Raw genomic sequence first — 72,089 nt, 5'->3', positions numbered from 1 at the left:
TTGACAAATTTCTAACTTCATGACAAGAGCACTTTCCTAGCAAATGACTGACAAAGGTTTGAAGTCCACAGAGCCCAGAAGAGACACAGAACCCAGATCTACCACTGCCACATTGGGCACCCATCACCATTGCTCTCATTTTCTGCTTTGATGCTTCTTCACACTGATCTTAATGGTGTCAGTGTGTCCAGCCCACAAAGGTCAGATACCTCAGAGGCCACAAAGACACTTGGGTTTATTAATCCCAAAGGGAGACAAATGTGTACCAGGGCACTAGGCAATTATTTCGGATTTTATGGAGTTTTCTCATGAAGTGAGAGGTCAACATATAATTACAATACCCTTCCCTCCTATCCTTCTTTGGTAAGCAGTGATTTCTCAGGAATGCTGGTAAGTGACTGGGCTTAATATGCATTTACATTCCGAACATGCCACACAGGAAAACAGGGAATCAGTAAAAATTATATTCTAGAAGAAGTTATACAGCTTTCTTTCCCCAACTTCCAAAAAGGAAACAGCAGTTTATAAAGGAAGCACTCTCTTGTGTTCATATTAACTTTCTGAAGTTGTACTATGTAATATTTTTGGATTAGAGCTCAAAGAATACTCACTGTTATTTCCTAAGCAATGATGGAATTTGGGCAAATTTCTTTATCCAGATAATGCACGGGAGATTCAGGTTGGCTTCAAAAAAGAAATAAAAGTACAAATTTACACATACAAAGTGCAAAACCACATGAATATACGCCACAGGAAGTGCCCAAAGAATCCAACTTAACAGTTAAGTGGTAGTTCTGGAGGAAGGCAAAAAAAGGTTTCTTTCTTTCTACCTGCCCCCAGGAAGCCCTTGAAGCCAATTCTGCCCTCATGCGTGTGCAACCTCACCTTCCTCAGAGTGCAGCGAAACAGCCTCAGGTTCAAGTTAGATGAGCTCAGACAGAGGAATGGGAAAAGCTGTTGTTTCTAGTGGTCAGGAACCTCATGCCCTTTGAATGTATCTCAGCTGCTTAAATGACAGAGCTCCCATTTCTGCATGAGCACGCACACACTTTCAACACACTCTCCTACATGCTGTTTACAAAAATACTTTACAATGGAAACACAACTTTTAGCTGAATTTAGGCCAAGTAACTTTTCTTTTAGCAGGGCTCTTAAAAACAGTCCTCAGACCCCCTGGAAATCTCCAGGTCACAAAGTGATAACCACTCTGAGACAGAAAATGTGGTCTCTATCTCTAGAAACCTCAGGGGGATTGCAAATGACACCAAATTATTTCCTTCCTTCTCATAAGGCCCTTCTGTTTACCCATTAATTTTAAGAGTGAATAGCTGCTTCTGTGCTGGACTAACTTCCACAGAACGCTTAAACTGGCCACTACATTAATCCTTCAAGTGTGCCCTGACGAGAAGTACAAGCACAAGTAATATCCGTAAATTTACTATCAAATAAGGGATTTTCTTACTTAAAATGCTCTGTAAAAAACAGAGTAAACACAAACAAGATGAATTCTTGCTCCACTCAGCCATTTTTCTGATGTCTGTTCTTACGCTGCTCTTCCAGAGGTTTTCACTGGAGGACGCCCTATGTCAGGCTGCACTTCCAAAGAACTGGATTTGGTCCTAGCGCTGGTTCAGGTTGGGGACTGCAGGCTTCTAACCCCCAAACTTCTTGTCTCAATTGCATTTCCTTTTTTAAATCATCCCACTGTCCTCTCTCGGTTAACCAAAAGTTGAGCCCTATCAGTTCCAGCTGTAGAGTTTGCTCTACATTCATACACCATTTTTCATATTTTTTGCCTTACAGTAGGAGAGACAGAATATGTGCTACTTAATAGGGTTTGGGTTTTTTTTTCTTGCCATATGGACTTTAGTTAATAACACGGAATTTGGACCATAAAAATGTATTAAAAAGTTTTCTCTCCCCCCTCTGATTTACAGGAGTGGGACTGTCTGCCTATATGTAGAAGAAACACAGATAAACGAAGTTCAACCATACTTGATTCTTTTCCTCTTTTTATGCTACTTAACCAGAATATAGCTTATACTATTTTCCAGGAACTACTTGGGAGAAACTACATTTTATCAGAAACCTCTATTTTAGATTCGTGAAATTGCAACGAAACCAACATGAATGAAGGAATTCTGAATATCCCAAGCCCTTACTTTCCCTGCCATAAGTTAAAAAAAAACCCAAACCTCTTAAGGTTTCAAGAGAAAATTACACCAGAGGGGACTTCTTTAACCATGACCTTAATTTCTCATGGGAAAGAAAGGATGAGCAAACACTAACTTCACCAGATGATTTAAATAGGTAGTAGAATCATGAACTTTTAAGTAAAAATGTCACCTGCTGAAGCTAAAAAAATAGCCAAAACCTGATAGTAAATACTCCATGTAGTGTGCAGTGGGCAGAATAAGGGCTGAAGCCTTGTCACTGGACACATGACTGAACTCCAAGTTACAGCGCGTTTTAAGTGGGTTTTTAGTCCTCAGGATCCTGTTTCTGAGAGCCCTTCGCAGCAGGGACAGGAAAACTGGCAGCTCCGCGGGATTCGAGTTCATCATAACCCCGCGACCGCAGCAGCAGGGTAACGTCCTCATTAAGCAAAGCTTCTGGAAAGGCTCATCAGCGAGTTAAGAACTGCGCCTGTGTCCAACTCCAGCATATTTTCCAACAGTTTTCACCGCATATTGTCACTGCCACAAAGGCACCTCTTTCTGTGCTGAGTCAGCGCTTGCAGAACAGACCTGTGTTTGGTATATAAAGCCACCTGGCAAAGGTCCTGGTCAGAGGCGCTGCTTTTCGAGTGGGTGCAAAAGGAATTTATGCAGGAAGGAAAGAAAAAAAAAGAATACAGGTCAGAAAAATAAAGATGAGAAGGCAGGAAAGAAAGATGAAAGTGCCACCCGAATCACAAGATGGAAGGTCAGGAACAGATTTCTGTTCCTGGTCTGCACACCAAACCTCCCCCAAGGAAAATCACTTAATTCTTCTAATTTCATTTTCCTCTGGTGCACAACGAGCCTAATAGGAACTCTATAAACAACTTACTGTTCCTCAAAGTACTTTGAAGCTACAAAATGCTTATTAATAAAGATAAGACTGAGATATACTGAAGGAGGACAGAAAAGAGCAAAAGAAAAGAAACTTAGAAGAATAATTAGAATAATGTGGGAAAGATTTTCAGATGATTGGAGCTACGGTGCAGGAATAAAAGAAAAGCCAATTAAATAGATTGAGAAAAATGTAACAGCAAAATCCTTCCAGCCAAAACTGTCTACAACAAATGACCACAAAGAGGTTTGTAGGTAACCTATTTGTGACCTTTTGGTCCTTATTACTCATGACAAAGGGTTGCTTCATAATCCTAATTCATTTCAAGCACGGAAGATGAACAAGAAAGGATCACTATCAAGCTGAATCTTCCAGATAATAATCTCTGCTAGCAAAAATAATCACTGAGAGTAGCACAGAAGGAACCATAATCATTTCCCTTTAATGCTGGTGATGGGGAATATGTAGAAATCTAATACAGAAAGGTGCTAGAATGCTGTATTTTCATAACAATTGTTTTTTTAACCTAAAATAAAACCAGTCAAATAAAAAGTAATCTTATTTATTTCAGCCTACAATGTTATCCACGTAGAGAATTATTCAAGATAAGGGGAAAATTATTGGTTGTCTATCTAGCAAGTTAAATCAGATTAAAATACTGTATGAATTTTAAGCAGAACTGTTCCTACACACACTTATTTCAGGAGAATTTAATTCACTTAGAGAGAATTAAGCTAAAAGAACAAGGCTTACTGAATTCTCAGTAACGGTGTCCCCGAATTAAGCTACGCTGCCTTTTCTGAATACTTTTCAACTTTGCTTAAGCCGTAGAAGTCACCTTCTTTTGCTGTACACTGAACACCCAACACTCACCTGCTGTGGCTGCTTATACGGCTGTTAACTCAGTTCCTTCTAATCCCCATATGGGTACAGCAAGTAGTCAAGCCTCCAAATTTAAATATGTGTACCTACGTATGCATACATACATACAAACACACAGTTTCCTGTATTTTACCGAGAAAAATACAACACAATTTAAACCCCGCACTCCTAAATTCTTAGATCTAAATCATAAACCAAAAAAGAAAACTTAGCAAATATTTTACCTTACCACATCAGAGGAAGTTAAAATTTAAGACACGTTAAGAGGAACAGTACTGCCCATGTTACACAAAGAAACACCTGAAATCTGTGAAAAACAACACAAAAACATACTGGCTGTTATCCAAATCTATGTACCTGTTGGCAACAGACATCGTATCTCTCAGCCCAATGTAAAGATCTGCATCATGCTTGCACAAATCTCACTAGATGCTCCTCACACAACTGCCTGGCTTTTTAAAAAAAAAAAATAAAAAAAAAATTAAAGGAACAATTTGAGTTTTAGGGAATTTAGACACCTTGGGATGTCACCTTTCTATTGCTCACAACACAATTCTCATTCATCAGTGCAAGTTTTCTTTCCTGCGAGTAGGAACACCATTCACCAGACTGTAAAGCAACTCTCCATTTGATTCACTGGTTAAACAAGCTCGAGAAAGAGGAACTGGCAATGTCTTCTGTTTCTAGGTGATGCTGCGAGATCACTGCTCAGTGCTCCTAAGTACACAGATAAATCTTCCTTCTCTGACACAGAGGGAAAAGAGCGAACCACACAGCAAGGAACCTTCCAACTCCACACGTCTGCAAGACAAACTCAGCAAATCTTGTTTGCTCCCTCAGATTTATTAGATATTATTTTACAAGATTTGTGTGCTACCACTGCCTGTCCCGTGATGCTTTATACTTGGCTGGTCATCACCGCGTTGCCTGTAACACAGAACTCCAGTCTGTTAGCAGGCCAGGGAAGAAAAGCCATTCTAACCAGGTAAGACGGCAGAGGCATGACAGAGTCATATATCTGCCAGTCTGGCACAAGAACTAACTTTAAAATATTACTCCCATCAGTAATTTTACCCCCAAATCACATGAAATCTAAAACCAAAATAAGATGAAAGCCACAATAAATAAAATAACAAAAAAGTAATTTTGAGCTTGAATACAACTGTATGCTAAAAATATCAATAAATTACGTACGAATCAAAAGCAAGTGACTGACATGGGTCCTTGCAAATAACAATGAATTGCTGTCAGGATCCCCACCAGTGACAATGTGCCTGGTGCTCCCCCTCAGTGCTTACTGTTGCTGTCACCATCTCCTCATCTCCCTCCATTAGCTGGGGAACATATAGATAGATAGATAGTTAGATAGATAGATATACACTCTCCTCCTGGAAATGACAGGCAGCTGCTGCACATGCCCCACACCCAACGGGATTTGCCATGTCGTAAGCGGTGCCTGTGCCCCTGCCCGAGCCTGTTCTGCACAGCTTTCCAGAGCTGATCCCCAAAACGCTCCCAAGGTCAGTGTTCAGAACTGAACACTGACTTTTTTTTCCCCTGATGCACACTGTGGAAATGCATCACATACACGTTATTCCCTGACCAAAAGCCACTGTGGTGCTCTACCCAACCAACCAGCTGGCCAGTCAGTTTAAGATTAATTCAAATCCCCTCTCTTTTTTTTCTTCCTTCTAACATCTGAAGATGGCACCTTGTCCTACTTTTGCAATCTCTTTCTTCTAAGATTGATTTATGGTAGCAATTTTCTTCCATCTGCATATCCATGAAAATTTGGGACCCAGCAGCAGAGCATAAGCTTATTCTAAAAATAAGAAGACTTCACAAAAAAATGAAGTCATACAAGAACACCCATGGTGAGCTATGAGTGCATTATACAAAGCACAATAGGGACCCTATGGAACACAGCAGCCCTAAAGTATTCTAGGCACATTTTCATCCTTAGCAAGCAGACAAAAGATGCTTCTTAGTTTTTAAATCTTTAAAGAATGAAAAGAAATTCACCTTGGATTAGGGTAAATACCATGTATGAACAGGGATAGACAACAGTTTTCTCTATGGGAGTAATTTTTTCTCATGCACTTATTCTGATTTTTCTGTGGGTTCCTGTTAACTCAAATTAATGATTCATGACTGCTTTAAACGTCTGCACTATTAATTTACTGGATCAGTAATAAGGACCTTATAACTTCATTTTGGGAAAGTAGAAAAAAAGAAGACGCACCAGCATCCACACGGAGGCTTTATGAGTTTTATATTTTGTTTTGTTTTTTGGGGGCGTGTCCTATGGGTAAAGCATAAATAACTATCCAGACAAATTTTTAAACAACATACCAAATATCTACACACTGAAAATAAAGTGAACATAAAAGTGCTAATCTAAAAGCTATTAATACAACTTTTTAAATGGAACTGGACTGTAAATTCCATGCATAGGTTTCCCTATGGATACAGGAAAAAGTTATTTAGAATATAAGTGCCTTTCCTGCTGTGCAAAATGAACAGCCGTCACCCCACGACAAGGTAGTTTTAAATGCCATTGTAGAGACCTCACGATAAAGATTCTGTATCACTGATGCCACGACTACAGACGCCAAGGTTGGATGTGGAGTTCAGACACTGAAGCCGTCAAGTTTGCTGCTTTAACAAGTACTAAATTCACATGGATAAAATTCTATTTATGTTTAATATAAGAAAAATGTTCCGGGGCTTTCATGTTACTGGGAAGCGATTAAACCCTTCAGAAGGATGTGTATCTGTTAGCACAGGTTGCACAGGTCAATTATTAAAAAAACTCCATGAATACACCATTAAAAAGTTCCCTAATCTCAGAAAGTTAATCAGCGTAGTTTAAAGTTCATGATGAGACATGGCAGAGGTTAAGTCAGCATCTACCATGAAAGGAAGGCAGAGCCTGGAAGATGATTTGTTTGTTTGTTTGTTTTTAATGTATTGTGTATGGTTACTAGCTAATGAAGAATACAAAATTCAAGTTTTTGTGGAGAAGCTGCAGTACAAAGAGTTCGAGAACAGTGATGACCTTGGAAAAATTGCGTTGGCCAGTCTACTTTAACGCTAAGAAATGATGATTTTATTTTTTGCCATCTCCATGCAGAACTCTCACTGAACTTCCGAGAGAAGGCAAACTGCTGCAAATATCACAGTTGTGATCTCACTGCACCTCGTTCCCCTCTCATGCGTCTCGGTTAAATCCACAGGGACAGAGGAAGGAGTGAAGACAGACTGCCTTGCTAAGCTTGCATGCAGAATAGTTTCTTCACTATCAGTCCAGACCAGTCTCTGGCTAAGATATCCTCAACTTAAAAAAAAAAAAAAAAAGTTTAAAAATACTCCTTAAAAAAAGAAAAACAGAAAAAAAAGAGGCTGAGAATTGCTGCAACAACTCTGGTAGTTTGCTTCCTCTGCAGCTAAGCTAGAAAAGTTCTGTTAACTTTCTTTCCCACACACCTAGAACACAGCCTTTGATTTCTCATGCAAAAAGCTAGCTTATGATCATTGGAAAACTCTGATGAATTAGTAAGCCAAATATTTTTACAGATAAAAAAAATATTTTTCTTCTATGCAAGGAGGGGGAGACCCAGAGGAACACATTAGGCCCCTGCCAGCATCTTTGTGGCAACAGTAAGTCACACTATTACATTCCAATTACTAGACACTGACATTCACTTGGCTCAAAATTTTCTTTGTAATTTAGTGTCAGCTTAAGCTTCATAGTGAAGGCATAACTTCAGTCAAATGAAAAGGAGAAATGATTGGAATCGGCGCTCTGAATTCAGTTATCTGTACTCCACCAAGAGGACCCAATCCCTGCATCTCTGTTTCTACTTACTCTACATGCTCTGGGTAGACTCAGATGTTATTTCAGACAGTTATTACTAAAGAACCTTATTTCTTCAGCTGTGCTGTTGTTCCATCACTACAGTTAGCGCTTCCTAGTCAATTTGGTCAGAAGAAGGACCAGCTGCAAGAGAAGAAGTGGGCATTCACATTAGGCTTGGCAGCCTAGCCAGAGGTAATCAACTCAGGTGCGTTATCATCAGAGATGATCCCATTTGTAAATCTGTAGGATCATGGTCTTTGGATCCCTCAAGTTTCCTTCCTTCTTTCCTGTTTCTTTTTATTCATTCCAAATTACTCCTCCAATTTTTTCCTCTCGATCATCTAAGAAAGCCAACCCTTTTGATCTGCTCTGCAAACCTCCCGTATGTGCTCATCCTTTGCCAGTCCTCTAGCCTCCAGGGAACGACAAAACGGCGCGGCGAGGAAAATGCTTCAGTACTGCCCTGAGAAGAGAAAAAGTGCACAGACAGGACCTCAAAAGCCTTAATGCAGCAACAGGCTCCTCAGCAGCTCCATGTAGGAACCGCAAAGTAAACATGGAATCAAAGAGCATTTCCCTTCAATCTCCAAACAGTGACACCAGCTGCTTCTCTTTGCAAAAGCAGTGAATGAATTTCCATTTCTGATGGTCTTCGGGGCTGTTAGTCACACTCTGGCTCCCTGGAGAAGAAGGTGACACTACTTTGTTGCACAGAGAAATGGGAGGATTGACCTTAAGACTGTCTGCTTGGATGTGAACCTTCACTGCTCGGTTTGACTTCAGTTTATAAACTATATTTTTTGCCTCTTGTACTGACGTAGATACTGCAATGTTTGGTTTACAAACATGTCAAGGGAAAACTGGTTTTGTCCTTGCCCTACATTTCCCTTTCTCTTCTCAGTTCAGCATCTCTAATGTATTTCTTTTACCCATATTACAGAAACTACTTTTTCACATAAAACATTTTAGTCATTTACTGGAATTCATGGGCTCGTGAGTGGGTTTCATATCCCACTGTTTAAATGGTCAGCATTGAACCAATTTATTTACATTAAATAAACAATTTGCTATTAAAAAACCCCACATTTTAAATGCTACTGCTTTGATTAATGTCTGTAAGGTTATTTTTTTAAAAATAAAAATTCAGGCTGACAAAGAAAACTTCTGTTGCTACAATTTATAATTTATGAAATAGAGAAAAACTCACCTCTTCTGACATTCATTTTCATTCCACTGCCTTTTGTTCCATCAGACTATTCCCTCCGCACACCTGCTCTCTGTCTCCATTTGTCTGATTAATTATCCTCACTTCTTCTCTACAGGCTTTGACAAGTTCCTCTTCCTTCTCCAGCTTCATCCCCATTTTTTGCCTTGTGTGGCTTAAATAATCTCCACCCTAGATACATTGGCTCCTCTCAAAATGAAACAGAACAGAAACTACCAATAAACAGTCTTAAATAAAGTAGCAATAAATAGCAAAACATCTTGGCTCTACACCAATTTTTGGAGAATTTATAAATTAAGCAGTTTCCAGAGTAGGAGCTGGCTGAGGGGTTTAGGTTTCTGTGTGATACGTACTCCTATGGAGGAACAGCCATATTCAAAGAGGTCTTTATGGCAGCATTATACATGTTATTTCCCCTTAGACAATACAGTTAGCAATCATTATCAATTCAGAATCTGATACAAATGCTGCGCAGTATTTCTGTATGTGAAAGTATCCCGTAGGTGCATTCACCTTTTTTTTTTTTTTTTTTTTTTCCAACATCTGAGTTACCTAGTACTATACTCTTATAATCAATTCTTCTCAGGATTTCCACAGTTACGATTCCTCTCTTGTCCTGCTTTCAGTTTATTGAACCTTGCCAAAAAATCCTGCTGTTAAGGTAAAATATGCTTCGTCACTCACGTAACTTTTAATATGGACAATTTCGTAGATTTTTATTGGTAACCAATTCAAAAGCAGATATATCATCTTCACAAAGACGGGTCTGAGTGTTCCTGGAGAGGTTACAGTAGAGAGCACTGAGATGGTCTGGCACTGAAAGTGCATCTGTGACATCTAGTTTTGTGTTCAGTTTCCTTTTCTGCCCCAAATTCATGTAACCTTTCCAAGTCTTTCAGCATCTCTGAAATCTGGGTTGTCTCACTGTTCTACCTTTTCCCATTTCATAAGGGTTTGAGCGTGATTATGGGATAGGCTATTTAGAAAAAACACAGAGAGTATGTTTGGCAGCCTATAGAGGCAGAGATGTAACACTTATTACTTGCCTGTTTGAGGCACACCATTTGTCCTCATTGTCAGAGGCAGAAAAAAAGGTAGGAAAATACTTGAAAGTAATCTTGCACAGAAATATTTACGGGCAATCACGTAGTCTTATATTCTCACCAGCAATCCTTTGCTTTCACACATAGTGAAACCAGCCTGCACTTACTAGATGCCCATTTGATTCTTGTGCCCTGGAGGTTCTGGCTATCTTTACAACTGATCCATTCTGTACATTTAACAAAGAGAGTCAAATCACATATGTAGGTACGGCGAGACGTGGGTGTCCTGACAGAGAGATCTGGCCTCACATGTCCCACCTCCAGCTATTTTTTTTTATTTTTTTACTCTAAGCATGTTATTGCTGTCTCTGAGTCATTTCATTAATCCGGAGAGAAGGCTAGAAAACAAGTGAATAAACACCCTGCTTCACAACCTTCTGTCTGCACTGTTTACTTCTCTGCTAATGAATGAACAGCTAAGAAACAGAATTATCGTAATTGGGGACATTCAAAGGGACATTATCTCCTCTTTGTCAGGAGCTGCTGCCTGGGTCTGCCAGTGATTACACTACATGGTCAGATGATGATCTCTGAACGTTCACTCCCAATGACAGCGTAAATAAATACGACAGAAAGTCCAGGAAAACAGTGGAAAGGAACATACATGCAAGTCAAAAAGAAGAGCACAGGAGTCTTTTATGTGATCACATTTTTCCTGTTAAAAATAGGTGTGAGAAATACAAAACAGCTGTGACCCCAGACACAGGACCCTGTCTCCAGCAGCACAAGGTCAGATCCCTTACCCGCACTGTGCTGGAACTCAGCACATGCTCCGAGTTCTGCAGTTCCCTCTGCACATGGATAGGGCTCTTCATCTATCAAGAATACAGCAGGCAACCGTCTGAAATGTCCTGCTCCCCCCTTTAGAGCTGTCAGAGCGATCCTGTCTCCAGTGACATGAATAAAGATAGAAGATGAAGGACTAAACGAGAAACAAATTACTGTAGCCTCGGTTTTGCTCTCGAATGTAGGAATTGCAGGAACTCAAGGTTTAACTTCTGCCATGACGGCAGCCTGGGCTTTACTCTCCCTTCCCATCCTACAGCAGCAGAGACAGACACGGATGATGATGCTCAGTGCAGCCCACGCTTCATCCCAACTCCTTTCAGATGCACAGAATCAACTTTTTCTTGCCTCCCTCAAAAGCATATAGAGAGTTAAACCTTAGGACTATTATTTCAAACACCGTAAGCTATTTAGCAAGTCCCTTTCAACTTTCAAGGATCGGAATATTGCATAGTTTCTTCATAAAACAAGTACTTAATGCCCCCAGAAAACATTCTACATAACATTCAGATTACTATGAATTATTTTCAAAATAAGGCATGATGCTAAGTCTGCTTGTGCACTTTATATACTCTTTCCCCTTTGTTGTTACATATGCTCAGATTTTGGAATTTAGTCTAACATTTATATTTCTGCGCTTTGGTGCATAGTTGAACATACTCTTCTCTGATCTGCTTTCAAAGAGAATCTATTAATTTCTATATCAAGGAGGGCTGACGTTCAGCTCCTGAGCTAAACATACAGTCCAACAGAACAGGCAATTCAACATTTGGCAACTCCCTGATGATTTCTTTTCCTGCTCCCATTGTATAACGGGACAGCAGCTTGTTCATGTCCCCATCGTGAGTGGTGTATTTGCACTTTTGTCACATCTGAGGTTCTGTCCCCGCCAATTGTCACACAAACAGAGGTATCTGCCTAAAATATGGTCAAGCACTTGCACATAGTAGAAATTGCTATGAATCTCCCTGTGTCCTTCTAGATGAGAATATGTTGTCCGTGCTCTCTGGGCTGGACAGAAAGACTGGACACATTAGTGGTCTATGATATTGCCGTAACACATTGCCTTGTGTCACTTGGACTTACAAAGACAGACAGACAGCCTCCACATCTGCTTTGAGCCCTGACAACAAACTTGCTGACATCTATGTGGCTGGAAGCATTTCAGATCAAGAATTAGTATTTTACCAGGCTCCTTGATAGCTTGTGACACATAAATCAGCACAAAGCTAGTGTTCAGCAAATAAAATAGCCTTTCCCCAAACTGTCTGTAAGACTCTTTCAATGGAACATAGTTTTCTCCTTATAAATCCAATTGTATCAGGAAAAACAGAAAAAAAAAATTCGAATATGACTTAAAAGCGGTCAGCCAAGTGCTACACACGACTCCATCACAGTCTATTTTCCCCCTCATCTGCCACATGCTGCAGTGGACCATATGTGGGGAGGGCTGCCAGTAACCCTGCCATGTTCTCGCATCCAGGTGCTGGGAGTAGGAGAGGTTTAACCTCAGATCAGACATATTCCTCACCATTCACAGCACAGGACGGGTTCTCAGTCTGTGCTAATACCTTCTCTCCTCCCACACTGGGTCTGGGTCCACTCTCAGGGAGAAGATCGTAGGACGTGACCTGCCAGGCAGCTTCCCACAAAACTAAAGTCTCCTATAGCGCTGAGTTACAGATACTGAGCAATATATACCGACAGACAAATAACTCTGTGCCCTTTTAGCTGACCTGCCAGGCCTCATCTGCATGTATAGACTAAGACAGGCAATTCCAGCTTCTCTCCTCCTCTTCTTTGGAGTAAGCTATGTCCAGTGGCAGATGGGAAAGATGACAGACGTGAAACCACACAACATTCACTGGTGGTGAGAACCTTACTTTAAGGATGCTGCGGGAAGAAAAAAAAAGTGAACTTGACACTAAAAGCTCAGACTAAAGTTTTGAGGCTTCATGCCAGAGTATATCTCTCTATATATGTAAATATGTATTTGATTTGTACTTCTGAATTGAAAGCATTTGGGCCACACACCTGGAACACCTTTATGTGTACTTAACCCTAGGATATAAAACCTCAAACATGTAAGCACGCAAAGTCACTCTTGACACAGAAATCGTCATACAAACAGAAGACACACTTTGGCAGGAGGTTATTTCTGATTTATAGAAATGAGAATTAAATTTCACCTTTCACATATGCAGTAGTTAATTCTAATCACAAAAGCACAAGGGTTTCAGTTGCCTGGATAAGACTACTAAGATTCTTCCACGTTGTTAGTTCAATAGATGCAATCATACACAGCACGCAAATATCAACTTTCTTTTTAACAAATGTGAACTTTGTTTTTAAATTTTCAGTGGAAATAATTTTCTGAAGTTGGGAACAAAATCTGCTGCAAAGGGAAATACACAATCTCAGGAATCCTACAAAGAAAAGTTTCAGGCTTAAAAGAAATGCTTTAAAATTAATTTGCTTTGTACAGAACACCACCACCATTTAGATTTCATATAGAAATGAAGCAACTCTTTATATTAGACTGAAGTTATGGGAAGCAGGTTTGATGCATGGGTGTGTGAATGACTCTAGATATGCCATGAAAGCGAACAATATTAACAAACTAATCACTTATTATTTCTGAGTTCCTGTTAGGCAGGCATATAACTGCTGCAACTCGCGATGACGGAAGCTTCAAGTGATAGCACCAGATGCCTTATGACACAGAGTCGTGTACTTTTGGAGCTAATGGTTGCTTATTAGATAGTTGTTCCAGGATCCTCAAGGAACAGCTCAGAAACTGACTTCGTGCAGGAATGACAAATTAACAGAGAAAACATTTGAGAGCTCCACCGAGCGCCACAGCCAAGGTTTGAGCTCAATGCAGAGAATCTATTACGAAACCAGGAGGCAGACCTAGCTGAGTCACTTTAAATCAGGAAATTCAATTCCTTCCTACTCCTCAGATTTTAAATATCCTATAGCACAAAGCTTCGATAGGATTTTATTTATTTTTTTTATGTTTAGAGAAGAAACTGAAATACTGCAGTCCAGTCTCTCTAAAGGAAGTGCTCATGACTTCCAAAAAGTGTAAAATACATCAGTCCAACAAAATCAAGAAAAAAATCAAAGGGTTAAAAGGAAGATAACTAGTCCACCTCATTTTATTCTTTATAGTTAAGTGAAGTATTCCACACAAAGACTTAAAAGCCAGGAGGAGGAAATAAAAGTATTTCTGCTCTAAGTGGCTACTTCTCAGTGAGACAATGTACAACCTGCACCAAGAGATTTTGGAATTACAGTTCTATGGCCCAAGACATTGGCACGGTGCTTTACAGAGCTGACTGGAAAAAAGCTTAAATACCACGGGAAATGGGATTTTAAAGTAACATTTTCCTAAGAAATTTAAACATGTTTATTCTGAATAAAGCTGAGAAACAGCAAAGGTTAAAACATCCTGTGCAGGAGTTGAAAGGGCTGATGGCTCTGCTTACGCCCCCCGCCTTCACCACAGCACTGTGGGTATGAGAAATGATAATGGAGGAAGCGCATCAGCCTCTGGGAGAAGTCTCAGTGAGGCAAGTGTGGCAGAGCTGCTTGCCCGCCATCCCACAGGGACTGCTATGACTCTGAAGGGTGAGCAGCATCCTTTTGGGCTACCTCTAAAGGAGGCGCTCATAAATCTTGGAGAGTATACCCACAGTCCATTCTCAAACAGTAGAGAAAGTATGAAGTTCTAGTTGGGTTCATTTCTTTGTGGAGGCCTTCTATTACCCTCAGAGGAACTATTACCCATTGCTTGGAACTTTCCTCCTTAGCACTTTATATACAATGTAGTTTCTTGTTTCCTACCAGGTAGTGGGATTCCCTGAAAATCTTCCAATACTTTACACCACCACAAGAAGTTCAGAAACAAGAGAAGAGGTGGCACAACTGCAATTGAGCCAAAAAAGAAAAACCACTGCATCATGGAAGGTTAGCTTTGAGACAACCGATTAGATTTTTACTCAAGACAAGTGTCAAACATGCAGTGATGAAGTGCAAGAGAGAAATGCAAAATCTCTAAAAGCAAAAAAGAAAGTTAACTTCACCTTGATGAGGTTTCTGCAAGCACAAAGGGAACTCACTCAGGCAACTTTGGGAGAACAGAACTTAATCTGCAAAGCGTATTTGTTCCATTATTAGTCGGTCCAAAAAAGGGTCATTTACTTGGTATACTAACAGCATTTACCCAAAAGTCTCATTTATAAGCATCAAGCTGGGCCTCACTTTAGACTACCTCAGAAAAAAAATGGAGTCTGTATTGTATATCTATCTTTAGGGAAACATAATTATTTCTGAATTCAGGAACTGCTCTGGGTTGGAGCAGCAGCTAATATCCTAACCAGAAATTCCTTGATCATTACTCAAGTGGTAGCATTTTTATTTAAAAAAAAAAACTTAGTCCTCCTCCCCCACCAGTATTTCTCTTCTAACACATTCCATTCTAATTTTAGCCTTTTGAGAAGTTTCTTTTCCAGATCAACCCACTCTTTTTCACATTTAAATAATTTTCAGTTTTTTTAAAGTGCTCAGCTTTAGCAGGTGTTTCAGTAGCTAAGCAATAAGAAATCTCTTGAGAACATCTTCCATGTTTCCCAAATGGATTAGCCTGGAAGTTTTGGGAGAACAATATTAGGCAAAATAACCTCGCCATTTAATTTCAAAACCAGAATAAAATTCCTAAGACAAAAAGGACAAAAAGACACACCACTCTCCCCCCCGCAAAAGAAGCACTTATGCTCACTGTTAACAGATAAGGAAGGTGCAATAAAGAAGCAGTTGTTACACTAGCAATACCAGCAATTAACCTGAATGCAGTAAAATTCAACAGAAATAAATTTAGAAGCTTAACGTGGAAGAAAACAACGTAACTCTCCTTTTTTTAAAATTATTCCACTTCAGTGCAGCCCCACAACCAAGAATGCTAAATGGACCAAACAAGTCCATTTCAGCGGCTGAGAGCAGAGAAACCCCAGCAGGTTGTCAAAGCAGCAGAGACATCAGTAATCTGAGCCTGCAGCCCCACGCAGCTAAGACGTGTTTAGTTTCCAATCTGGAAGCTGAACTGTAAACTATCTTCATGTACCACCCCTCCTCAGACAAAAGATAACCTGGCCCCTCGCATCACCTCCAGCTATTTGAAAGCTGCATTTTTTCCCTTTTGTCTCCTGGAAGCTAAAACCACTGCAGTACATTTCAGCAATTCCTTCTTTTTGCAGTTTCAAGTAGTCCGAGGAAACCCACCGACAAGGATGCCTCTGTGCCTTTATGCAGTTAGAGCAGACCTATGAGATCTTGGCACCTGGTAGATTCACGAGGCAGGAAATTCTGAAATAAAGTTAACGTTAGGCATCATTTACAGATTTACCAAAACAGGTGTTCACCTACAGTCACAGGGTTATCTTCCACATTTCCCTAGAGCGCAGGAACATCCTCCTCCTCCAGCGGTAAAAAAGACTAATAAAAAGTTGACTCTATCCTGCTATGTCTGTACAGAGGTAGCACCTGCAGTAAAAAAATAAGTTGGAGTAGAACACAGCAGCAGACATTTATTATCTTGTTCTTCAACATGACATATCATCCCCCATTTCTACTCCCTTTGCCCCATTAAATTCTTCTAACCACACAGACCATAAAAAAAAAAAAAAATCCTATTTGAAAGCTCTATGTTATACTCAAAAAGCATTTTCTTCCCTGGTGCAAAGTTTTCAGGGAAACATTTCTTCAGCAAATGTTATTAACTGGGATTGCTCTAACCTCAGTTTTTCAGATGCGAGATGCGTTTAAGTATGTACCTGAAGTAGACTTGCTTGTTAGCTTGCAAGAATTTTTAACAATACTTTTTTTTCTTTGAGGTTTTGAGTACGTGTTCTCTGCCTTCTGAATTTGCTTCTCTGCCTTCATCCTGTTTAAGCTCTCTAAAAGAGAATTAACAACGTTCTTCTCAGCTACGCCAGCTCCAGTACCAAGAACAGCCAGGTGAAGAGGGGAAATACTGGAACCAAGGAAAAAGGGAATTCTGGTATTTCCATAAAAAACCTCTCCAAGACATGTAGTATTGGAAGAAAGGAGTTCCCCCCTGTGTAAATTCATCCCCTGCTTGCCTGCACTCCCTTTGTCCCTGGGGTTTGTTAGTGAGTGTGAAAGGGCACTGGTGAATGAGCTGGGGTGTGTTCAGGAGGACAAGGCTGAGCTGGCCCCCATGGCTGGCTTCATCCTCAGGCTGAGCGTGCAGATCTATCACAGCAGCTGGACACAGATTAACACCTCTTCCTTACCTTTAACACAGGTTTAAAACAGTACATGTACTTCTGATTACGCGCAAGTAATTAAAAGCTTTAGTGCTCTCCTCTTCACTAAATCTTCCTTTTCTCAATAGCGCCTTTGTCTAAACAAGGGCCAAATAAAGTCTGAATTGAAAAGAGGACGGGAAATTAGATCAAACTGCATACGGAGCATTCTCATTATCCCTCCCGTCAGCCACGTCAGAAGCAGTTACGTAATTGGGCCTCTGGACTCCAGGCAGTGAAGTGTTAAGAGCAAAAAGCAATCCCAGGACTGCACGCTGGGTTTTGACAAATAGAAAAACACAGAAGTAGGCCAAGAGCTCACCATCAACGTTGGTTTTTAATTGTACCATGTCAAAAAAAAAAAAAAAAAAAAAGTTCATCCTATGGCACGTCTGGTCACAGAGGTAAGAAAGTGCATAGTTAAAGAGTGGAAAAGCGAGGGAGGGAATTTTATCTGTGCTTGTGTACTCACTTGTGTGTGAACCTGAGAAAGTGCACTGGCGAGTGAGGGAGCAAGAACGTGTGGTATGAGAGGAGTACAGTGCAGAGAAATACAAGGGGAGGCAGCAGCCCATAAGCAATTGCTATGAAAAGGAATGGGGGCGGGGAATTGTGCACAGTCCTTTTTTAGCTTCTGCTGTAAAAAATAAATAGACCTTTTAATCCGTGTTCTCCTTGAAGCCTTCTCTATTGACCATTCATTTCTTCTTTCCCTTCCCAGCTCTTTACCTCCTCTATATGGCTGATGAATATGCAAATGCACAATCAGTTCTATAATAGCCTATCCTTTCTAAAAACAGGCTATAAATTTGGATCCCAAGCAGCAGGTTCTAAAGAGACTATTATACTATAGGGCTGGGGGAAGAGGCAAGACCGAAATACCACCACTAGCACACACCAAAGCTCTTTATAATGTGTGTGAATGCAGCTAGAAGGCGGGCCCTTCACATAACAGAGCTGGCAGCCAGAAAGGAGGTATCTTCTGCAAAACGTACACACGAATCTCATCACGGGCTCCCACAGGGCACAGCGCACGTGCCAGCAACGGGCAGTGCTCCCTGCAGCCTTTGGCAAGAACACGAACCTGACACAGACCCTGAGATCACGTAGGTTTTAGTTCTAGCTGATGCCAGGCTCCCGGAATTGTGGGAGCTTTCGGGAAAGCCCAGTGACCTTGATGCTGCTGGGGATACAGGGGATGCTGGGCTGCCCGCGGTCCCCCGCGGCTGCATCGCGGCACGGCGGGCAGGAGGTGGCGCATAGAGCAGTATGTATATGCCTACAGCGACACAGGGACGCTGCTGGGGGGCGGTTGCACCCCAGCGAGGGGTGACAACAAGCACAGCACCCGAACCTGCTCCCCGGCAGATTCTCACAGCTCGGGCTGACTCAGACGGGGCCAAAACACAGCCAGGGCTCTCATCCCCTGCTCCCGCCGTGTTGCAGAAGGCAGCTGCCTGAGAAGCAGGGCAGCAGCGTGAGGCTCCGTGCGTTGCACGTCAGCTGCTTCCCGCCTCCCAAGGAGCTGCCTCCTTTCTTCTGTAAAACAAGCACAAACACGTCTGTACAATACTTGCATACGCTTCCATGTCTGCCATTTTCAGGCCCTCCTCAGGTTCCCGCCGGGCTTTACAGTATTCCTGGATGTTGTCACTGCAGGGTAGAACGCAAGAATTGTTAGTCCAATTTAAGGAGACGGTATTGTCCTACTATTCAGGGCCTAAAAGCTGAAGGTGCTGTGCCCAAGTGCATCAGTTCATCACCCCAGCTTCCCAACTGCAGCCCCCCATGGAAAATACTCTGGAACAGATCCATGTCTTCAGGCTCCAGACTGAACTGACACACAAGAAGGCACCAGCTGGAAACTGAGAGCTCCAGCCCAAACTCTGGACAAGAGAGAAGCAAAACCGTGGGTTGCACCAGTTTCAATACCACTCTGCCCAAGGCAGCCAGGACATCACCACATCATACACAGGTTGCCCTGTTAACTGGGATAGTGAGAGCAGGTATCACCCTGATGGGGCACAGAGGTGGGAAGGTAGGTGGGATGTACATATAACACCCTCAAAAATATTTGGATAAAGGGACAGAAAGTTGGATTTGGCTCTAATCCCAACAGTTGCACCCGGAGCACATCACAACTCTTCATTCCCATTTATAGCTAGTGAATAGTATTTGTATAATTCATAGGAGCAATACGATAAAATAAATATATACAGGACATACTATAATCATAGAGATACCTAGATAATCATGAAATAATTTCAAAATACATCTTTGAAGAGACTGATATTTAAAAACAAACCCTTGTATTGCTCAAACTTGGGTAGCCTTTGAATGTGGACATCATTGTACGCTTTCCTTCTCCCTTTTCCCCATCCCCTTCAACACAGATGCACCTCGCAAAGCAATGCAAACTCTGCACCATCTCAACAAAACCAGGGATGCCAGGAGGAAGGAATGTCGTAACACGATTTATTAAAATCAGTTTATAAAACCCTAGGACCAGTTCACAAAGAAGAATGGAGGTCTCATCCAACACTGTGAAGATGGGAACAGGACTACTCAGACAAGGTCCAAAGCCTCAAGTTGATCTTTGTTGGAGGGAACAAGGTCTATGTGACAGTCAGGTTTGATGATTCAGATCCTCTCTGAAGCCTTGTTTTCCTTTTTGTCTTTTAACATTCTTCCGAGCCCACTGACACACCAGTACTCTGTGCGCCCACCACAAAGTAGTTTTTGCCTGCATCACTGGAAGCACATAATTTTCATCCTAGACTCTGATAACACTTTCACAAATATTTGCTTCACCTCAACTTAAAAAAAACCCAACCAAACCCAAAATACAGTGAGAGGAAATATTTTGATCACAAAGTAGTACAAATTAGTAAACCAAGGCTAGAATCCCACAGAACAAGAATCAGAATAGGGAAAAAAACAATGGGTGAATATACTTATAGGTAATCTCCCTTAGGTGGCAAAAATCTTTGCATCCAGAAACACTGACAAAACACTGCAAATAAAGTAGCATCCTCCCCATCCCGACCCCAGGAAACAAACCAACCCCAGCACCCCAAAATTTGCTATGATCAGCGCATCTTAGGCACCAGATCTGGAGATAATTACCAGAAGGGATGTTGGCAGACGCCAGGGTCCATTCAGAGAATACGCATTTGTCACTTCTTCCTGAATTTCAGAAGTCTCTCTTCTAGAGCAGGCTCTTGTACACAATTGCATGTCCAGCTGTACACCCTAGAAGTCATGGATCCAAGAGGAACAGCAATATTCTCTGTGGGATACTTTCAACTAATTAAACCCTTATTAAAACTCGTCACATAAAGTACTACTTAAATTAAAAACATTGCAAGAGAGGGATCTGACAGTGGCATAGACATGACATAATGGTTACAGTTTAGAAAACTTACATGTTATTAAATGATAATCTATAACAAACAAATCTTCACATGAAACTACATGAAGACTTTAATGGAAATGTATGGATGCTTTTTTTCTGTAACAGGAATAACTGTGTACTGTTTAGGTGATATTCTGTAACTACAGGAGGTAATTTGGAAATATTGATTATTACCAATTCTAACATGAAATGCTGTCCAGATGTATCCATAATAGAATGGCACCTGTGCTACTCACATAAAGAGCAGTGACATATTTCTCCTTTCTCAGTACTCACGTTTGAGCTACTAAAACACTACTAGCAGAACACTTGGCATTTTTCTACTCCCAAGTTTAAAACAGTGGCAGAAGTTACTCTTGCAGATGGCTGTTAAAGCCTGAGTGCATTAGTATGCTGAGACGGCCTCCTGTTCTCTCCTCTCGTCCGATACAGTTAAAGCCAAAACAAAAACCCGTAACATTTCTGGTATTACTGTACCTTCCCCAGCAATATGCAACAGAATCATGTCATATACATTAACCTTTAAAAGCAAAGCCTTGATTCAAGTTATAAAAATGTAATCTTTCACACTGCTCCCTCTTTGTGGGATGGCTTCTTCACAGTCTCACTGCCTTTGTGGTACGGACTGAGTTGATCACACTGATTTTAAATTGTTCCTTTTAATTTTTACCCTCCACCCACAGGTCCTTGGCTTCTCTTCTCATTGGTTATTGCACCCTGGGGCTGCAGAAGAGGTGCCTGCCTGCTTCTGCTTCTTACGGCGTTTGTTCAGGAGGCGGTTGTTGGACGTTTTCAAGTCTTTGATTTTCACCTGATCATAGTCCACCCTCATGGTAGCCAAAGCGCTGGTCATCTCCTCCTGAAACCAGGGAAGCATTTTATTGAAAAGGCTGAGGCAGAGAGCGCAGCCACCCCACAAAACTGCCAGGAGATGAATGTACAAAAAGGAACCCTTTGTTACAACACGGCCAGAAACAGCTGAGCCCTTTCTGCTGCACTGGACTATGACTAAAGGCTTCGTTCTACTCATGGACTCATTCAGGAGGAACTATTCAGGAACACTCATTCCCAGAGTGTTTCATACATGAGCACGTAGGACCACACTCCGCTGGCCGAAATTCTACCATGTCCCTATTCCCAGCATTTCTTACTGGCTGGACCTGGGTCTTCACCAGCTACTGAGCCTGGGCTTCCTACCCCAGAGTCAGGGCACTGCTTCCCCTGCTCTGGTACTGAACGAGGTCGGCAGGAACCAGAACAGAGAGTCCACACAGAGTTGTTTAAAAGTAAAAGTGCTTCAAACTCACACACTTCCTTGGTTGGAATTAATGTTTAAGTGCAGGCAAATTTTAGACTTTTGAATAAGGCTTTAAGCAAAAATCTACTCAAGTAAATGAATGTCTATGCATTTAGTTCAGGAAAGGAAAAACGACTAAGTATTATGGAAATGCTGTTGCCCCAGGGGACCTATAAAAAGCATGAGTATAAGAATTTCTCAGAAACATGGAAAGGACAAACGGTAAGTGAAACTATCTGTTTGATCTCTTTGACTGGAGAAGCAAATGTTGCCTAGGTCCTATGACATTTTACCGTTACATAGTTCAACAGCTGAGACATCAGTAATTTAAAGAAAATCAGTAATCAGTAAAATACACTACAGGAATGTTGCAATTATCAAAATGGCAAGCATTGTAAGTGCAAAAAATTCAGAATTAATTGTAAAAGCATGCCAACCTGATAAAGGCCAGCAGGAAAGAGTTAAAGCTTGCAAACAACTTTTAGTCTGCCCTATAGTTTCTCTGTGCAGGAAGCATTCAATTGTCATCAGTACAAACAGTAGGTGAGGCACCTGGTTAGATTAAGGGAAAGACAGATATATTTTTATCTCCCCTGGCCAAATGTCACAAGAAGACAAGGCTAAGCTTATTTAATGTTGTTTTACAATACACGAACAGAGTAGAAAACCAGAATGCAGCTCAACCCTCCCACCCCGTCCCTCTGCATTTTCATCATATTCTTCACTTCACTATAGTGAACTTCAAACTCCCTCAATGCTGTCCCTTCTGCTCTGTGGTTACATACAGTGGCTCAGCAGGCAGCATCATTAATAACTTCGATCATAAACATCTACTTTGTTGGTATTTGGCTACTGGACAAAGCTCAAATAGCATTCTTCCTTTTTAAATGGTTATCATATACACTGTTCTAACAAGGACCGCTTACGTTTCCCTTGGTTAACATGGTTGTATTCAAAATAGCCATAATCTCCAAGGAAATAAGCATAGGTAGAGAAGCCAGCCCATCTAATCCCTTATTAGACTTGACTTCAAGAAATCAGAACTGTGATTGACTCACTTTAACTTCATCCCAGTGGTCTTTATCCTCTTGCAGGACCCGTGCAGTATGGAGAGGAGTTGGTGGCACTGCCATTGATCTCTGAGAAAAGGGAAAAATACCGGAAGAAGTGTTCTGCAAAATCACGTTTGGGAAGTAACTGCTTGCCCTTCTGTGTGTATGGAGGGCATAAAAGTTTATCTAATGTCCTTCAGTGGCCCTCATTATTCATGCTTTCAATCACTCCACAAGCTAATTCATGTGTGAGGTAGAAAAGAATTATAGTTGCCACACAACAATATTTTTAAAGAACAAAAGGAGAGAGAAATTAGGGCTGAGTTTGTTTCACTCTGCTCCCTCCAGTCCAACCAATATCCCTGTGCTGGATAAATTTTTATGTACATTTTAGATTTTAACTGTCATTTCACTATTCGTTAGTCAATGTTTTAAGGTGGTTAATTTGACCTTTATCTTCTAGGATTTGTCATTGAAATCTTGTTGTACATACATATTAACTGAGATTACCAGTTTATCAGATCATCAGTGTGCCCCAAAGAGGAAATTATATTATTATTCAGAGGAAGGCACAGTTCAGAAGACAGAGTATCGCTTGAAATGCTCTTCCACATAAAATTGAGATCTATGCTCACCTGCCACAAAAGATCAGTAGACACTTTAAATTAGAATAAGGTACAATTTCTAAAGCACGAAGCACAGTTCCCTAGCTAAATTCAGCAAGAATCACAGTAGTTCTTGCCAGTCCATAACCCAAACTATAAATTCATATTCTACCTCCCTTATGCTTTCTATGCAAACTTGCTGTCCACTGCTGTGGTGTCTTAACCAGATGCAGCTGCACGTCAACAAGTCATTATGTGTATGTCATTGCAAAAGAAGCATTACATTGTAAGCAGGGCGTATACTCCACTGTGCTGACGGCACCACTGCAGTGGTTACAGAAGTGCAAGCAGAAATCATGACTCCTGCATCCTGTGGAAAAGGACCGTAGCTGGCCAGGGTATAGTTTTATGAAGCACAGCCGGAGGAGGGAAATGGAAAACCATCAGACTGGCTTTAATGGTGTCCCTGAGCAGGCATTGAAGTTGTCCTCCTATCTGCTGTGAGCTACTTCTTGTTAAATCTTATCTACAAACTAACTCGAGGATTATATGCTCCACCTAAACTGAAGATTTTTGCATAGTCCACACTAATACTTCTGCCATCCATGTAATAAAAAAAAGAAAAAAAAAAAAGAAAAAAAAAGAGAAAAAAAAAGAGGAAAAAAAAAAAAAAGAGAGGAAAGACAAGCACCCTCCTCCGCTGCTTGTGCAAGGCATCTCCTCACACATGTTCCCACTTGGGGATTTAGGAAAAGGAAGAACACAGACATTCACTACGCTGGTCTTTCCCTCTCCCTCCCTCTGCCTCATGGGAACAATAGGTTCAGCAGAAAAAAAAAATGCCAATCTGCAGCTCCAAGAGCATTCTTCCAGGAATTCTAGCACGGCTCTTTGGTGCAGCAGAGTCTATAGACCTTGTCTCTAATCTCCTCCTCATTAATTAGTTATATGCATATTTCAAGTAACATGTGTCGCTGTAGGTGGTAGCTTCCTTAGCTATTAGGCACTTCTTCTGTGAAATTCATCACCTGCTGACTTCTGAAACACCTCCTTCTTGGGTCTTCAAACACTTAAAGCTGGAGGTATTTATTCTGAACAGTGATTACATTTTTATTTGGTTAAAAAAGACTTAGAAACATTGTCTAGGTCCTGTTCTAGTTCTGTAGAGTCTTTGTAACCTTAATTTCTCAGCTTTCACAACTCTAAACGAAGACATCTATCTACTTCATCCGGATGTTATGCAGTTACATTTCTGTATGATTCTAAGGGCTTTCAGATCTTCAAACAGGCATTATTGAAACGGCGACTATTAGTCACGCCTCTGTTTCTTCCCCTTCCTCTGAAGATGAGCACAGACAGGTAAAGCACTATGGGAGAAAAAGGCATTCTACAGTATAAGTGATTCTGTTCCTGGCTGATGAGTTTTTGGGCAGTTAGAACAAGACTGGTGTCTTTTGTGCACAAATATATATGCACATAGAAGTATTATCTATTAAGTGACATCTACCGAGCAGAGATGATATCCTGAAACTCAGCCTGATAACTCCTGGGATTCTTGTCTCTTGTTTGAGATAACTAATATTGTATTATTAGAGTCTTTTTTTCTTTTTCCCCCAAAAAATATTTTTTAAGAAAAACTAAATTCAACCAAGTCATCGAATGAAACCTGAACTGGGACCATTAATAGCCCTGTGTAGCACCCTATCTGGCAATCTCTTACAGGGCACTAAGCCGAGACCCTTGCTCCTCCCCCAAGCATTTCCAAACTCTGCCAAGGATGAGAATTCCCACCAAGCATAGAAGTGTGTTCACATTAACACAGCTATGCACAATGCTGCCTGAGGCCACTAATAATAGCTCTCTCTAAATCCTGCACCGATGAAGTAAGTACATACAGTTTATTTTTATATTTTTAAAGAGAGTAACACATGCATATGCTGCAGAGTCAACAGTGACTGCCTGCTCACAGAAGATATAGATACATTTGGCTTTTGCTTCCAAGGACGCTATTGTGGGTGTCTCTCTTTGTTTGTCCTCTGGTAACACCAAGAACTGTGGTTCCCCAGGCAGATGACACTCTGCGGAGGGCACTGTAGGTTAATTAAGTTATTAAGTTATCCTTCTTTTGCTGTGCTATGTGGAGCTACACATAAGTTCTGCATATAAGAATTCATCTTGTGAAAAGAGATATAAAACTTACATTAATCCAAGGGTGATTCATAAACTGAGAAACTGTCATCCTCTCTGTTGGGTCAGTCTTCAGTAAATGGCGAATCAGTTGTTTGGCTGAAAAACAGGACCAACATGGCACGTTGTAGTTTACTACTGTGTTCCCAAATAACCTTGAGAACACAAAAGACCTGCTGAACGAAGAAAGATAATTTTGCAGAACTCAAAACACCTACCTATTGCTGGTCCCATGTTAAGAAGCCATGTACAGTGTGGTAGGTTAAAGAGGCAGAACATGAAAACATCCAAAACAAGTGGTAATAAGAAAAAATAAAGGATTATGGATTCCAGCTATGGAATCACCAAACTCCATCACCAAACCAACTGCTTTGAGAGCAAGAACTTCAGAAAAAGAGAAACAGGAAAAAAAGCTGCCAAGCCACCTGTCTGAAAGATGGCGACAAGCTTGGCATTATAGGCTGAATGAATGCATAAGCTGATATTTCGAGAAATGATAGAAGACAAAAACTAGCACGGGCTGCAGAAAAAAAAAAAAAAAAAAAGGACAGTAAACTTTCCTTTGACAACTGAGAGGCCACTAAAATGTCACAAAGTCAAAGAAATGGATTGGACAAACAGGCTTTGCAGCAGCTTTCTGTGAACCTGGTATCTGCTAAAGCAAGAGTACTAAGTAACTGAGATATGAGATGATGAGAGTCCAGACAAGAGTTTCATTAATGCCGGCAGACAGACTGGAAACACTGCATCCAAGGGACGTTATTTAGAAAGACTTAGACATAACTTCCTTGGGGGAACCTAGGAAAACTTCTTCATAAGAGTTCTCTTTCAGAAACATCAAATGCGAGATGACTAAATGCTTGTAAGAAGCTGTCAGAGGTACAAGTTGAGACTTGAGTTTCTTGAGAGATGCTGCAAAGGAGTTTTACAGTAGAGATTACCTGGAGTCTATAATGGGCAAGGAAACAAAGGAAACAAAAGAAGGGTGTCACAAACAGAGACCATTAAGATGATTACAGGACGCTGGAGGGGAATTTAGAGGAAGTCTCCATAGACGATGCAATGATGGAATGATTAGATAAAGAAAACCATGACAAGAACGGTACAAAGGAGGGCAAAAAGAAGCAGTCTGCTATGGGTGCCCGATCAGCCTAAAAGAATACACACAGACTACCTGATTTTAATAGGTTCAAAGGTAGAGGACACCTGTCTTCATTCAGGCAAGCACACAGAAACCCTACAAACTTTCCAAGTGCATGTTCTCTGACCAAGCACCCCATGCATTTTAATTGCTGTAATATGAACAAGACCCAAGGCAGAGAAAATATTAAGCCAGAAACCCGTAAGTAGAACATCCTCCTTATTAACGTTTAGTAGTCTATGCTGCACACACAGCCATGAGATCCAATGAGGGGTTAAAATGCCACAGATGGCAGTATTATCCAATGATAATTTGTTGTTGCTAAAGAGCAGAGAGTAACAGGATGCAAGCAGCAGCAATATAAAGTTAGGAAAAAAAAAAAAAAAGATGTGCCCAGAAGTTGCTGACCTTCCTCTCTAATATGATGGGCAGGTGAGACTTCCAGATTATAAGACTGTCAGAATCAGAGGGAATAAAAACCATGCACTCTCAGGACACTGGTTTGAGCCCACCCAGGTCACAGCTGAACAGCAGCAGCTTTTGGTCAATGACTTATACAAAATAAATCGTTGACCTTGGTTTAAGTGGTGGCTGGCAAGTTCCTACATCACAAAAAGCTAGCATGAAAACTTGCCATCCTTGCTGGCTCTGTCACCAAGGAGGGCAGAGACTGAATGAGTTCTTAGGACAGTTTGCCTTTCTTCCAACTCAGCTTGCATTGCAGCTGTCCTGGCAGTCTCCTTTCTCAGGATTAAAGACTTTTGTTTCCAGTGAGTTTAATCTCGGCATTCACTAGCCCTAGCTGGAATTTGAAAGAAAGTTTTGAGTAGTCATTTACTTTCTGGAGTACTTAGGCTGCTGGCTAATGTCTGAGTTCCCAGTCATTCTCTGTATCACCTTACAAAAAAAAAAAAATTTAAATTCTAAAAGAAAGGGAAACAAATCCTAAGACAGGTTTTTAGAAATAGTCTCCTGTAAGCACTCCACCACTGCACAACACCACACACATACTCATCAGGAGCAGTGAGCATTGTTACCTTCCTCTGAGACTTCAGCCCACTCCGGATTGGGAAACCCATATTGCCCCATCCGAATTCTTCTCTTCATCCCTGGAGAAATGGCTTGACCAGTGTTTGAGTAGAACGGAGGGAACCCACATAGGCTGTAAGAGTGGACAAAAGAACTCTTATAACTATGAAAGTCCTTTCATCTCAAAGTCCCACACAAGCTTATAGTCTTCTGAAGGTTACATGATCCTAGTGACTAATTACTTGTAAGCACAGATTTAACAAGATGAGTCCTTTTTCTGTTCCTCAAGCCTCTTCCCAACTACTTACAGAATATATGTGATGACACCCAATGACCACATGTCACATGATTTGTCGTACTTCTCAGGACCAAGGACTTCTGGGGCTGAAGAAGATAAAAACCAGAAATTAACAGAGTACCGGATATTTCCTTTCACCTCCATCACCTTTTAAGTTCCAGCACACTTCAACAACAAGTATCGGACGCACTAAAAAAAAATGCAACTCACTGCAGGAACTAGATAGTGTTTTCTATTGACAAGTTCCTAAACACATCTAATGTAGCTTTAAAAAGGAGGAACAGAGCTGGCAAAATGCCCTACTTCTCACCTTAGCGTCTCTCTGCTCAAGAGTGTACTAAGATTACAGAAAAGCAGAAGGAGCTATAGCTAAATGTGTGCAGGGAAACACTGCACTGGAAGAGGCAGGAGCATATGTTCCAGAAATCAGAACAGAAAGGACCTCCTTGAGCCGTGATTCTGAAGGATACTTAAGTGGAGTGTGTTTAGCTGCAGCAACTACAGAGCACTGTATTTTCCCTTGGCCTCCAGAGCGTTGTATTCTTTCACTAAGTAAAAAAATTATATATAGAGAGATACATTCAGAGGGGATTTCCCCCCCCACCCCGGGGCAGGTGAACTGGCAGGGAGCTTGATTTTGTAAGGAAAATGGTCCTCTAAACATACAAGCAATCATACTGGTTTACACAAAAGTGCTGAGAAGGGAAATGTCAGCTTGTTTATATACAAATACAAAGCATAAAAACATATATGTGTAAATTCCTTAAATTTTATCACTAATCCCAGCTTACAAAAATATAGAAGAAAGCACCAGAAAAAAATAGTTATTGTTATTATCTGCTAACAATAAATAACAATATCTTCCAATACAAAAAAAAAAAATCAATCAAACAAAAAAACCTACAAAAACTTACATCCTAGAAGAGAACTAATGCTTCCAAAAAATGAAGCCCTTCTTCCAAAGAAATTCCAGGCGCGACTGCCTCAGACATACCATATGGTGAATGACTATTAACTCAAAGACCAAAAGGGAAGTACTCTAAAATGAGTGCATAAAGGACAGTCTACTGTGGTGTTCATTGCACAGTGCTCTGTCTTTGGACAAAATGCAGGCAAAAATTCAGCTGTGATTAAGTCACATTGGTCTTTTATTACTAATTCCTCCATTTGCCAGCTTTAAGAAGCTTTACAGCTGAGGCAATACTCCCCCTCTTCTCTCTCATTGCATTAGTTAAGCTAAGGGAAGTTTTGCAAGGAAACACCCAAATAATCATGAAGCTGAGTTCACATTATGGCTTTTATTGCATCATTCAAAGGGAACATCAGGATTACTTCAAGTGTATTCAGAAGCAATATATTCTCTCTCCTTGATCCTCATTTGCATCCCCTGTTAAAGCTGTTTCCCCTGCAACCAAGGAAGAAAGCAGGAGCACTGAACTGTACTGGAATCAGACTAGGATTGGGCTGGATCCCAGTTTAAATTTTGCAGGTTACCTCTTTGCATTTACATCCACAATAGAAGATTTCCCATCCATTCCTACAATCCGCAGGCCCGCTGTAAGGGGAGGGATGACAGACTGAAACACAAAAGAAATGCATCTTGGATAACTTACCCACATAATAAGGAGTGTAGCAGGGGGTCTGCAGCGCGTTTTGTACAGTGGTTTCTTTGGCAAAGCCAAAGTCTGTGAGTTTGAGTACAGTGTCCTTCTCTTTAGACGTGTAAAGCAAGTTTTCAGGCTGAAAGGCCACCAAAAGAAAGGATAAACTGGACAATGAAGACATGTCTCTAACGAACTGAAAAATCAAACCACTCCCACTTGCCCAGATCACCACCAGCATCTGGGTCTTCTTACTTCTCTCACATCCCCACCACACCATGCAGAAAGTTCCTTCCCAACATGTAGCATTTTTACTTAGACTAAGGATCAACATCCTTCTCAACAGGGTATTTAGGAGAGCAAATCACAAGACTCTCATCAGGTCCAATGGGTGTCAACTGGCTTCTTCAACCTCTCCCTAGTTCACTGCACTGACTAGGATTGCTCCGCACTCTGTACCGCACTTGAGTAGCTGAGGTGGAAGACCAGAGAAGTCATCAGCCAAACTCTCTATGAGCAACTGACATACCTCCATCAGAATTAACTGATACATAGTCCCCTTCCTGCTCCCCCCCTCCTCTGTTCCCCGAAACTCAAGTTAATTCCACTCTTGCTCCACACTCCAGAAAGGCTCTCCAAAACCAGAAGTGGCACAGAGGGAAGTACAAACTCTTGTGCAGAACAGGGACAACAGGACATCTCCAGAATCTGCAATTGTTGGAACTTGTTTTCCAGTTTCTCAGTCATAAGGAAGCTATGCCCTCTCATGCTAGTGTTTAGGGACATACAGAAGAAGGAAGGGCTTGAAAAAACCCAGGATTTAGGATCTATTAAGCAATTTGAACCATTTCTATGTTAGTTCACTGAGTGTGTGTAGGTGGTGTTTGGGGCTAAGTGCTTCAGTTTCTGTGCTGGTGATAGACAATGGTACATTGCTCCACAAAAGAGAACAGAATTTACATCTCTGAACTGTTAAGCCATTCTCCAGTTCCTACCTAAAGAACCCTCAAACATACCCCTCAGTGACACTAAGCAATGGCAGTTCTCCCTTCAGCTCAACACACAGAAGCATCTGTAGAACATTCACAAACTCAGAACTGGGGAATCAATCAGATGTCTGTCTATCGTTATGTGACCTGCTCTGCAGCACATTCCATCACACCGTAGTATCCCTGTGTCAGAAACACCTCGGTGCAGCTTTCTTGTCTCTGCTAACGCTGCACGCTTCACAGAATGAAAACAAAATACAATACTACAAACCCCATCAAGTCTCTACAACAAGATTTGGGTACAAACTTTAGCTCATAAACCACACTGTTCCACACAGTAGTAACTGAGATCTTCCCATTTCCCCAAATATTTACATATACAATTAAAGTGGGCTGGATGTATGGAATTGGTATTATTCCTCCCATATACACAGTTTCTCCTATTTTTCAAGGGAGTTTTGGTGTTTGTTTGGGTTTTTTGTTTGTTTGTTCTGGGTTGGTTTTTTTAGGCATGTATGATTCTGAAAACAACTAATAATTGGCAAAGACTGTATGTAGAGGTATAGCATCTAGTATAAGTTCACTTCGGGCAGCGTTATTTTCTCATTAATTAACTGGATTGCAAGTTGGTAGTACCTCTTTAATTAACCATCTGACTATCACCAGATTCTTCTGCATTCCAGACACAATTGGAAGGCATTAACACACACGAATATTCTGACCTTTGACTAGTTGCAAACAGATCCCTTCTCACACTGGCAGAGGAACAGAAACACTTTGAGGCTCTGATTGTACTCCTAGTTCTATTTAAACCACCTCTGCCCATTTATTTTTCTGCCTCATGCTCTTTTCTCCCTGCCCACACACCTTCAGGCCTCACCTTGACATCTCTATGGGCAATGTTCATTGAATGCAGATACTGGATGGCTGTTCCGATGTCTCTCATTATTTCAGAGGCCTCTATAAATACAATTTTAGAGAAAGGTCACATTAACATTCCCACTGTAACTCAGGGACATGCTTGGGAATGCTTATGACTTACAAACAGCTTGCTGGAATATAGGGCTAGCGTCAAGGCTAGAAAACCTAAAATTAGCCCTAACAGCTGTGTTTTGGTTTTGCAGGCAACCATACCCCCCAATTCCCCGGCTGCTCAGCCCCCCTCCTGAGCAGGCACTGCAACCGAACAGCTGAGATTCCGGCTTTTTATGAGCTTGTAAATGTGTGCTTTAATTTGCTCACCAGAAAAGCAGTAAGAGCAGAGCAGGTACACAAGCAACATGCAAGACTGTGGAGAAAGGAGCCCCAAGCAGGGCATATCTCTGAATGTCCAGGACATGTCCTTGGTTGTCTGAAAGTTTAATTTTCAGCTTCTAGCTCAGGGGTAATAGGAGGATCTGAAAGATTTTCTAAAGATAGAGCAACATAACAATATAGCAATTTTAGGAGAGGTCACATCTTCATTCCATAACTGTCTTCAGAAGTCTTTGCTCAGGAGAAACAAAATCAAGGGTTCTATTCTGCAAAGCCCAAACTGCCATCTTTGAAATAATATGTTTCTAAAATTTAACATAACCTCAGTGGGAAATTCTAGTGGTCGGTGAGCTGCCTCGCAACAGCAGTACTCCTGAAGTCTGGAAGAGTTCAGCTACAGAGGGAGAGGCTTCAGAGCAGGGAGGAGTGACATCCCCATTGTACCAAGTGAGCATTACATTGCACCTCCATTGACAGGGAAACAGAATCAGCAACTTCAACCTGATCCTCTGTTTTCTGCAAAGGTAGAAACCTCGCTGCAGTATTGAGAGAGAAGGTAGAAAGTCTTGTACTGTAACCTGGGATTCTTGTTCACGTCTTGAGATTTTGTAATTTCAATCTCAGGCAAGGACAATCCAAAGGCAGAAACACTCATCTTCTTCAGGGAAAACTGTACACAACCTCCTCCTGCCCGGCTCAGGCTAAAAACCTGGCTCCTAATGGGAAGTTGTGGCTGATACATAAACAGCCAAGTGAACCTGGGGAATCCAAGGGAAAGAGACTCATTTATCTTAGGAAAGAATGAACGTGGGTTTTACGTTTAACAGTCCCACGTGATTTTTGAGTAAGTATTTAGAATGTTATACAATGGTATTTAAAGTAGAAAAATCATGTCCTTAGCACAGTGGAGTCATTATGATCATGGAACCAGTTTCCCTCCTGGAATCTTGCATTTTAGAGAGGAACAAATAAAGTTCCTGAAAATGCTTGTTTTCCCTATAGGAGTTTCATACCACTTTGTCATGCTTTCAGCTGGGATGGGGTTGATTTTCTTGCTAGCAGCTGGTATAGTGCTGTATTTTGGATTTGGGATGAGAGTAGCATTGGTAGCACACTATTGTTTTTGGCTGTCACTAAGCAATCGAGGCCTTTTCTGCTCCTCACACTGCCCCACCAGTGAATAGGCTGGGAGCGCACAAAAAGTCGGGAGGAAACACAGCAGCTGACCCCAACTGACCAAAGGGATTTTCCATACCATATGATGTCATGCTCAGCATATAAAGCTGGGGGAAGAAGGAGGAAGCGGGGAACATTTGGAGTCATGGTGTCTTCCCAAGTAACTGCTATGTTTGATGGAGCCCTGCTTTCCTGGGGGTGGCTGGACACCTGCTTGCCGATGGGAAGCAGTGAATGAGTTCCTTGTTTTGCTTTGCTTGCATGAGCAGCTTTTGCTCTACCTATTAAACTGTCTTTATCTCAACCCACCAGTTTTTTCTTGCTTTTACTCTTCTGATTCTCTCCCCCATCCCAACTGAGAGGAGTGAGTGAACGGCTGCGTGGTACTAATTGCTGGCTGGGGTTAAACCATGACACGCTTCAAGGATTCATCCCAGGTGAGGAAGCACAGGATCAAAGAAAGCATGGCCTCTATACCAGATCGGCAAAACCATCACAGTAATTTACAAGCTCAGGTGTAAATTTTTCTTCTTCTAATCATTTTGTCACAATGTTGGTTACAAACACTAAGGTTTTTACTCCTGAGCAACTCTTGTCTGTTGTGAATGGACAAGGAGAACTGGAGTCAAGCACACCTTTGGTACTCTGCAAATACCCAATAGCAAAGACAATAAAAATGCCCAGACCACTCCATTGCAAGCTCTGTCACTGACTCACAGCAGGTCTTTAAGCTTGCACATAGTCCCTATGATAGATGAGCAGGCTTGTTTACAGTGTGGCTAATAACACTTCCTGTCAAGCTGTACTTTAAAACCCTTGAATAAGAGATGTTTCATCAAATGCGATTTGCTCATTATATTCATCACCTAACAGTATAGCTGTGCACAGTGATGCTGCTTGAGGGACAGCCAGAAGAGAAATCACAGTAGGAGCTGCGTTAATCATGTTCAAGGTGGTCTGGCTGGAGACCAGGGACTGGAGTAACAGAGGCTGCAGTGGTTCAGAAATGAAGCAGATGAGCAGATTTGTATGAAGAATTTTCCTCTACACCTTCCACATTGTGCCTGAACTTGGCCGATTCTGGCAATTCCTGATTTTCAGGAACTTTTAAAAATAACCATTTAATACAGAGTTGGATAGACAATTAAAACAACATAAAAAAAACCCAAAACAATAAAAAGCCAAGAATTTTTTAAAACTACAAAAAAATCAAATCAACAAAAAATTCATGTAAGGGAACTAAGCAAGGGGACAGAGAAAGGGAGAAGCAATCTTTCACAAACTTTAAAAACAAAACTTGTGATTTTTCACCTCTCTCAGTGAAAGCTTGATCTCCTCTCTCCTGGATCCTGCTGAACAGCTCTCCTCCCTCCATGCTGAAATAAAGAACACAAAAACCCCACCTTGCATGAGGAGAAAAGATCAAATTAACACCTGACTGTGCAACCATATAATCACACAGGAACAGATTAGAAGGTGTTACAGGCCTCCTAAGCCGATGCTTCCTAAACATCACGCTCACTTGAATCAATGCACAAAGCCATTCTGACATGGAATAAACAGAAAATAAAACAAGACCAAGGAGTTTTGATGCTTTCAGTCTAACGTGCCCTGTGACAAGCAACACGACACACATAGTTGGCAAGTCAGATACGCTGGCTGGGGGAGGCTGACAGTAACCTTGTTTTATATAAGGGTTGGAGATGAAGAAAAAAAGAAAGAAGGAAGCAAAGATACTGAAAAGAATTACTAATTTGTTCCCAGTGAAGACAATAACTGTGGTACTACAGATCAAGGAGAGAACAAGAAAAGTGAGAGTCAAAACAGTAGCAAAAAGTATCATGTCAGATTATAAGATTTACATCTGAAGTTAGAAACCAATCACAGTCAAAGTGCATCATATTTTTGATATTGTAGAGACATATCTTTCAAGATTGTATTAATTAGTCAATGCTTTAATGAGGGCAACTGTCATGGAGTACAAGGAAAATTTATTTTCTGGTTAAGGTTCCTCATTCTTCCATCACACAAGATGGCTGGAGCAGCTACACATTTCCCTATCAGATCCACAAAGACAACAAAAGGTTTGCTGTGCAAACCAAAATCACGCTGCTGAGAAGGGTCACCTAACCCTCCTCTAAGCCAACACATCTCCCACTTCCCCCTCAGAGAGCAATGCTTGGTGGGGGGCTGCTGCTGGTCCATACCATTCCATGACAATGAGGAGGCATCTCTTTCCATGATGTATATTCTCATAAACATCCAGGACATGGACAATGTGGGGACACCCTGATGCTCGCCAATGATATTCTACTTCCTGTCGGGCTTTTGGGTTGTCATACAGGAGCTGTAAAGAAACAGGAGAGAGCAATGTCAGTGAGCTAGCAAAATTCCACTTTAAATTGGCACCTACATGCATCTGAGCTTGAAGATGGTGGCAAAGGCTACTCTTAGCACTTTCTCCAGTCAAAGGACGTCAATCCATCACAAGACTTTCACCATCTCTGGGCTGTCCAGCTTCCTAGATTGAGGAACATAGAAACAATTGGTCCTTGGAACTGGAAGGACCTCGAGTGGCAGTGAGGAGAGATTTGGAATCTGAGATGGAGAGAGAACTACCTCACCCACCACTAGATAGGAAAGAGCAATTTTTTTTCCTACTTGTCTACTTGTTTGCAGTACTTACAAACAGAGGAGAATCCCTCTGCTAAGGACCCTCCCACCTGCCCCCCAGCCACTGGAAGAAGAGACTTTCAGGCGAATCCTTAAGCTTCACTGAGATTTAAAACAATATGGACTTTCACACTGAATCTGAATGTGCTGCTTAAATATTGTGCAAATTTTCAGGGTCAGAAAGGGACCTTTGACTATCTAGATGCTTGAACTTTCTCTGTCACATGCAAGGCCAGCTTATTTTAAAGGCGCTAATCTCTAGAAGGGAGGTAAGAGCTCATCTTTCCTGATCGTGCAACCTCGTACACAAGAAATGTGTCCCTTCCCATTTGAAGAACTGCTCTGTATTGGACTCTGCAACCGAGTTTTTGCGCAACAGGGGCTCATTGCTAAATCACAACTTTTCTTCTCTGCCTTGTCTCTCTGGACACCATTAACACTTTGTGACAGAGACTCTCTCTTTACAGCACATTTATACAGTTCCTACACAATATGGCTGCGTCCTGAGCTCAATACTTTATGCCCTATAGTAATAATCATTGTAACGATGGAGCAGCAACAAAACCGATGCTATATAAAGCATTGTCAAATGCACTGAAACAGAACAAAAAATAAGCAAAGGGCAATCACCTCTGAACTATTTGCCTTGGAAAAGGACTACGACAACTGTGGGGAACTATTTTCAAACAGGCAAACAAGAAGTATCACTGCTGCACTATCAGGCCTCGGCCTGGAGCTCTTCTCACTCGTGTTTGCTATCAGGTCCCAGCCAAAACACAACTAATGATAATTGCTGACAACAAGTATTAACATGTAACCTGTCATTAGGGACCCATGAATCAGCCCAAGAAAATGAGATTGCTTTTTCATCCAACTGCCAAGCTAAGGCACAAATGGTGTCACAGGCACCTCTCAGTACAGGGAAACACATGATTTGAAGGTCACAGGAAAGAAGTAGCAAATCCTGGTTTCTTTATTGACTCCAATACAGACAATTTGCATCACTGGAAAAAAAAACAAACCACCTTACACTTCTTTGCTGCTTGAACATCCCTTTCAGCAAAGCAGACGCAGTAACGTGGCAGGAAAGGCCTGTAACACTTTATGAAATACTGGGAAAGCACTCGGGAACTACTGGACAGAAGGTTAAGAGGCTTCTTTTATTTTCCAGGCTAGGAACAGGAAAAGGGTGACAAGTACTCCTCTGCCAAGTGGACATTTTTGTATTTTTGTGAAGCACAGAGAGGTTGCAGGAGGGGACAAGCAGCCTCAGGAGGGCTGCTGGCTCCTCAGCTGAACGGGGCAGCGAGCCTCACCACTGTGACCACCCTGCAGCCCCCTCAGCTCTGCCCCAAAGGCTCCAGCATGATGCCAGATTTTCAGTGGTGCAAGGAGCTGGAGAAGCTTTCTTGCCGAGTTCAATGCCCTCCCAGACAACCTACTTCTTCCACAGCTGTCGTTCTGCAGCCAGAGCACCCCCTTTTGAGATCACTAACTATCCGCCTCTTCCTTCCTGCTCCAGCCTGGCTGTGGCCTGATTTCCAACACAAATAACTTCCTCAAGAAAGAGATGCCTCCAGTTTGGACAAAAAGCCCATTAGCGAGTCCAAAAGCAGTTGCTTTACTTCTTTCAGCCATCAGCCCATTCAGCAGCTTTTCGTTCACAGCCTCTGTGTTCTAGCTCAGTAGGACTGTCCATCAGCATTTTCCCCTCTGCCCTTCTGAGTTTGGGCTGTTGCCTAGAGGTCTCTTTAAAAGTCCATTAAATTACATGTGCCACATCAAAGCCCAAACACCCTCAGGACTAACCAGGCCGTTTAGAAAAGCATTACAGAGTTTACTGCTTGGATATTACTGGATTAATGCCACTTCTGAGCAGGACACTTCAAAAACCTTCTCACCTATCCTGTGCTACTAATTAGACATTAACCAGTCTCTTCACTGATGTTAATTGCACTATAATGTGTGTATCTTGTGCTTGCACAGTGTGCAGAGATGTTGTTTTTCACGTTTGTACCAAGTGCTCATCAAAACTATTTCACAGAATTGAATTCTCACTCTTTAAAGAGCTTTTACAAGGCATTTTGATACACATAAGGATGCTGCAGTTTCTTTTCTCCACCCCTACAAGCAAGTTTCATATACTCCTTTGTGCCAAGCTTGAATGTACTCATGTCAAGATGACACCTGGAGAAGCAGAGAAAAGGAAATGCAAAAATAAAGAGCAGATACACATAGCAAGCAACATCTGATATATCATCCAACTGTTAACCTTTGGATTTCTCCTTCTGAGCCTTAAAAATAAATTCAATCTTTTCCTTATGTCTAAAACTGGAAGCCATAACTGTACTTTCTAAGACATCTTAGAGACGCAGACACCTGTAAAATGAAAGCCAGGCAGGGTTGAAAGCACCATTTTCTACAGAATTTAGGTGATGGTTTAGAAACACAGACTGAAGTTCTAGCCCTATCATTAAACTTAACAAACTTTCAAAAAACATAAATGGACATTTTGCCATCTTCCTGACCCTGAGGAATGAAGACAGACTGTGCTTCCACTGCTGCAATAGCTTTGATAAGACTATGACCAGGTTCCCCTGACATTCTACAAAAGTGCATAGGCAGTTGTGAACAAACCAGGAGTTTCAGGTAAGTTTTCCAGAACTGCTGGTTCACACTGGTTTGAGGAAAGAGCAGCTTTGTCAAACAGGATCAGCTCAAGGAGCCCCCAGTCATCCCCTCAAGAGTTCCCACACGGTTCAGCTGAGTCACGGCTTGTCACGATGGGCTGTGGGCAGGATCATGAACCGACCTAAATTCAAAACAAGACGAACCCAAGAAACATGCCCCACCTCCCAGTTTTTCATGAAGCCAGGGATCCAACACACACTGCACAGCAACCTCCGCATGACAGTGAGGGCATGCCCGTGTCTGTGGTCAAGAAACACAGTTTGAAACAGGAGCTGCACAGTAGAAAACTAATTTTGCTGGAGCTCAGCACTAGCGAACCACTGCCTAGAAGAACCAGACGAAGCAAATATTCACAGGGACATCACCAAAAACAGAGTGCTCGAGAGCACTAACCTCTAGTGATTCACACAACTCTCCTTGGTATCTGGAAAAGCTAGAGAGGGAAGGGAGCTGTGCCATGGGGTGTGCTCTGCCTGCCTTGGAGGAACAGCAGGACAGATGTCAGCAGACGCTCCAGGATGCCCGGCTAATTCAGGGACTGGGGGTGGAGGGAGGCCTGAACTCTAAATTCTGGGGTAATGGCCTAACTCAGGTTAGCAAATGCCTGCAAAACAAAACAAATTCTGAAGTGCAGGATGGAAGGCCAGCTCTGTGAAATTTCTGCCTGGGCAGAATTTCTTGATAGAAAAAAAAAAAAAAAGACTAAAAAGTGACACAGTATCTTCTAATTGGTTTGCTATCGATTCAGTGTAGTGTAAGCAAGGAAGGACAGCAAGAACCCTCATACCTTAATGGTCTGATCTATACAGGAAATAGCCTTCTAAGGACTCCAGGGAGCGGCAAGTGATTTTCTGGACTCTGAAAGTGTAACAACAAGGAGAGAAGAGATCCATGGGCACAGGTACGAATCAGGCTGAGGACCGGAAACAATGACTTCTCTGTGTGACCTTCTCTTTAACGTGCACTAGCAAATTACACAGATTACTATTACACCTCCTATAGGTTCCCTACATAGGGAATTAAGACCCCCACATATGCTTTTTTATTTATTTTAAACTTCAGCAGTTCCTCCTTGCTCCAAACAGTTGTGGTGCTCGGATTAGACCTGTTACAGGCTCGGTTCTCATTTACTGCATGTGGCTCATCAAAGCAGCATCTGACACTTCAAGCATCTTTTACTTGCACCAATTCCAGAATCTGAACTCTCCTTCAATAGACAATCAGTTTTATAATCTCTATGCTATCTTCCTCACAGGAACGCTTCCCATTATTAAAACAGAAATGGGACCGGCAGAAACCTTGAGTCCTAAGGGTCCTCAACATGTTATACTGATAAATAGGCACTGAAATATAGCTTTATTTATTTTTCTAGCTGGGAAAAAAAATGTCTCTGCCCAGGCATAAGTGGATAATGTCTAACTTCTTTTGCTTTCTTTCCTCTTTGCATGTAGCTGTTACAAAAATGCTGAATCCTACAAATAAGCCTTGGAATCTAAAATCACGCTGATGCACAGAAACTAACACCATTTACTGCAGAGCAGCTCTTCCAGTCATTCCTTATTCAAGAGGGGTTGATGGCAAAAGGAGTCTTAGATAATGTTTCTTTCATCTCCTCCCTCCTCTATGCAACAAAAAGAAGAGAGGGGAAAAAAAAGGAAAAAAAAGTTATCACTATGGTTTTGGATATTTTGTCTTTTATTACATCCTGATTATTTGCACTACATCTATTAATTCAGTGTTAACAATCTTTATCCGTTTCCATATCTCTTCAAAAGGGATAAGGCCATGGTTTGTGTTAGAATGCTAAAGGAATTGAAATTATCAAGGTTTTCTTCTTCACGCGTCAGCACTGCCACTCAGTCAAGCTGCAGCAAGAAACGTGTCTTTTTGCAGTGGCAGCCCAGCAAGCAGGGAAATCCACACATGCAAATCTCAAAGAAAGCACTGAATTTTTTCTTAAAATAAAAAATAGAATAGATTTCTGCTGGAATTATTTAGTACTGAAACACCAGTCTATAGACAAGGGATAAAACCAGGGTAGGCACAGGTGGGTCATCACTAAATCTTTCCCTTTTCTGCTTTTTTTTCAAATCCATCTTAGGCTATTAGAAATTAAATCTGCTTGGAGTCTTCATTGAAACAAACTGTCATCCCAATTCCTGCAGAGCTGTCCAAGCTGCTACCACAGTTGGCATTAACTGGCATCTCCATCAGTGCTCAGGTAGACAGCCAGTCCCAGAGGCTGGCTTCCGCAAGGTAATAATAGAGCACAGCCAAGAAGCCCCATTTCATAGCACTCTGTTTGCACGGAGAGACCATTCTCTATCCACCTCTTTTCTCCAGCCTTCCAGTCGCTACTCAGCTTATCTTCTGAAATGGCAAAAGCTACAACAGATCTTTGGTATCGTGCCAGCGTAAGCGAGAAAGAAGAGGACTCGGAAAGGACCGCTTGCGTGTGGTGTCAGAGTCACACTCCGAACCCAATTTCCTGCTGACACACAAGGCTTCACATTTCTTAAGACACATTTTAAGGGGAAAACAGAAGAAAGAGTAGAATGGACAAAGATAAAAAAAATAGGTTAACAGAGAGATGTTCGTAAGTGTTTGCGCACTGGACATAGAGCAAATCTGCTGAAGAATTTAGCTCTCCCAGCACTCATACTTCTTCATCCCCAGAGAGCACACACCACATAAATATTATTTTGCTCCAAGCCTCCCTCCCTCCTGCAGTGCATCAACTAGGTCTCTCAAAAATAACATTGGGGTGGTTCTGAATTTTATTTATTGTAGCAGTATTCAAATCACCACCAGGCATTCAGTATGACTCTACAACCTGAGGTAAATAAATGAGACATACCACTATTAATTCTCTAATTACACATGCATCTAGCCATTCAATCTGCAAAGGTCAACTGTCTTTGTTCATAAATGTTAGTGGAGATACGGCAAAAACAGCTGAAATAGCAAAGCAGTAGGCCAGTATACATTTCAAATGTATCCCCTTGCACACACGAGGTTAGCATAGAAGGCAAGCAGAGAAACGAGCAAAAAATGCCCATTAGCCTGTCCTGATAAATAATTTGATAATATTACATGAATCTATTTGAACTGCAGTGCCCAAAGTATGTGACTGTACATTCAATACTATGGGGTATATAGAGATTTAAATAAAAAGTATGCTATGTGTTTTGTTACAACCATAAGATTACTTTGCATTTTAATACTGCACTTGCTCTGCTGTCTGGATGGAAAAAATAATTCTTACTGGCACCTTAAGATCCCAGTTATACTCGGTCGTGACAGGCTACAAACCAGCTACGTTCAAAATATTGCAACTGTATTTTAAAAGAAAAATAAACCACCAACAGCTACTAACACGCTGTTTCCAGACAGAAACATCCTCAAGTGCTTGTTTATACAAGAAGGCTTAGAGATCAGCTCCTCTCTCTACCTTCCCCTTATGACAACTGCTACCACCAAAAGCTGCTGTTTAGCCAGCACTGACAACTGCATTCAATACCTACAGTCAATACCCAGCATCCGGGGAGACCTGCTGCAAAGCCCTTTCTGAAACCCACACACACACTACAAAACATCTTTTCTTTCCTTGATTCTTTAATATGCATATTACAACCATCTTGAGATGAAAGAAAATGGGGAAGTGCTCTAGAGGTCTTTCCTACCTTCATTTTAAATCCTCTTTTTTCTCCAAGGATAGGCAGAAATGCAGGACAAACAGGCAAGACACAGGATTTTTGTTCACTCTCTTTCCAGGTCTGAACTTTGGTCTGCAGGACCTTGACAGAGCTTTGCTCCATGCTAAGATGCTCCTCACCACCAAAGACATCGTCTCCTTCCTTGGAGCAGGATTTTGACTATAGTGCCCACATGCACACAGCGCAGGACACCTGGCAGCTGTGGCCTCTAAAATACATGAAAGTTCAGCCTGATGTGCCAACATTGCTCTGCCTGCAGCGTGCTCAGGTGAACCAGCACGAGGCCAAATTTTCCAAACCCTCACATGGCATAAATACCTACAATAGCATGGGATTGTCATTAAAATAATCTGGTTTTACTGTTCACAGAATGTATCACAGAATCACACAATGGGGTTGGAATGGACCTCTGGAGATCATCTAGTCCAACCCCCCAAATTCCTAAATTTCTGAGGAGAAAGAAATCTAAAATCCCAGCTGAAAATTATGACACTTTTACTTTATGGTTTCGCTATAGTGCCTGATATGAGGTTTGCCTTTGAAAAGGAAAAGAAAAACAGAGGAAAAAAACCTCTCAACAAAAATTTCCCTCGTGCCAGCTATGAGTTCATAAATTCTGATAAGAAGGATTCAGGTGACTCGGCTTCAGTAATTCATAAATCTCAATCCTTGCCTGGTCAAAAGTAATAGAGCTTGCTTGTGAAACTTTGCTGTTTAAGAAAATGTCAGCAGTATAAAACGCCATGGTACCTCCTCAGATCATGAGCCTGTCAAACTTTCCCTCTGCTTTGACTTTAGCTACTCATAGAACACTAAAACAAATTCAAGACCATAATCTCAGTCTTCTAGGTGTCTCACACCTTTGTATATTTGAATCAAAGCATATAAAAGATCACTTAAAACTTCAAAACATACGCTACGACCAACAGTTTTGCTCCCTTGCTATTGTGAAATTTCTACAATAAGGACACATCTTGCCTCTACCGGAGCCAGAGCTGTTTTGGGGGCCAGTCTGAGACTGAGACACAGATTCTCATAAGAGCTATGGCCAACAAAAAAACTCACCCATTTGTTTTTTTCAGGTCCCAGTTGTATTTTCTTACCTTTGCCCTTCTCCTGCACTGTGACTGTGATGAAGCAATACCTCCAAAAAACATACCTGCGCTTTTTATGGTCATGAAATGGGATGGAAAGTACGTCTCCCAGGATCTGAGCCTCTCGCACACTTCCCAATATTGCCAGCCACAGTTGCTGAGTTCCATTTTAATCACCCCTAACAACCCCCCTCCCAATAATATTATACTTTTGTTATAATGTAGTCTTACACTTCTGTTTTTCTTTAAAAAAAAAAAAACAAACCACCAAACCCAAAACACAAAAAGCCCCTAACTACTCTAGCAGTAATAGCCATTGCACTCTACAGACATTTTCCACAGGAAGAAGGGGAAAGAGCAAACATCATAGATGTTATTCAGAGTGCTAAATGCCCATTTTGGTGCTTAACCGCCATGAAACCCATCTGTACAGCTGTGTGGAACAGCTGGACAACGATATCAAGTTTAGCGAGGCAATGCATAGTTTTGTTGGAGCAGGATGTGGCAGAAGGCACAGACCAGAAAAAAAGAAGTATTGAGAAGATCTAGGTCTGATGTTCCCTTTCCTACTCTTCATACTAGTAAGCGGTATCAAAATTATCACAGAAGTGATAATGCTGAACAAGGCAGAAGCAAAAATTAGCAACATGTTTAATCTCATTAACCACAGATAACAGTAGCTCCAAGAGGAGCCTGTGCTGCCTCCCAGCCTTTCTCTGGATTTCTTGCATGTGTGACTACAGTCATGAAGATTAAATCACTCAAGAACTCCCAAGAAGGCTGTGACATCCTTCCCCAGTACACAGAGGCTCTCCAGGGTGCATGCTGGATTCGTGCTGGAGTTGTGCTGGCACATTCCATACATCTGTCTTTTTACTCTGCTCTGCACCCCAGTCCCACTTTTTGACAGTTAATACCTTCATGAGCTTCCCCCCACAACTGCAGCCGTGTTGTCCTCTACGGCCCCATCATTTGGCAATTCAGAATGAAGAAACCATCCTCTCTTTACCACTGCCCGCACACCTAAACTCTCTTTTAGCTCACTTCCCTCCCCTTCCGCGTGAATTTAAGGTTATCATCCATGCATGCAAAGCTTGGCAACACGCCACCCCAGGCCAGCTCCTTCTGATGTATTGCTGTTCTTCCTCTCCTTTCACATTTCATTTCTCTACACCGTCATTTGTGCTTTCTGTCACATAACCTACCAGGCCAAGCAGTGTCTCTCTTTTATGCTGCACCATCTATCTCAAGTATTCCTAAATCATCCAAACACAAGAACCCAGAAATAAACAAAGAACTCTCCAATCTTCCTTCTCCTGCTCCACAGGGCTCATCTACTTCTTTAAAGCATTACCTTAAGGGGACACTTGCTAAATCCCAGACATCAGTGGCACTGACAGCAACAGTACCTCACGTCCCTCACAGAAGAGACGCTGGGATTTCACCCAGCTCTTGGGAATGTAACTGGAGTGACTCTGCCCAGAGTAATGTCAAACATTCACTCTTGAAAGCTGTCACCTGTGGGAACTTGACTTGTCTTCAAAAATAAAACAAAGCCTTAAAATCTTCAGCAATGACAGAAATCTGTAAGATTTCTGTAACGGTTCAAGTCACTGCAATGTATGTTTTCACACTCACATTTGTGCAAGCTCTGCTGTTGGCATTTTCAAACAAAGATCTGTATCTATTTTGAAGTCACAGCTCAGTAGATAGCCCAGTGGTTGATGGGTTAAAGGTCCATCAGGTACGAAGATCCCTGAAAATCCTTATCAGGTACAGAAAAGACATAACAGCGAATGGTGTGACTGTGAATGGAAACAAAACCACGCAGCATTCAGCAGAGGCTAAAAATGTAAAGGAAGCCATTAAGAGAAAGAGGAAAGTAAATTGCTCTCCCAAGACTTCTTGTGCTTATTTTGTCTGAATATATATTCTAAAGCCAAGTAAACTACTACATAAGAAAGGAAAGAAATAAACTGGGGAAAGGGGGAATTCAACAGACGAGTGAACATAAGCAAGTGACAGTGCAGTAAAACTCTTATTTATGTTGCAATTCTCATTGATTCATTTTGCTGGGTGTGCTGGCTTAGCCACCCAGGGTTACAGCTCTGCTCCGCCACAACGGCATCAGAATCTAGCAATCAAAAACATTACTTTCCTCCCGAGCCCCACAGCACACTCCTGAAGCAGCTTAATGCCTTACAGCACTCACTATTTGATTAAGTGCTCTTTAATATCCAGGACACTGGAAAACACACTTCCTAGAACACAACTGGGAGCTGCCAGTTCATACACAGCCTAACAGTCCTTCCCAGCTCCTTCCAGAAACCTTCAAGAACCACCACGCAAGCTGCCTTTAAGGAAGATATACCATACCCATACCACATAAATGCTTCATCCTTTTATTTAATCTAAATCCCTCCCGAGTCACAGCTCCTCTTCTTCATCCAAACCTGTTCAGGTATTTGTCCAGTCCACCTAGACTGCCCCCCCTGCCTGGTCGAGCACCAAACCCCTAGAGGCTCTCCTTCAACAGCCAAGAACTTCTGCTAGCCCCAGGCGAGTCCCTGCTCCCAGCCACTCTGGGCAAGCAGACTGTATTTCCCCTAAGCTCCAGAGGGCAGGGAACATCTTTCTATTTTGCTGCCCACTTTATTTCAGGTTTTAGCCACCTAGCATCTCCCCCTGGAGATATTCCCTATACCAGGATATGCTGTGGAGTGAGAGGTGGAAGCAGAGGGCTTCCTCCCCAACTTCCATGTTCCATTTCTTTGACAGATGTTAGAGAACCGTTAGGGAACACATTCCCTGCAACCAGATGACAGAAAGCAGTCAGACACCACAAAGGTAGAGCAGAGCAGCTTAAATGGAAGGGTGTTTTTTTGCCAAAATCAAGAGCATTTCCTTCACATTCCTGAAGAGATTTCCTCTCTGCTCCTGCGTTGTGTTGGCTGCCTCGTGACCACACATGCAAGAGGAGGAGGAGGAGGATCCCAAGAATATTTGGAAGTCTAATGTTTTGATGTCTTGGCTAAAGTGGCACCACACTGAGGACTGCACAGGGGTCAGAAAAATTAAATGTAGCAAAAGCACTGCTGAACAAAAATCATTCCAGGAATTTCAATCCTTTTCATCTTTCCAAGCCGAAACATACATTCGTTTCCCTCTCTTAAGGCACTGTCCTTTCCCCCCCTCTCCCTGCAGCAGTATCTGCTTGTGGTACACTGCAACGCTGGCTCATTTCCACAAGTCAGTGTGCCTGAGAGAGAGAAATCTGGGCTTGAGGAAGGGGGAGGAGGGAGTGAGAAAGCTGGGGCAAGGGAGAAAAGGGACTCGGATCTTCCAGGCCTAAAGTCACCTGCCCGATTCCAACTAACCTTAGCACCCTGGAAACAGCTGCCTCACGAAAGTGTTAATGACTTCTGAGGTGATGATTTCACAGAAGCCGTGTGTCATCCGGTATCATTCTCCTAGACGTGACACATCAGGGCATCAGGAAAACATACCCGCACTAAAGCCATGTTAACAGAGAAATAGATTGTCTGAGCTGCAGCTGCTGGTCTCTCTCAAACAGAGCTGATTCAACGCCTCACAGCGGGCCGCGGCAAGAGGAGAAGGCACTCAGCCGTGATGCTCTTCCCATCCGTCGGGAAGAAGGATCCCCAAGTGGAGACAGGGAGGGTAAAGGAAATTGGCAGATTTTGAACACCATGCAGCACTCCGCAAGACCTGGATGATACCTGCTTAATATGCAGGATTTTATCCAAGACCTGTCAGGTGGTGGTAATTTCAACTTGCATGGGTTAATCCCTCTCCTATCACCAAAAATACTCGTGCATTTATTTATATGTGGCCACATAGCACTTTTCCAAGCAGTGGCTACTTTGAAAACCTTTAGAAACCATCTCTGGGTTGGTCATCACCATTTGATAATTATGTCTCATGGGATGAAGGAGGGGGTTATTTGTCCAAATTCACAGGCACACCTGCGACCCTCCTGCCCCCCATTAGTTACTAGTGGAAGTTATAAGGGCTGCTCACAACCAACAAGAGACCAGCTCTGAAGAGCACCTCAGCATCCCCATCACCACAACCTTATTGACTCTCATTGCTCTGTTTTGGGTGAGAGGGGAGAATTCCTGAAGGTCCAGTGAAAGACCCTCAAGACAGAGATACATCGCTTTCATGATACAACTATGCAGTACAGGCTCAAGCAGCTCAAATGCAATCACTTTCAAAACACTTAATACTAAATGATGACACCAACAATTGCTTGATCTGGAGACATTTTTTAAACCTTAATGCACTAAACCTTAAAGCTCCTGAAGTCTTGGTTTCTTCTTAGCAGTTGACTATTCTGAACTAAAAGCTGTGATATTTGAACATGGGGAGGGGTGCTCTACCAGAATTCATAATTATCCATCACTAGCTCTATCTCCAACTGCAGGATTAGAATTATTTTAGTCAAAACTAAAAGGTTCCATGTGAAAATATACAACAGATTCATAGAAAAGTATTCTTAGATCCTGGAGAGAACCACCATTCAAAACCACCAAGAGAACCTGTATTTATGTATCAGATAACCAACAGCTGATTTGCCTATTAAGTCTGAGGGCAGAAATCCACTTCCAGATCCTCGCTCTGCCTCAATTACATCAGGGTCTTCACTACCTGAGTTCTTACAACTCTTACAGAGAGCTCTTTGCTTGTCTACAGTGTGCTATGTCTCCCATTTTCCACTACTGACACACAAGTTAGCAAAGTACGGACATATCCCTTAATTTCTCAGATCCCAGCTGAGTGGAACCAGTCTATTTTGGGTTGGATATGGCTATTCTCACTTCTTGTGAGGAGTTTTCAAAGTTCCTGGGTATTTCTAAATGTGGGGAATGTAAATTTTTGTCTTCGATAAAGTTTTCCTACAGTCAAAATTATCATTTCCTGTTCGGTTTTAAGTGAGGTTTTTCTAAAAACAATTACCACGAAAGGAAAAGCAAGAAAACCTCCTCGGGGGTACACACACTAATTACATGCAGCATGAGGGGGATTCAGAGAGAGCCCGACAAAACCAGACCCCCGTAAGACAAGTTTCACAAATGCTGGCAGAACTGGAGAGCTGCGCACCAGGACTCTGAGGGGTCTCAGACTCACAGGGTCTCTAAGGGATGCCGTGCGAGAGCTGTGCTTAGTTTTCTACAGCATAGGCTGACATAGCAAGCACTACTGGAAAAACATTATTCCTCATTTTCCCAAAGGACTGTTACACAAATACCTCTGCCCGTTTCATTCATTTATCCCTGTGAGCCCTCGGTGAAAAGGCAACAAGAACGTGGGAGCTGGAATATGAAAGTGAAGCCTTTTCGTAACTCTGCAACACGCTCACCAAGGCAATTTCTAATAAAGGGTGTTTCAGCCTCTGTATCGGAAGGAAAAATTCTCTTGCCTTTTGAGAAAGATGGAATAATGCTTGGCTGCAGAAACATTACTGAAGTCTGCATGTTCACTCAAATGACTAAGTGCATCTTTTTTTGTGACCACAATTCTGGCTACAACACAATAACACCAAAAAAAAACCCCAAAAAGCAACCAATCTTATTGATAGGTTCAGTATAGCTAAGGGGGGCCCATGCTCACCCACAAGTTACAAGTCTGATGAAAGGTTATACAGCACACAGCTGCAGATTCGAGTAACGCAATTATTTGGGGAAGCTGAACTAAAGAAAAACCAATCCAAGAATGTGCAGCAAATGAAGTGAGGAACAGAGCTCATCATCCTCCTTTAGAGGCGCATCTGGGAGCTTGAAATTGTGACATTCAGCCACAACCCATAGTCCCACCTCTTGGTCTGCCTGAAAAAGCCCCGACTGCAACTTTTAAGGCTGCACAGCCTCCATGTCCGTGGAACATCTGCAACCCGCCTCTGAGCTCTGTTCCCCTGGATAACCCTGCAGGCCTTGGCCGTGAATCCCCGCTGTTTTGCAATACATGCAATAGCTTTGTTGTCTCGGAGATACAGCCACCCAGTTGTCTTATATACCTTGCAAAAGGGACAAAACCCAACAAATACCTGGCAAAAGCCAAAGAGAGAAAGATACTTAAATCCTAGGATCCAGCAGTGCTCTCTGGCACTTCAAAGGTGAAATTTAAAGGTTCCATTCTGCAAAGTACTATCAAATCTAAAGGTTACAGATTTATAGATTATAAATACTCTACAGTGCTGTAGATTCTTGCAGTTCCCCTCAGTCTAAATTTCATCTAGGCCATGTTTGATAACATCCTTTCCTCTGACTATGAAAACCTTTCAAAAAACATTTGCTGTTGCCGGTCCCAAAATTCAGGACATACAGTCAATAATCACATTCCTCTTCCTATCTTTGCCAGTGTCCATGCTGCTAGCCTGTAAATACTCTTGCCATAGATTTCCTTATTATCAATAATCAACCGTGTTCAGTGTGTCTATTCTTTAGTGTACCTTTAGCTCAGACTGTCTCCAAGTTTTTATTATTTGGGTAAAGCTAGCACAGAAGCTCACTGTGGCAGTCCTACCAATTTAACACATGAAAGAACGCAGGTATCACACGCACAACAATCCTGTGTCTTTCCTCCCTCTGTCCCAGCCCGTGTCGAGCCTCCCGTCTGTCCCACAATACCCTAAGGTGGGCTCTTCTCACTGTTCAGAACACGCAGGGCTGTGGGTTTAAAAACTCCAAGCGATGTTTGGAATTTTCAGATACATTAATATTCTTCTACACAGCTAAGCTGTCAAAGGCATGCCACTAGAAATTAAAAGGGAAAATGCAACCTGTATAGCTTATTATCCCACCAGGACCAGTTGCAGTGTTTGTTGTAACCACCACACATGCACCTGGAAGTGCCTATAAAAGAAACTGCACAGCAGTTCAAAAACCTCAAGATCTGATCCAGCCTAGGCAAAGGAGGTAACTTTTGTAAAACAAATTGAAGAAAAAGAAATGAAAGCTTAATCCTCTTATTTGCATAACCCTGACCAAAAAAAAAAAATATTTAAAAAAATCAGCATTAAAGCAGGCAAGGCCCAAGCTGCAGTTTTCACTGGAAAGGCTTCAGTGAAAGCGGAAGAATAGTGACACTTTATTGGAAGTGATTGATAGTAGAAGTAAAAATAACCCTACCAGCAGCTGAATCTCTGAGAATTGTTTATTGAGAGCTGTTGTGTGATACAGTCTTCACATGCTGCATGGAGTGCAAGTTTTCTGCAGTTCCTGGCCCTGGTAAGCGCCTGTAAGATTACACCATGGATTTTTCTGTCAAAATTATTTAAATACACTTGTTGCCTATACGAACTGCTATGGCATGGTAAGAGGCTATGCCCTTGCCCTTAAGAGACTGGACTCAGGAATCTCAGATCCTTTTCTAGGTCACAGACTTCTTTTGGGACAAAAACTGTCTCTGGATGTCACTTTTCTCATGTACTGCAATGGAGTGCTTTCGGCACAAATTGTTTGAGAACCTCCAACACAGACATGACAGAGACTGTAATAAATACTGATAATATAAATTTTGTGCACACAGCATAACTTAGTAATTTCATCATTCTGTTGTTTCTCTAAATTGTTTTCTCTGAACCATTTAATATCCCCTCAATAAATACATAATAAATAAAATGTTGCAGATAAAAAGGAACCATGCCTATCTTGTTCTTGCTGTCAACAGGCTTCTGTGATAATTAACAAAAATACGGATGTCATAATATGATTAAAATTGCCCTTTCAGACCTTCTAACATTAGTGACTTCCAAGATTAAGGCACGTGATTAACCTGAATACTGCTTCCTTTGTATGTATCTATTAAACACAGTATTATTTTACACTATTCCTCCCTCTTCAACTTCATCCTTATGACAGAATACAACCTGAACCGCATCGGGATGCAAGTCAGGATGCAGAGTGACAGGAACTGCTATCTGCAGCCTCTCCCACCTCCTCTTCATTTTACATAGAAACTGGAAAGTGTAATGTAAGAAAGAAGGGTCTTGTGGTTACCACAGCTGAACGCTACTCTCAAAAATCTGGATTCTACTCTTGTCCCTTTCTGATGTCTTATGCAATGTCTCAGGCAGTCAACCAAGCCAAATAGGTAGTCACTAGTGGCCTACACCTCATTTCTTACAAGCCTGAACTGCAGTCTCATTTGCAAAAGTCCTGGGCGCTCCCAGGTGTAACAGATCTTGGATCTAAAAAGCTTGGCTTGAGTTAAAGGGCGGGGGAGGGGGAAGACGGACGACGACCCAAAAAACAAGCCACCCTCATCCTAGCTATTTGAAATGGAGCTCCCAAAATTCAGTGGATACTTTTAGAAGTCTATCCTATTTCTCTGCTCCTTATATGTGAATTAGGGACAATATGAACTTACCTTAAAGCAATGTTGTGAAATTAACCATGATCCAGGCATTATGGTGAAAACACCAGAAAGTACAACCAGGAGGAAATGAAAAAACTTGTTTTCAGAGTAGGTCTAGAACAACCTGAAGTAAAGAAGCCTTGTCCATATGCTGAACAGTGACAATGAAACCAGCTATTGAAATCAAGCATTTAACAATCTAATTTGTCTGTGCAGTTAAAAAGGCTGAAAGGTGGTAGAAAATAAGAGTGTAAGATACTCAAAGCACATACAGAGCGGGGATTCTGAATGAAGACATTCACTGAATGAAAACAGTTTCCCAACCCAAAACTGCTGCTTTAGAAAGGAGTTTTGTGTGTCAGATTGTCTAGCGTTTGTGGTGTGGGTTTGGGGGTTTTTTTTTTTTTTTTTTTAGCAACAGCAAAACAACTCTGACAATAACAAATCCCCTTACACATCTTCATACTGGCAGCCCTCATGACTTACCTGTGGGGTTTAAGCTCATGTCTATTGCACAGACCTCTGCCATTAGCTAAAAAAAGTAGCTAATGACAATAACATAGAATATTAACAACCGTGGATAAACAAGAGGGTGTAAAACATTTTATATCAATGAGTTTTACAGCTACTTTAATGACTGGAGAGAAACCAGGAAACTAGGAGATTCTGGGATGCAGTCCTGCCTGGAGGGGTGAGCTCTATGCTAGGCAGCTTTCTATTTATCTTCTGAAAAAAACCAACCCAACTCTCCTGCTGGTCCCACCTCCACCTCTGACCCTTGCCTTATTCCTATCATCCTCTCCTACCAAGCCTCATCACCCAATGAGCTCTTTTCCCACCCCTTGTAACTAGTACCACAGCCCTTACTCGGTCAGCTCTTCCTTGGATCCTGCGGATTGTTTCTCTACCTCCAAATCCCACACTCCAGCTACTTTTCTCCCCCCTCCTGAATCTCCACCCCTCAGCTCCCCATCTCTCTGTCCTGGGACCAAATCCAGAGATTGCACCTCTCAGCACCTGTGTCCAGAGCTGGGACAGATTTCAGTAGCACAGGGATTCAATCCCTGGAAAATACCTGCTCTGCTGTAGCCTGCGGCACTCCCACTGCAAATGGACCTTTGGGAAAGTCATCTGTTAAACTGAACACATCTCTACTGACTATTAAAGATTTAGAATTTGGCTGAACTTGGGATGATTTTAAGGGTGACGGGGCAAGACACTCCTAGAACAAAATTCACCCCTCAATAAACTTCAAATCCAAGTAACAGGCAAATCACTAGAAACTTGATTTGTACTTTATGTAGACAAAACAATTTTTTCCTCTAGTCTTATTACTGAAAATGGTTGAAAAATTTCTGTCAAAACAATTCTTGCAAAACTATTTCTGTTCAAGCACAGGAAATAGCATCCTTCAAGTCTGTCAGAATATTAAGATGAGAGAGGCCATGTAGATCCAGGCAATCCCACCAAGAAGCCAAGCTGAGCCCTGCCTACGGGGAAGTGCTTTGTCCAGCCCAATGCTGCATCTCTCCAGGGGCACAGCAGAGTTCCCTGGTAAGAGCACTCATAGCACTGACCTCACAATATCAGCATTTTTCCTGACATCTATTTTTTTCTTTTTATACAAGATTTATCACATTAGTCACAGTCCTGATGTCTTCACCAAGATAAACTGCTCTCTTAACAAATACTTTGCTTGAGCAAGGACAATGACTTTGGAAGTTATTTTTGTTTCTTTCAACAATTAACTCTGATACCGCCTGAGAAGCTAATTACATCAGAAAAGCAATGAGTATTTTAACTGAGATGCCTTTTCCTGATGCTGTCTTCAAACTATATATATTCAGCTTTCATCAGTGCTCACCCTTGCAAATACCCATTATCCAGAACGATCTACTCTTGGAACAACACAGATAGTTGATGTCTCCTCGTCTTTCCCAATAGCCAGTATCTGTCACGACGCTGAAATCTGCAGGGTGCAGACACTGGTTCCGTCCACACATTAAGTAGTTCCAACACCAGCACTATTGTACCAAATCAGATGAACCCTGACGCACCACATCTAACTGAGTGTCTCCCAGTGCAGCTACACAGAAAGTTCTTTAACTTTTCATATGCTGCTGTGCTGTTGTTAATTAGTCCCCAAAAGGAATATACTTATACTCAACTATCAGTCTGCATCATTCTCAGTATTCTACTTCTGCCTATTTCTCCCATCTTCTGGACAGCCATGTGTCTTCCACTTTGTTTTGATTTTGTAACATCGTATTGATTACTTGACTGTTATTGTTCTGTACCCTTTTACTTCTACTTGAAAATCGTTTACAAAAACAGAGGAAGCAATGACTTAGCACAACCCTCAGCATCTTTTATGGGAACGTCATCATTTGCTTCGTTCAAATTCAGCCTCATTTTTCTAGGAAGCCTGGCTGTAGTAAAGAGCCAAAGACTTTCTAACTTTATTAATGCCTGCTAAATTCAATAATCAAAACTAGGCACCACCTTTATTTCTCCGCTATACTATACAAAATTGTGCCACTACGTTGCTTTTAAAACATGTAATTTTTCTACCTCTGATTTTGGTTTATTTTAGTTAAAATCATAAAATCAGTAATTCTTAGACTCACTTATCCGACTGCTCTCCTCTTTCAGCAATGGTCATTATCTCTATGTCTTTCAAGTCAAGTATACTTATTAGCTGTTTTTAATTTCCTCAGTCCCACTGGGCAACACTAGATCATTTGCATCCCTTATTTCTTTGCCGTACAAAGTCCATGGATAAGTAATTTGCTGCCTCCTATTCTCCCATTTCAAACTAACAATAAAATGAGTGAAGTTAGAAGATACTTATTTCACGCTTCCTTACTTTTGGGTCAATTAACAACAGATTCCATTTTAGGAACAGAACAGAATTTTAAATAAACACAACAAAGCTAAAGACGTCTGAGAGTATTTGGCCGATTCTATGCTAGTTTTTCTATAATGCTTATGTCTGTTGCTGCAGCAGAGAGACCCCAATTCAAGAGCAGGAAAGGGGAAGGAGGCTGATGTACAATGCATAGAAGCAGCTCTTGGAGCAGCCAAGCTTCCTGGAAGGCAGTGCTAACAGTTGGCTCATGTTTTCTATCAGCTGGCTACCAACACTATACACATCCTTACCGCTAGCACAGAATGAGACGCTGTAACTTCAGGTTACGGAGAGTCTTTGAGAGCTGCATTTGATTCCAGGTTACAGCCCTCATGCCGAGAGCTTGAGTTGGGCACATCCTTATCATCTGGGGGAACACCATCCCATGTCATCCTGATCAGCTTACCTGTTCCTGCCCTGGTACCTGGGCCACCTCACCAGAGAAGCCCTTTGGGAGGAGGTAGGGGAGGTGCCACCCTGGAAGTTATGCTGAACTGCAGAAGTACCACGCCATCTACTTTGGCACTGATTTTCCCTATATCCTTGATTTATATTACGCATGGAAGCCTGAGTATTTCCTGCAAATGGCAATACTTACTGACTTCTGTTTTCACAGTCAGTGCAAAAATAAATATAAGGCCAAAACTGAATTCCTAATTCAAGCCAAACTCCAACAGACCTTTCAGAAAAAAAGGCAGAAAGGAATCTGACATTTTTGGTTTAGTTACTCATCCTACAAGTTTGATTCTGTTATATATTTGTGGTTACTAACAAGCCTCTAGTGGGCTACAGCTCCCAGTAATTAATGTTTATTTGTTCCCCTTTTTCTAAATAATATAAATTTTGGCTCTCATGTTCTCACACAAAGATGCAAAAAGGGGAAAACAATGTATTTTATTTTGAGCTAACAAGGTCTATGACTTCAGAAAACAGGAGACATGCAAATAATATACCAGAGCTTACACTTCTATATAACTAGAGGAAAAAAAAAAAAAGGAATTGCTAAAAACTAATTGGGGAGCATCATACCAACTGTAAAGAAAAAGCAGAGTGCAGAGCAGAGGGATAATACACTTCTACCTGGCCTCAGAAAAAGTTCAAGTGCAAATACTTGTTTTATTTTTAAAGCAATTTTACTTTTTTCTTCTTCAATGTATGCCTTATTAAATGAAAATTTTAGATACTGAAAACTCCAAATTTAGTAGTTTGGAAAAAGATTAACAGCAAATTTAATCATACTTCGGAAGTACAGTTTCTATTTACTGAATGCTAAACGGATCTGAGAGAAGAAAAAGGGAAAAATTGTGATGTCTCACAGATTACTTTCCCCTCATATAACTTTTAATAATAAAATGGAAGTTTTGGGGTGGAAGGAAAAATTGACATTTACTGACATTTAGCAGTTAAAATGTAATCCTTCCAGAGAATGAATAGCAGAAAAAGGTGGGGGTGGAAGAGAAGGGAATCAACTTCTGCCCTGATTACACAAAAGAAAAACGTTAAAAAGCGTGGAATAAACTGACTGAAAGCACAAAACCACAAGCATTTGCAGATGAAGTTCTCCCAAGCATGGAGAAGGATGCCAGAGGTCTCAGGAATACTGATTTTTGGGCTCCCTAGAAATATTCCTTACAAAACAAGCAGTCAGCTACAAACCATTAACGGTAATCAGTCATACTGAGTGGAAAAGAGATCATTGTGCCTGATGTTTCAGTGGCAGTAATTAGTGACCAATACACACTAACACACAACTCAGAATCTGCATAGGACTCTATTTATTTGCTTAGGAAAATGCTTTATAAATTTAATTAACCCATTTTTAAAAAGCAAGTAGAAAAGAAGAAAATCCCCATGAGTTTTGTAGCAGGGGCACCAATCACTCTATGTACATGCAAGCTGAAACACAAAACATTGGCTGAGATTTCTGTTTAATAACGCAACGAACCGTGCATAGGAAACTAAAGATTGACTGCAGTCCAAAGGTATAAGCTATTTAGATAACTTGCAGATTTAGATTAAATATGGTGTGAAAGTGTAAATTATCTTGATTAAAGTTAATTTATTTCTTGATTAGAGTATTATTTGAAGGCTTCAACAGATAGCTTAAGACAACTCAATGCAGCCCAATTTCTCAGTAGGGTTGCCACATGAGAGGAGTCATTCCCTCTGAATTCCTTCATGAATCGGTTCAAGTTACATAGTTGAAATTGAGGGAGCTCTACTCTGGTGAACTCTTTTAGAAAAAAGCCTGATGTACTCCAGAGCTTTGAAAGATATCATCCTTCGGAGGTGGTGAGGAACCTTTGGGTTATGAAGCAATCATAAAACAGAACCTTGATTCACATTAACACTATATTAAGAGCGCTAATCTCAAGCAAAGAGCATTTAATGCTCTTGTGCACATAAAGTAGGGAGTAATGACATGCAGTTGTCTAGCGGTAATCCCCTACGCAGCAGGAAACCAAGCGAAGACGGAACACATTAGTGTTATTCATTTTTAATATACACCAGTGCAATGTTCCTTGCTGATGTAGGTGGTGCGTTGTGCACAGAAGAAGTTGGTGACTAGCAGTGACATCAACAACACCTTCCCCTACCAAGTCATCCCTATTTTGACTTGCACAAATGCAGGTCAGTAGATCAATTTTAAAAGACACAAGCGACCATTTTGGTCTGCTGAGTCAGAGCATCCTCAAGAAACAGAGATGAAGAAATCGTATCTGGAACACAATGACCTGTGTTAGAAAACAGTTGTTCAGCACACAATACAAGGCCGTAGCACACTGAATGGGATCAGATGTTGGGAGTTTAGGAGGTTTACACACACAAAAACAGAGAACACCAACCTCCTCGCGACCTTTGATGCTTGGGATAGATGGGAAAGATGACGTGTGTGAAACTCCACATTCAGCAGTGTCACGGATGCTTTTCCATCCTATCCTTAGACGGCTGCCACACAGCCCTTTCTCACACTCACTCCATGCAGGCTCCAAGCCCAAACCACTCTCCTTCTCCAAAACTGCCCTCCTGTGAAACATGCCCCTTTGCTCGTAGGATGCAGGCAAACTCCTGCTTTACTTTTTTAATTAAACAGTCCTGCACAGTTATTAGTTCATAATGCCAAAAATGAAGACTCTCACAGACACCAAGAACCAGTTTGGGGTATTTTGATTCAACAAAAAATTATTGTTACTGTGTTGGATGTTTTATTGAACCAACACTTGTGAGAACTTTCTCCATATTTCCCCTGTGAGACTCGGCTTTTGTGCACAAACACACAACATTGCAGTCATTCACCCTCCCTCACACCTCCACAACAGTGATTCAGACAGCAGAGAGGTAGGAAAGACTCAGCATTAATTGCTCTTGTATAATGTCTTTCATCAATAACGTGCATTGCTGTTTTCTCCTCCTCTTTACTGCAGTAAGAGGTTAGTTTTTGTAGATTTTGAGCGTCACATCCCATTTTTCATCAGTAACAGGCACATGGCCCCAGCCCAAGTCAAGGCAACCACACTCACCTGCCAAAATAGAGGCGTGCCTGGCAAACAGGGTTTCTGATATGCAACTGGAACGAAAAGTCACTCTCACACTCCCTCTGCCTTCAAGAGGCCTTTAATCACAGCATCTCAGCAACAGGAAAAAGCTATTACAGAGCTGAGAGACTGGAGGAAAATTCCACTTGATACCAATCCCCCAGAACGGAGACCGTTTCTAAATTAACTGACCTTTCCTCATCCACCACTCTCACTTTGCCAGTCTGCTTCCCTGCACTCTAGTGCCAGAAAACCTGTGAGAAGCTACTTTGTAGGTTTCCAAACATAAAGAAAATCTACTGAAAACCCACCCAACTAAATCTGATAAACCTGGCAAAACACCCAATTTCAGTAGACAAGAAACAGCCTTCCAGAGGTTCTGCCCTTTGTAAGAATGACTTGTGTACCATGAACCCCAATGCAGAGCCAGTGATGGAAATAAACAGTAAGAATACAACCAGCCATCAGAAGCAGGTTGTGATTCTATTCCAAGTTGCAGATACAAAGCTTAGTCTTTAAAAGTCATGAATAGGCAACCAAAAATTGAATTAAAACCATATCTGCATTTGGGTACACGATTTCATTACGTATTTGAGACAGTTTAAAGCATGAACTCCGCATTTCTCTAAAGTTCCAGCTTCTGGTTTTAAGAGTCTTCAGCAGTTGCTTTTTACCATAATTTCTATTAAAGGTGGAAAAAAAAAGCTGCAGCAAGTGCCTGAAAGGGAGTTTCAACACCATTATACTGTTTGCATTTCCATGGGCCAAGTCTGGTAAAAGTGCTTTCCTGCTCTGCCCTTCACAAGGGGGTAGGGGGAAAAAAAAAAAAAAAAGATCTAAATATGAATAGCCACTGTGAAAAATCTATTTCACTTTATCTTTACACCCTGGTTTAAATAAGAACAACTTGCCCAGGAAGACACACCCTTACATGAAACTATTATGCAAGTGATAGGCATTACCCAGAGCTACAGCCCTCTGTGGAGCTGAGGCCGCAGCTCTCCCTCCCACTCATCGGACAGGGGGATATTTCACACCTGCAGCAGAAATACACTTCACACAAGACGAGCAATCAGATGCCTTCTGAAGCTCAAAGTTTCATTACTTATTCTGACAATTTTGTAATTGGAAGTTGTAACAACAGGATCTAGAAGATCACAGCCAAATTTGTACGCTATATTGAAACGACAGGGTTTTTCTTCACATTTGCAATACTCAGAGAAGCACTTTTCTTCTCTCGAGACCTTCACAGCGTCACTGCCACTCGGCTCCTGAGGCAATGAATGTCACAGGTTAACTACGTACTAGAAAATACTTTTAAATAATGCAATTTCCCAAGGTCAACAGGAGCGAGGCTTAGCTCCCACCCTAAGGGGATGGGCGGCTCAGAAAACCCATCCAAGCAGGTTTAACTGGAGCAGGTTTCACATTACTGGGAGAGGCAAAACGACTGATCATTTTTCATGTTATCATTCATAACCAGACATTGAACACGGGTCAAAAAGAATAGTCCTCCATTCTCCTTTATCACAGGCTCACTGCTACAGGTTTTCCATGTATGCAAGTGCTATTTTGTTCACAGAAAACCTCTTTAAAAAGCAGACGACAGAGCAGTGCCCTTCAGAACAGAGGCCTTTGAAAGAACAGGAAGCTTCTAAGCATCAAGGAACCATCAAGCCCCGACGCCCTCCCAAGCGTCAAATTTTGACTGTAAATTGATTGGAAAGGGAAGAGTAGAACAAAATGAAAGGCTTTTACTCTCCACAAAGACAATGGAGACGTTGTACTGTGGCGTGGCTGCAGCCAGGCCAGAGCACGCAGCCCCCTCCCCTCCCTACCTTCCAGCGCGGACATCTTTGGTGTTAACAACTCCGTTGCTGTGGAAACCAGACTGCTTTTGACAAAGCCACATTGACTAAAAGCAACATGTGGGAAAATGGAATAAGGCCCTGAGAGAAATTAATCCTTTAAAAGAAAAAATAAATAAATACATTTTTGGTTAAAAACAGAGCAAGTAAAGGACAGTATTTCTCGTCATCAGAGCTACAGGCGAGGAGAAGGCTGGCAGCTATGGCAGTCCCAAACGCCAAGCCTTGTGGCACTACAAACGGGATTTTAAGGACACTTCATCCCTGAAATATATTATTAGCAGGAGTACACAGGAATCCCATGCAGAACACAAGCGTGCGAGGCGGCTGCTCCCTATCCAGTTTTTAACTGCTCTTCTTTGAAAACAAAAAGCAAAACCCAAATCCACCCCACAGCGTAATAGAAACGAACTGCAGTTACAAATCACTACCCAAACGCTTTCATAAGGCTTCCCGCTGATTCACACCTAGGCAAACTCCTCGCCCCAGCTAAAATTTCACCACACAAGAAAGTTCAGTGGATAAAGAGCATGAGTCACTCCCCACCCCGCCATTTCCAAATGGTTTATATATTTTAAAAGCGCCATCCAAAAAAACAAACAAACAAAAAAGGTTTTCCTGAGCTCACCGCTTACAATGGACTTAATAAATCTTTCCTCAGCCCTAGCTGACTCAGATCCCAGGAGCTGCCTTAGGGCCTGTTACTTGGATCGCCAGCGTACTTAAGAGAGTATTCAACAATAAAAAAAAAAATAATCCTGGGAAAAAGCCCATGGAGAAGAGCCAGAGTTTGAACTGGCAAAACTTAAGAACTGTGAACGGTGCAACTTTAATGATCGGCTCCTCAGCCAGAACATCTGAAATTACTAGTAAAGATGGCACATTCAGGGTGGCTTGTTTGGTTTTTTTTTTAAAGTAAGTTCAGCAAGAAAACTTTTCTGGAGGAAAAATTAATTTTACACAAACATAGTATTTGCTTTTTCTCTTAAAACAGGCCATGAAAGCTTCAGTGCAAATGCCATATACTACAAAGATTCAGGAAGTAGGAGGCCACACGTGATTTACATGCTGAGAAAGAATTCTCTCCCCCTTCACTCCTGAGGTATTAAAATGCTGGAGCATTATAGCTTAATCTCATTTACGGAGCTTTGAATCATCTTAAGTACTTAGGAAGTCTGTGTAAAATAGCACAATCCACACAGTTTATGCACTCTAATCCAGACAAACTGCACCACCAGCTTTCACTGGTGATGATGGAAAGAAGTTCTCACAGTTTTCCGATTAAGAAAACAGGTCGTCTGCTCTGCTTCCAACACCGGCCACATCTCTGCCACTTGCCCTTTCATGAATGTCGCCACATCTTGCGGCGTTAAGAGCCACAACACAAACAGTTCACACAGCTCCACTGTACTTAAGGAAGTGAGCAGAGCTATGCAGACAGCTGTACTGCTGCTCTTGCTCCCAATGACAGTGACATCTTCCTTCTCTATGCTTCCCATGAATTTATCAGAGCATGAAGATAACCTTTTTTCTGTTGAGACTTAACTGGCAGCGAGCTATCATGAGAACCCACTTATTCCCAGACCAGACTGCTCTTACATAGGGTGCTACCACAGACAAAGAAAGATATACTAAGGAAAAGAAGATGTGCGTGAGCCACGACATTCGGGTGTGGTTTTGATTCTTTCCAAATTATAAAAGATGTTATCAGGTTTTTCCAGTCTGGGCATCTCTCTAGATGGTATTACCCCAAGTGAATGAGGCTGAAGTACCCTTGTCTTGTAAATGAACTTTAAAATTCATGCTTATTGTTCCCTTGCACTAAAGCTGATTTGCAAAATCCAGTTATCTGTAATAAGACTCCCGGCTAGCATGAAGCAGCAAGGTTTTACTTTAGTTAAATGGAATAGGAAGATTTAGACTTCGAAGGGAGGAGGGAGAGACAAAGAGAAGGGTCTTCTAGTCCAAAGGGGGTGTCAAGCACTAAGTTGTGTCTGACAGATAAGCACACCTGCTTTCCCTTTAAGCACCTTCCTTGCAGTTGAAATAAGACACGTATCTATAATACTTTCTCAGATCTTTGAAGCGGGGTGAAGACAGGGGAACACAGCTTGATCTTCCCAAGCTCTGCTGCTACACAAGTCCAGGTGTAGCTTGGGCCAGTTTGCTAGTAGAGCGGAGGAGAACACAGAAAGTGCAAAGTTGCATCAACATAGCTTTGTTTTTTCAAGATGACTTAATGGTTTACAGTATTTGCCTTTCTGTTTGCACTTTATAGACTTTATAGACTTAATGAACTGTCATTGAACCTAGTAACCATTTACTACACATGGTTTTATTATTTCAGTTCTCAGATCAAGTCCTTTTTTTTTTTTTAAATTATTTGCTGCATTTCAAATAAGAAGACCAGTCAAGAATGTCATATCTTCAAAGTAAATTGATCAAGTCCACCCTTTTTAAATTAACTAGTCCAACTCACACTCTGGAATATGCCATTCTGGCCCAAATACGTACAAAGTGCTGATAGACTCAGGTCTTGAATGACTCACTGGTTTAAAAACAATTCGTGTAGCAGTAGAAACGACCCACTTTTTAATTGACTGAATGTTATTTTAGGTATTTTATGCATATTTACGTAATAGTTACCAAGATTGGCACTGAAGGATAAAATTCAAGGACCAGTCTCATGCTATCCATATTTTAGGTACTCCTCCATATACTGGGGGCTGCCATTTAACTAGAACTTTTCTGAACTCATATTCATTCTACGCTGTGTCTAGCTTTAATCTACATCACATAGCTCCTGGAGTTTATTACTCATACTCAGCTGTGTTACTGACTCTCAATTTACTGTAGCATGAGATAAACCAGTATAAATAGGCTGTAGGGAACATGGTAGGTAAGGGGGAACTACAGAATACTTCACTAGAAAGTGCTAATTTCCTCCTGAAACATACAATCACTCCAATAAAGCAAGAGCTCCTTCATCCTGCACAAAACCTAACTGACAATTACACCTGGTGCCCTGGATTCCCAACACAGTTCTAGCTTAGTACAACATTATTCTTCCTTATTCAAAAAACGTTGAAGTGTTTCATTCCTGATGTGGCATAATTTTCTTCTCTTCTAAAAACGCAATCTATAGCATCTAAGAAGCTTGTTAACATTTCCTATTCTACAATCAATCGTCAGCCTAAATTAACCTTCACTTTCACTGTACACGTTGCATTCTCTACTGCTGCATTCTTTTCCTTGATCATCATCTTATTTCAGGCAATAAACAGGGTATTATACAAGTATCAGCTATTTAGATAACTTGCAAAACAAATACTTTGGACTGTACAGTCTCCCATTTGTGAGCAATCACGACCTGACTTCAGGGTATACTAACTGAAAACAGACTATCTAGCAATTAGCTTACGTGATGTAGTATAACTTAACTTAATCAGAAACATTAAAATTGAATGAGAGGCAGAAACGTAGCTCAAGACTAAATGAAATTAAGGTTATGCAGAATGACTATCTTTCTCCACAGTTACTCCAGAAATCAGACCAACATTCTCTATATAGTCCTATGTGTGGTTTCCAAGAATCATTTCGGGAATTATTTTTTTTCCAAACTTTCTTTCTCTATTACCTGCTTTCTTTCCTTCTGAGCACAAAGTCATGCTAATACTCTTATGGATAACAGTAGAGCCTCCTACTCTATGATTATAATTTGCATCATTCACCAAAATTCCTTAAATCTAAAAGGCAAGGAGCCTGTTCATTTTTCTGTTTGCTTTTCACTTTATTTAACATTTGGGCTTCACCCATTTGACTTCAAATCAGCAAGTCACGTACACTGTATTGTTGGCACTTAGCAGCATAGGACATTTTCCATGAGGCAGGTCGTGGCTTAACACACTATTTATTCCAGTGGATAAGACCTAGGAACTAGCAGGTCTGTTCATATATACTGTGCCGTAACCTGGAAGTCTCAGACGACTGAAAGGCAGCTGCAGTATACGGTGCATACGCACAGTGCTTAGGGGAGAAGCACTTTACAGCTGCTGTGCTGTTATTCAGGAGAGTTTTCCTATCAAAAGTACCAATACAATCATAACCAAATGTCCTGATTTGAGGTTCTTTGTCTTCCTGAAGTTCCAAGGGTCTTTGTTTTGCTGCTATACCTGAATTGTCCTTCCTTTTCTTCTCCTAGAAAGAAGCAACATCTGTTTACTGAAGATGAATAGTACACCAGCGATGACGTGTAACACTCTTTTTACATCTGAAGCATCCACCAAAATCCTGAAGCTGCAGATGCAGAGAAGTCCCAATCCCCCAGCAGAACGCTCTCTAGCTCTCTTTTCTCAATCCCAACTCTGTCTGAGCCCTTTCTACCGTCTTTCACAAAAATAAAGTAGGTTGTCAAATGCACTGAAATATTACCTTGACACCGCTTAGCATGAATTTGCAACAAAAAGAAAAAAAAAAAAAAAAAGACAAAGTGAGGGGAAAAGAAAGAAAGAACAAGGGACTGTATGCTGGTGTTTTTTTAATGGGAGGCAAGTCCCAGGAGTTCACATTTTTCAGCTATTTTGGTCTCCTCCTCTCCCTAAAATCAGGGAGGAGTGAGAAAACCAGCAGAGAACACTCAGGCTGATGACACTGTTAAAGGAATGGAGGTTAAATTTTAGCCCCAAAAGGTAAAGTGAACAGAAGGGGGCAGGCTGGCAAAGAAGAGATAAAAATAGAAGAGTGACTGGACTTCACTTGACTGCTATTTCTGGTTCAACTATGGAAAGAGATCTGAGAAGTTTTTCTATTTGCAAGGGAGAGGGAGACCAAAACATAGCTGCCTTCTAGATGGCCACAGTCCTGCACAGCAGTTTTGTTTATGCTTCTACTTTTCTAAATCCCCCAGTTCTCACTATTTGGATACAATGCTGTTCAGCCAAAATGTCATTATGTGTCTAAGTGAGTAACCAGATTAGATTTTCTGGAGCAGGACAGCAATGCGTGTGGCATTTCAATCTAAAGGAAACAGAGCTGACAGCACATTGTAAAAGCGTGTAGCAAATCACAATGCCAAGCAGAGTAGACTAAGCCACATAATACTTTCGGAAAATAACCAAAGCCCTGCAGTATCTCTGAGAGGACGGCTTGTGTTTTCCCACTCTAAAATGATTAGGGAAATTCTAACTAGTTCCAATTACGTATACAGACTATACAGACTAAAGAAGACAACAGGGACCTCCCAATTACAGTATGTAGTGCTTGACTGACAAATGGCTCTGGGGATGAACGTTTCTGCCTGTTCCAACCCTTTCCTCTTGAGTACCTCAGTTAAAATTCCTTCCATTGAGCAATTTCTATCTAGATCCTGGCTGTGCTGGCTTTGTTCCCATATAAAAGAAAACCTGCAGGCAGAAAGCAGTGCCATCTGCCAAGTCAGAAGCTGCTTTAATGGGCAAGTTTGGTGTGAAGGGGAACAGACTATTAAGCTTTATCTTCAGCAGCAGGAGTGATGTTTTTCCTTTCCCAGGAATAGGTTGCATGGAGCACACTCACACCTGAGGTATTTGTCCACAAATATAGATAGATCTGAATGGATACTGTACAAGCAACCTCCAGATAAAAAAATCCAGCCATCATCCCTTTTTTTCCTGTTCAACTTGCAATTCAATCTTTACATTTCTCTTTACCTGTCAGACCTGTTTTGGGGTTTTTTTTCTGACAGCTTCATCAGCCTCCACTTTCTATTCCTGTAAGTGAATGATAACCCCGCACCCAGGAAGTACGACGCCAAAGCCCTGCTGTCCCTACACAGAGAATTCTGCACTGAAGCTGCTTCTGAACATATTTTTTTCCCCAAGTTTTGTTCCTTTTCTGTAACTGTTTGACTGGATGGCTTGCTCTGAAGCCTCATCTGGAGCAGGTCTGGGACTTGCGTGGCTGAGTTCAAGTTTCACGAGAAAGAATGGAAAAACTTCCTCTGAGTATTTTCATCCTTGCAAATATCTTCAGGGCTAGGAAAAGATCTTTCTATTCTTGCCAATTTACCAAGCACAGTTTTTACCCTTCCTCGTTGGGTAATCTTCTCATTAGACCATCTTTGGAGAGAATAGCGGATTCTCTCTGGGCTGCTGGCAGTTTTACTTAATTGCATATTTAACTTTTTATTCAGCACTTAAACTCATAACGATGAGAAATACATACACGCAACCAGCAAACTATTATCTGCCATTTAAACTCCCTAGAGAACTCATAAACATCTAAATATTTCGGTCCCTTTTAGAAGAAAAGTGCACACATTCCACAGCTGGGGGAGGATGACAAACACATACATAACATAATTTCAGTGATATATTAGCCATTACTGACAAAAATTCCAGTTTGGGAAGGGGGGTGGTACTTTGGTCCTTAATATATTTTAAAAGTTCTGAAAAAATCAGCCAGCTCAATCAGTGCTAAACAGAAACTGGTTTTAGAGGATCTACTGTAGGTTCCTCCTCCCCATCAGGCAGAGGACATTCTGTCAGAGCACAGCAACTTTACCTCTCTTCTCCCCTTCCCCAACTCTGAGCGCTGAATTAAGACAATACCGTAGAGGACTGTATTTCCCATTTGATTCCAGAGCTACAAAATTTGCTCTGGAACACACTTGTTGCCACTGGAATGGCCACTTCTTCTATTTTAAAATGGTTCCAGCCCTTATGACTGCAAAACCTTTGAAGTATGAATGGTATACAATCAGCAACAAAGCAGCTGAGCTCTTCAGACCCAGCAGAACAGCTTCAGTATTAACCATTATCCTTCATCACAGTGTGCCAAGTATAGAAATTAATGTTGATAGCACTTCAGAAGGATCTGATTAATGGATCACCTCAGAGTTGTAAAAACCTGACACTCCCCTCTGCAAGTGCAAAACCCCAGTACTTCCAGTCTGTTTGCCAAAACCTCCAGTTTCTCCATGATAAGCTTCGGCGAGTCAGCTACGTGAAGCTAATACAAAAACCAGTGTGACAAAGAAAATGACAGCGTTGGAAACATGTGAATTAATCAGCATGTTATTGTATTATAAGCTTTTCTAGTTTTTCTATTAAAAAAATCTTTTCAACACACAAAGCTACCAGATATTTCCAATCTGTTCTATCGAAGTGCAAAGGCGTTGGTGGGGGTAACAGTTCCAGCTTGGTAAGACCACGTCCAGACCTTGGCAGACCCTCCAGCTGACAGCAAACATGTAGTGTGAGGTTTAAGGAAAGGAAGGGAACCCGAAAGTGTACTTCTAGACATCCCAACTGTTCAGATTAACATCAGCAAAGTCTCAGTAACGTTCTTAAGTAATTCTCATGACAATCAATTCAGCTGTTTTTCAGTCTTACCATACAGAACCTCCCTGGTTCTCATTTGAGCTGCCTTTTTCTAGCAATGTGGTTTAAAAGCATCAGGGAAATCTTCAAGTTTAAAAGCTGCAGAGCAAAAGGCAGGTAAGCTTTATGTTCTCTAATGAATGGTTATTGCTCCATTTATTTAAGTGGTACTTATCACCATAAATACCTACTAAACTTACTTGCCAATACTGGTGTAATCAGTGCTTTCCCAGATAATGCCCTTCTGTAAATGGATTGCAAAAATAAAGAGGAGAATAAGTGAGTAAACAACTAGAAATGCCCCTTAAGAAAAGTCTTCAAAAGGGAGGGAAGCCTGAAGACCAATGAATATTTAAATACTTCCCAGATTAGGCCTATTTCATTGCACAAGACCCAAAATAGTTTCCTTCCCAAGTATTGCATAATATGTTCATTCAAAATCTAGCAAGCTTTCTCACAGAACACACCAAGACACTGCTCTCTCCCCCGCTTTTTTGTCTTTTGAATATGAACACGAGAATTTCACAGCTGATAACATTCTTCTGGAAACTCATGCAGAATATTCGGGAAAAGACTCAAAGTTTGGACTACAATGTCGTAGGTAATAGCAAACATCTCCACATATTCAAATTCTTCATGTGTCACTCTTGAAATGTAAGCAACAGAAATATAACAATGTGAAACGTAAGCAACAGAACAAGTAGCTTTTACAAGGCTTTGGAAGTGAACTCTGGCCTCCAAACCATAAACAAGGGAAACAAGAAAAAGCCAACATACCTTCAAAGCACATTTCTGGCCTGTCTCCTTGTTGAAACACTCCAGTACTTTGCCATTGATTCCTAATCCTAGCACCCGTTTGGAGAGTTTGTAGTCGTCTGTAACTGCATGTTTTTTTATCTCTAGTTTGACATGGGCTTCTCCCCCAGGCAAGGACTTCACGCTGCTCTTGCTATCCACGTGACTCTCTGGCTGGGATTCCTGTTCACCTTCACTTTGTTCCATATCAGGGAAGAGTCTGAGATGACAGATTCTCTGTGGGCTATCCTCAGCAGAGTCCCTCCTCTCAGGCGATCAAACCCAGTGCTTCAAACAGTCCATTGGCTCGCCATTTAGTCCTGAATGAAAACGTGAACGAGTATTAGTGATTGATGTGAACTAACCATTTCCATTTGCTCGCCATTTAGTCCTGAGTAAAAATGTAAACCAGTATTAGTGATTGATGTGAACTAACCGTTCTCCCGCCTAACCCCTTTCCTCTCTTCCTTTCCTAACAAGATGACCAGGCACTAGAGAGAACAGAAGTGGAGGTTCACCTCAGGAAAGCACACTTTGTTTAGCTTTACAGACCAGTCACCCCAGTTCCCATAAACACAGCTATCAGTTTGCAATTGTAAATTACTGCTTTTACCGCAACAAAGGCCTGCGCTGAGTCTTGGACTAAAGTCTTACTCAGCTAAGCTCTGTGTAACAGAATAGAGATGGCCTCTGCTTTGACGAGGTTACAAACCTGCATCAACAACTTGTTGCCTCAACGTTTTGTGTAGAAATCTCCGCATCGGTCCCCTGCCCCATCCCGACGCTCCAAGTCACGCAAGGGAACCAGAAATACTTGGATTAAACCCCAGCGGGGCACTGCCTGGGCAGGCATCAGACCTGACGCTGGGCCGGTGCTTACCAAATCGCCCCGGTCAACAGAGCGTGGGGCAGGTGTGACGTTACTGAGGGGACCATCAAACCACCCAAAAACTGTGGTGCGCGGAGATGCCGTGGCGTGACTCCCAAAGCCACGGAGGGGCCTCTGGCCTCTCAGGAGCACAACCCCACGAGGGGGTGGAGGGGTACCGGCCCCAGGGCCTCCGAACCCCGTTAACACGGCTGAGCCACGACCAGTCGAAGCCCCCTCAGGCCCCGGGGGGAGCGGCTCCCTCAGCCCCCCCACGCTGCCAGGCGGAGGGCGGGAAAGCCCCGAGGCGGGGAAAACCCTGAGGTGAGGCGAGGTGAAGCGAGGCCCCCACGGCGCGGAGACAGGCGGGAGAGGGGGGGGGGGGTAGCGGGGGGACCGGGGCCGGGACACGCCAGCCGGAGGGGTGGCTGGCGGTGGGTTCCACCGCCGGAGGACGGTTACCTGCCTGTGGCGGCGCGGCGCGGCCCCAGCCGAGGCTTCCCGGTGCGGAGTCCCGGAAGGCGGGGACTGACTGAGCCCGCCCCGACGCCCTGGGCAGGTGCGCGCCGCCTTCCCCCCCCCCCCCCCCTTCGCTGAGGGGAAACCGCGGCCGGCGGGGCCCGGTCCGGCTCGACCCCGGGGGAACCTACCGGTTCCCCCGGGGTCGAGCCGGACCGCGCCCCGCATGAGGTGGGGGGAGGCCCTGTCTGGGGCTGTCTCATCGGCTGCGTGTTTCCCGTGGAAGGACGAGCGGGCGGTGGGGAAGATCCCCCGCGTAGGGCGGTTTTTTTAAAGGTTATTAATTTTTGGGGGGGTGTACGGCTCTTGCTGGAGAAGGGGGGGAGGAGGGGGGGGGGCGGGAAGTAGCGGGGGAACGAAGCTGCCCGCGGCGGCTGCGGGGTTGTGCCGCAGCGCGCCCGCGCGGTGGCCCCGGGGGGCGAGCGGGGGAGGCCCGGCCCCGCTATACCCGTCCCCGTTCCACCCCCCCCTCCGCCCCGTACCACCGGTTTGAGGGTTTTAAGAAGGGGAAAGTCTGGACACATCCACTCTAGAACCTCTTTTAAACAGTAAAGGCGTCGCTCTGGAGCGCAGCACGGAGACTCCATGCCGGGCGGACCACCATCCTTCAGGCACCGCAGAGAACCGAACTAGTCGGCGCTGGTATTAAAAGGCGAGCTTTTCTGCCAAATAAGCAGCGGGTACGGCTTTGCACTTCTGTGTGCACAGTCAGGATATTAAAAGTGATGGTTCCCACAGCAACTGTCGCTCATCGCCGGGGCACGGAGCGCAGTTACAGGGATGTGAAATGCTGAGTTTTTCCTACATGTGAAGATGAGTCATGCATTGAAATGGAGCTGTATTTGTATCACTGGAAAGAGCTTAAAGTTCACATGCTTTACGAGTTAAAAATACATTTGTCATTTTACATAACATAATGGCATCTGGAGTTCTAGCGGTTAGGAAAATAATTAAAAGGGCTAATGAGTCCTTTCTCCAAGGGATAAAAAGTAGTTCAACTTAGCAGGATGCGGATCTGCAGTATATTGCCATGTGATGTGACACTACAGCTATTCTGCCTCAGGTTTCCCTTCCAGGCTTTCAGCGGTTCAGCTATAGAAGGGCCTGGTCCCCCTGGTTCAGTCCACCTATTCTGGGCTAATCAAATCCCAGAGGAGCACAGCTATTTCCAACCTTTCCTTCTCAGGTTTGGCTTCCAGCCTTCTTAGGCTTTGCACCACCTCCCGCTGTGGCAATCTCAGGGAAACGTATTACTTACATTACTGTAAGCTCCCAGGTTGCAAACCTTCAATAATGCTGTTCGGTAGTCAGCAGCTTGCTCTTATTTTCCTTCCCACTGCTTCTGCCTGTATTTGCTGTTTTATTTGTCCTAGATGGCAATTTCCTTCTCTTTGCAACAGATAACTCTAGTCCCCTTCCCAGCTCCCAGTCACTGGGGGCCAGGCCCTTCAGAAAACTTCGAAATCTCTCTGCTCTCTTCTGTATTTTATAATTTGAGAAATATACTCGTTCACACTGATTGGTAGCTCCCATTCCCTGCCCCACTTCTGATCTTTCCACGTAACTCTTACACAAAAGTCTATGGCTGACCAAAGCAAGCAGTTGTTGCAGTGGGTAGCGCATTACAGCTAGCAGAAGGCAATTTATGGCCCTATTCTGGGAAATATTAAACACTGCAAAAATTCCAAACAGATGTCTACTTAAGGGGTTGCTATTTTTTACAGAGTGTGTCAGAAGCAAGGAATTTCATTAAGAAATTATGACTCTTTCTAACTATTACAAGAATGAGCTTCTACAAAATAAGCTTTGCGTGGAAGGAAAGGAGGAAAGATGAGGGAATAAGACAAGATTATTCTGTTTGAAGTTAGTTGGTTCTACACGACTCAGTTATGAATGGTCTCCAACTGAGAGTTCAACTGGTAGGATACAAAACACATTTTCAAGTTCACTGCCTGAAACGATATCGTACTGAAAGCTACGCTTGTTTGGATTCACTACTCAATATTGTCTATATATGCTTTTAGCAAAGTTCACTGTTTTACCAGCAACCAGTAATAAGTTTAAACAGGGCAAAGACCTTAAAAATCCAGTGTGAATCATGGTCAATAAGGCCTTACACCAACCCTCTGCTAATTTCACCCACCATAAACTCCTAAAGAGCCTTTCCAGCACCAGCCCAAGTATCAAATAGCCTCACTGTACACAAGGATGACCACAGCCGAAGAACAAAAACCAAATATATTCCCTTGCTCTTTGTGTTCATTTTTTGTCTTAGATCGTCTCTCAGAGCACAAAGCAAGACACGAATATCATGTGCAGGAAATCTTTAAAACCAGTGACAAAGACAGTATTTCTCAATATCTAAAAGTCTTTGCAACAGGGTGTTTTCACAAGTAACAAGG

General features: G+C 42.0%; 1 protein-coding gene across 2 annotated transcripts; it reads right to left on the bottom strand.

Moving 5' to 3' along the window:
- Positions 1-19,696: 19,696 nt before the first annotated feature.
- Positions 19,697-68,620, bottom strand: MAPKAPK3 (MAPK activated protein kinase 3). Of its 2 annotated transcripts, XM_074151743.1 has the most exons (11): positions 68,283-68,507; positions 35,490-35,629; positions 34,594-34,658; positions 31,733-31,812; positions 29,876-30,002; positions 28,273-28,348; positions 27,973-28,097; positions 25,808-25,893; positions 23,009-23,089; positions 22,388-22,502; positions 21,469-21,512 (listed from the first exon to the last, which is right to left on the bottom strand). In XM_074151743.1, the coding sequence occupies exons 1-11, from the start codon at positions 68,505-68,507 to the stop codon at positions 21,469-21,471; spliced, it is 1,164 nt and encodes a 387-aa protein (XP_074007844.1). The 2 variants fall into 2 exon arrangements, with proteins under 2 accessions (XP_074007843.1, XP_074007844.1); XM_074151742.1 differs by lacking the exon at positions 22,388-22,502 and having other exon boundaries at positions 19,697-21,512; positions 68,283-68,620.
- Between the last annotated feature and the right edge of the window lie 3,469 nt (positions 68,621-72,089).

Source organism: Numenius arquata, chromosome 8 (assembly GCF_964106895.1).
Source record: "Numenius arquata chromosome 8, bNumArq3.hap1.1, whole genome shotgun sequence".
Classification (NCBI taxonomy): domain Eukaryota; kingdom Metazoa; phylum Chordata; class Aves; order Charadriiformes; family Scolopacidae; genus Numenius; species Numenius arquata.
The sequence above is the reverse complement of the archived record's forward strand: the minus strand, read 5'-3'. Positions and strand labels throughout refer to the sequence as shown.

Coding starts and splice junctions, on each gene's coding strand:
- MAPKAPK3 (XM_074151742.1), bottom strand. CDS start 68,507: ATGGAACAAAGTGAAGGTGAACAGGAATCCCAGCCAGAGAGTCACGTG. Junction 28,098..28,272: donor GGTGTCATCACATATATTCT/GTAAGTAGTTGG, acceptor CCACTCTTACAG/CCTATGTGGGTTCCCTCCGT. Junction 25,894..27,972: donor GGCTGAAGTCTCAGAGGAAG/GTAACAATGCTC, acceptor CCTGTTTTTCAG/CCAAACAACTGATTCGCCAT.